Source organism: Dreissena polymorpha, chromosome 4, assembly GCF_020536995.1.
Source record: "Dreissena polymorpha isolate Duluth1 chromosome 4, UMN_Dpol_1.0, whole genome shotgun sequence".
Taxonomy (NCBI): Eukaryota; Metazoa; Mollusca; class Bivalvia; order Myida; family Dreissenidae; genus Dreissena; species Dreissena polymorpha.
In genome coordinates this window covers 115,846,543-115,918,631 of record NC_068358.1, presented here as the reverse complement: position 1 = coordinate 115,918,631, position 72,089 = coordinate 115,846,543, and the positions used below count along the sequence as shown (strand labels likewise).

General features: G+C 35.1%; 2 protein-coding genes and 1 pseudogene across 7 annotated transcripts; all 3 read left to right on the top strand.

Moving 5' to 3' along the window:
• The first annotated feature begins 27,870 nt into the window (after positions 1-27,870).
• Positions 27,871-37,924, top strand: LOC127877546 (uncharacterized). Of its 4 annotated transcripts, none has more exons than XM_052423507.1 (12): positions 27,871-28,538; positions 30,129-30,166; positions 30,404-30,593; positions 31,094-31,140; positions 32,522-32,647; positions 33,230-33,313; positions 33,453-33,533; positions 34,078-34,279; positions 34,446-34,532; positions 34,751-34,837; positions 35,292-35,373; positions 35,708-35,841. In XM_052423507.1, exons 1-11 carry the CDS (start codon positions 28,509-28,511, stop codon positions 35,352-35,354), a joined length of 1,035 nt encoding a protein of 344 aa, XP_052279467.1. In that variant the 5' UTR covers positions 27,871-28,508; the 3' UTR covers positions 35,355-35,373; positions 35,708-35,841. The 4 variants fall into 4 exon arrangements, 3 of the variants coding, with proteins under 3 accessions (XP_052279467.1, XP_052279466.1, XP_052279465.1); XR_008048480.1 differs by having other exon boundaries at positions 27,872-28,538; positions 35,285-35,373; XM_052423505.1 differs by lacking the exon at positions 35,292-35,373 and having other exon boundaries at positions 27,876-28,538; positions 35,708-37,924.
• On the top strand, positions 37,771-58,498 carry LOC127877545 (uncharacterized). 3 transcript variants are annotated; one of them, XM_052423504.1, is made up of 20 exons: positions 37,771-37,911; positions 43,967-44,032; positions 45,130-45,286; positions 45,504-45,540; positions 45,816-45,899; positions 47,714-47,744; positions 47,982-48,279; positions 49,062-49,092; positions 49,355-49,382; positions 49,968-50,130; positions 50,356-50,392; positions 50,613-50,643; positions 50,882-51,182; positions 51,475-51,505; positions 51,763-51,796; positions 52,125-52,232; positions 53,661-53,862; positions 54,060-54,152; positions 54,297-54,383; positions 54,847-58,498. In XM_052423504.1, the coding sequence occupies exons 3-20, from the start codon at positions 45,131-45,133 to the stop codon at positions 55,186-55,188; spliced, it is 2,094 nt and encodes a 697-aa protein (XP_052279464.1). In that variant the 5' UTR covers positions 37,771-37,911; positions 43,967-44,032; position 45,130; the 3' UTR covers positions 55,189-58,498. The 3 variants fall into 3 exon arrangements, with proteins under 3 accessions (XP_052279464.1, XP_052279462.1, XP_052279463.1); XM_052423502.1 differs by having other exon boundaries at positions 49,352-49,382; XM_052423503.1 differs by lacking the exon at positions 43,967-44,032 and having other exon boundaries at positions 37,776-37,911; positions 49,352-49,382.
• Positions 58,499-70,513: 12,015 nt separating this feature from the next.
• The window catches only part of LOC127878724 (uncharacterized), a 4,082-nt pseudogene continuing 2,506 nt past the window's right edge, over positions 70,514-72,089 (top strand).

The window sequence follows — 72,089 nt, the reverse complement described above, 5'->3', positions numbered from 1 at the left end:
GTCACGACATGGGCGATTGGAAAGGGCAACACTAGTATTGAAATTCTGTTGAAAATGAATGATGCTGATAACTGTTACTACATAAATACGTTGCTTTAGGTATACTATGTTAGTTATAAATTGGCAAAACACATTATTAAATGTTAACAATAACGTTTTGACCTCTCGGCCGATGTTTGGACAGAATGGCTTCCTCGTTCAAATGAGGTCATTCTCAGTTAAACATATTCTCTGTAAGTACAAAACGTTGCGTAAACGAGCTTAGTTTTCAACGTATGGATACTTAACCCATGTATGCTTAGTAGACTCTCCCATCCTTTTAAATTGGACCAATTTATTTCCAAAATTAGGGATGTCTAGTATTTAAATTTCTATATTAAGAATATTTCTTACAGAAATTCCTTTAAGCAAACAACGCAGACCATGATGAGACGCCGCATCATGCGGCGTCTCATCTGGGTCTACGTTGTTTGCAAAGGCCTTTTTTTCTAGACGCTAGGCAAACATGGGTTAAGTCAGAATTGTAGGCACTGGTGCTAAACATTGATGGAAACATCCCGCTGTGGCTTAATTAAATCGTCTTAGGTTGACGATAGAAAACAGCACTACCAGGATTAATGCTTGCCTACATCAAACACAATACTGACATATACCTTACAAATAATATATCAAGAAACTATTGTTTTAGGTTATCCATGATACATCGGGTATAATAATTTTATAACGTCAACCATTCCATTCGTATATCGAAGTGTCATTTAAAAAAACACAACATATTTTGGTCGTTAACGTTGATAATTATTGCCACATACAAATGGACGAAAGAGTCACCGCCATGCAATGCCATTAATCTGCCGCGGAAGATGCCATAGCAGACCCTTCATCCTCGCCAACAACGCGGAACGACGTGGCAGATATTAACGTGTGGAAATTCCAAGCGTTTGCATGTATATAGCAATGCCTACGATTCAGTTTTATTTTGTTTTTGAAGAATGTATAGAATGACATTATAATAACTGAAGCTTTTGATAAACCGTTCAGTATGTCGCAATTTCTAGAGAAATTTCGAAAGTAAGTACATTTTAATGGTTTATAGTCTGCATTAATACAGATCATTAATATCACATATGAGCTTTGATATGTATTCATATGCAAGCAATGTACATGTCGATAGTTTTCGTTTTTCCCTCAATGTTTGAATTTGTCGTTTCTTGAAAATAGTATATTGGTACGTAATTATGTTACGATGGTTTTATTAACAACAAGAACGTAACAGAATGTTGATGCGGGCGTACGCACCCACTTAAACTTTATCATTGATAATTGTGGACATTAAACATATTCATGGTTGTCGAATAAACTTCGCTACTTAGAGCATTATCAGCGACAATAATGTTAAATTTAACGATTCATGTGTGTAAGATTAACGTCAAGAAAAGAAATTTTTTTAAATATGTTATAACATTGAAAAAAAGATATATAATTAAAGTCACCTGACATTTGCATTGAGTTGTAAATATTCAGGGACAACACCCATCGAATGTAAAAAAACCCACATATTTTAATCATAGAAAATAATTAACGAGATAAATTATCATCATTTCATAGTGAGCCGGCCAAATAACGACTGATTTTATGTCCGATCTTAATGCTACATTTAATTAACATTGCCATGCACGTAAATGAATATTAAAAGTTAAATTTAATTACAAAAAATATATGAAAAATAATATGAACACATATTATCAGCAACAACGTATAAAACCAGTGACGACAAAAGTATAAAATCGTTTCAAACAGCATGGTATTCATTGGTAAATTCTAAGGACGTTCAATTAGTTATTTAGACGGTGCCTTATTTCATTTGAAAGGATTATATTTCATGTCGGCACACCGTTCGTCTTGTTTGTAAATGATTTACAAATTCTTATGCTCCGTCATTCGCCACACATGAAGACTGACTCCAGAAAACGAATCTGAATTAAAATTTGCGACATGCGGATCATAAAATTATATATAATTGGTCTGTCTGTAATTGAAATAATAAAATATAAATTACATTGATTCCAAAACATTTAAATTACCTACATGATATAGTGCAAATATTTACCCCCGCGTGGTGTTATTGATGGTTTGCTACTTAAAGGGATATTAATAAAATGTTCGGCAAATGGAAACATGGGTAGGAGGATGGGAGTTCATTTTACCTTTTATGACCAATAAACATCGACATAGGCGACCAAGATATAATAAATCCGAATGGAGCCAACGCTGAATGACAAACATAGGCTCTCAGTCTGTAACGGTGAACTGTTTATCAATTCCACTCTTATGCATATTTAAGTTTAGGATTATTAACTACGTTGCTACACAGGTCTTATGTTAAACAGGAGTGTTATTGTATGACAAAATTTTTGTTTTTGTAATCTTCAAAATGGACGACTATATTTACAAGCGCAATATTTAGTATTACAGGTTATTTATTTAGTTATGCGCGAGTATATCCCCTAAATGAATCATAACTATAAACTGGAAGACCTATTTTGAGTCCGTGAATGACACACACTGATAATGATATTCAATTTTTCGACATGTTAATAGGACAGGAATTGTTGCAAACAAACAAAACTATTCATTTTTCAAAAAGTAGACAATTGAAACGGGTTGAAGGAAACGGATTGAAAACACTCACTATGCGCTTATATACTTTTGTATAGTTTAAATACTTATAGCTTAGAGCACTATTTGAAAAAAGAAATGGTTATGGGTAAGGGGTGGGGTGGGGGTCCTTACGTAAAAATTGATGATTTATTTTGAGCTTAAATGTTTTACAAAAAAAACACACGAGGTTTTTGATAAGTAATTTCCGACCTGCATATTGTAACAGCTTAATAGATAATTGTATGAAGTTAAAAACCCGAAACAATCATAAGCCTCTATAAGGTCATATTTAATAAATCTACCAAATGAAATTGATAAAAATAAAACTCAATATAATTAACAAACATAGTTTTCGTGTAACAAATAATGTGTAATACTTTCACTAAAGTCCTCTTCACTCGTCAAGATATGTTTTATATAATGTCTCCTCAATCGATAATTATAGTTTATACTTTAATTCAACATGCGTATCCTTTATGTGCTAGCAATTTTACTACATTAAATCATACTATGGCTGTCCAAACACATATATATGTATATTGTTTCTCCCAAAACTAATTTTACGTTGTTCTTTAGTGTAATACACCGATGGATTTGAACGAATAAATCGAAGTTGATGAGTTTGAAATAAGATTCACTTCGACGACGAGCACGTCCACCAAATCAAAACAAACGTTTTCTTTCACAAATTGCATATTCTCATTTTATTTGTATTTGCGAAATGCTTTCTTTGTGGGGATTTATGCAGTATTCGATTAAACTTTTTTCAAACTTATCCGTTTAATGTTTTCAAACATGCAGATGTCCTTTATGAAAGCTATGTAAATGAAAACAACGTTTTTGTAGCCATCTAGTTTGATTGTCAGCTGATGACAGCTGATTGTATGACTTTTATGCTTAACTTTGTAAACTATATAACTTTTTTATTCATTTTCCGATAAAACGACAAGTTGAAATACTTCATTAAGAATCACTTAATGTACTAATCGTTGTTTAATATTAATCATTGAAATCTGACGTGTCTGGATGTTAGCATGTGTTAACCTGTGCATTTTCTACAATCGCAATCGCAACATTCGGTTGACGTTAAAATCGTAATACGCTGTGATTTAGACAGCATAGATGACTACAACAACATGTGTCTTTTACAAGGATTATTAATTGAGGAGAGCGTCCTCTGTTGATTTGGTATGGTTCTTTTAAAGGGGCCTTTTCACAGATTTTGGAATGTTTTGAAGTTTGTCATTAAATGCTTTATATTGATAAATGTAAACATTGGATACAAAAAGCTCCAGTACAAAAACAAGAATAAAATTAAAAAAAGAAATAACAAGGTAACCCTCAGCAGGGCTCGAACCACTGACCACTGGAGTCCTGGAGTAAAAAGTCTACCACTTAGACCACGCGGCCATTCTTCCGAATGCAATGCAAGACGTATTTTATACTTTATATAAGCAATACTCGTAGTTTCACAAAATATAACGACAACAACAGAACTCTCCAAATTATTGATTCGTTTCGCGTTGCAACGCGTTATAATTTTCGGGTTTTTTAATCGTCAAAAGATGCATATAATGGCTATTTTAGAGCATGGTATCAGTATCACAGTTTCCTCACAAATATTCAAATCTTAAACGAAAATTTGCGAATCTGAAACAACTTTTTTCAATTTTGTCAATTTACTCAAACGTGAAAAGGCCCCTTTAAGGGTTCTGGAAATATAATACTAAAATATGGTAACATGCAATTTAGCTCTACCCCGGCAAACTTTTATACCGTATATTATGACTATCAATTATATAAAAGTGGGCTATCGACAATATAGTGCATATGCAAAGTTTAGAGCAAAGAAGAACACGTACTTTGCAGGAAGTTGAGTACCCCTAATATAACCATTTATTGCAAAGATGCATTGTGCGCATCGACGCATTTTGATTGCTATCTGTTCTGCTATGGTAAACTTGGTTTAAGGGCGAAAACGCTATTAAGATTTTCCGTAATCAGGTAATGGGTTATGCTTCTTCATACGTTAGAAGTTTCTAAAGATCTATTCGGCAACAGTCAGACTAGTATGGTTAATGGAATACAATGAATAAATAACATAACATCAACAAAAAGTATACTTAAAACACAATTCATTTAACATAGACACGTTAATAAAGGGAGGTTTACAACTAATTATAGTTGAAAAAAGTCGACGACATGCTCCCTATAAGGAAGGATTGCATACTAAGAGCAGTCCCTTTATTTTACATTGGTTCTTGTGAGTTGGAGGCCAGAAATATGAGTTTTAATAAATATACAGACCTACTACTTTGCATACATAGAAATAATATAAAATAAATTAACATATACTATGTAGATAATTGAGAGAATCATACAAATTTCACACTTCCGATGGTTTACGGATGTACATATAAGAAACCTATTATAAACATATCATATTCGAATTAAAAAGCAGTTAAAAATGATTTTATTTCTTATCATAATGAAACACTCTGACCTGGAACATTGGATAAAAGGATGTATGTATTCAAATGAGAATATGGTTTTACGTGGCAGTTTTACAAGTTTATTAATGTCTGACAAAGTTGTTGGAGTTTTTTAAGCGTTTGACATATAAGAAGCTACATGTATACTCGTGCGCCTGTTTACCTGGGTGATATAAACATTCTTTTTCTGGCTTTTATATATGGGCTCTAAAGAACTTGAATGCACCGCGTCTTGAACGACAAAAATATAGTTCATATATCGTTGTGTTAAACTTTTGAAATATTTAGATGACATGATTTATTCAACTTCAATTTTAAATGGTAACCATGTTTGTAAATAACATAGACCATGACCAATATGGGCCTGGTAAGCAAATTTGAAAACAAATACTATCAACCTGTTCTGTGAAACCTGTGGTTAATATTTAATATATTTTGTGATATATCTTTATAACAAAGTGGCACTGTGCCAATCCCATAACTAATAAACATGTTATATGATGTGAGACACATTCTCTCTTTCGATATAGGAACTATAATTTTGAATTGGCCCTTTAAATAAATGATTCGACCAATGGACAAGCGTTGATCATTGGTAATCAAAAGATATTTGAATGCAGAAGTAGATGTACAATTAAAGATATGTCGAGACAAAACTGTGACCCAAGCTTATATAACAAAACACATATAAGATGGACCTAGTTTGAAACAAATGTTTCTCGAATTATTGTCAACGAAAAATGACTTAAGCAGAGCGAAGCATCATTCACAGCCTTTTTTACAGATATGCTTTTTTTCAAAAAACCAATATGGCTGAATCCCCTGCTTAAGGTAATTGTTCCCCACTACTGATATATCACTAACATATACTATCAATAGCAGAGCACTAAAATGGAGGAACACACAAGGACATGTTTTAGGTTGAGGAAATATTACTTGAAGTCAGGGGCGTTCCCGAGGCTATTTCAGCTATAGGCGCGATCGAGCAGCTAAGCTGCGAGGGGGGGGGGGGGGGAGGGGGGGTAGGTGCGGAAGGGGATCTCCCGCTCTTGCTGGAGGGGGGAGGGGGGAGGGGGGTGGGTTTTCCCCTAAAAAAATTCATTGCAGATGGTGCGTTTTCAATTGTATTTATCAATTTCTTTCTTGAAAAAGACCGATAAAAAGAAATATTTTATTAAACATTATCAACAGCAAATATACTTTCGACCATAATTCATTTGCTAAGTTTAAGTGTCTATGCTCAAAACTCAAGAACCCTTATTGCGAGGGAGAATGGTTCCCTAGTTGCATAGGTTTGCGAGGGTGTTCAACTTTATTGCTGGCGGGAGTATGGGGTCCTTCCCTAGAACATTTTGGAAAATTCTTTGCAATTGGTGTAATTTGGTGTTGCATTTCAGGCACATTTTGGCAATGTTTATCCTCGAATTTTAGCTTGAAAAAAATGAGAAAAATAAATATGTTCAATAAACATTGCCAACTGCAAATATACTTTTGACCATAATATATTAAGTTTGAGTGTCAAGGCTTAAATCAAGAAGCATATGACTGCGAAGGAATGCGTATGTAAATGTGAGGAATTGTTTTACTCTTGCATACTCCCCCAGAATATTTAGATTTCATTGCAGAAGGAGCGTTTTGTTGTTATCTCTCAGCGACATTTGGTAATTTATTCCTTAATTTCTTCCTCTATAAAAAGTAAAGAATTTAGTCTGTTTTCCATGGAAACCTTCCCCATGTCCATGTATCTGTTGCGACTCTGTAAAAATGTAGTGCCACGCCCACGGCGTGTGTATTTGTTTTGACGAGTCGTCAAACCTTGCCGCGACGTGGCGCCAAAAACTAAGCCCGTCATTATTTGCTGCTGAAACTGATTTTATTGGGGGCATTTGGTAAACAGACAATTAAATCCGTTTTTAATTAAACTGTATACGAAACACTATTTGAATAAAACAACAGCATGCTCGCTGAGTCCTTGAGCGAACATACTAAACTTTTATTTAACTCGTTCAATAAAACCAGTTTGGACTATGTGTAATTCATTCAAAAGAAATCATCCTCTAATTTCACATAAAACACAGGTCCACTTGTTTGTGCAATACTACACCCTGAAAAGTAATACTCATCTTCGATCTTTCCTTTGTTAAGAAATGTCGACCACATGCTCAGCGTTAATTTTCTATCCCCATATACATGAAGGAGTCCAAGTCCAGACAAGCGTTCCGTCCCCATTGTACTCCGCAAGTATGACTTGACCCTTCGCATTGTGGAAAACAATCTTTCTGCAGTTGCAGTGGAGATAAGCATAACGAGGAGCAGCATGAAGCATTTTCTGATGTTGGGTATAGCTGCTCAATCGCAAAAGCTATGCTCTCTTCAAGTGTTTCAGCGGGTCAGGGCGGTCAATGGCCAGTGCTAGCGGGGTCAGGGCGGTCAATGGCCAGTGTTTGAGCGGGGTCAGGGCGGTCAATGGCCAGTGCTAGCGGGGTCAGGGCGGTCAATGGCCAGTGCTAGCGGGTCAGGGCGGTCAATGGCCAGTGTTTGAGCGGGGTCAGGGCGGTCAATGGCCAGTGTTTGAGCGGGGTCAGGGCGGTCAATGGCCAGTGTTTGAGCGGGGTCAGGGCGGTCAATGGCCAGTGCTAGCGGGGTCAGAGCGGTCAATGGCCAGTGCTGCACTTGTCCACCAAGTGTGCCATTTCGCGCATTACCTCAGGAATTTAGCTTTATCCACTGTGAGACAGGACCTAAATCCTGCGTATATGGCCTTGCAGCTGTCTTCAGGAATATTCGACCGCTGTACCTGCAAATTGAAACCGAAACCTTTACACTAGATAAACACTTTTATCACATGTTTGACGTCGCGGGAGTAAAATATAGCCATTACATATTTTTTATATTAACTTTGACGCGCATTTTTATCAGTGTACAAACTTCGATTAAATTTAACGCGTTTATAGAGGGCATTAAAGACGAAGAATTGATTTTTTAGCAATAAAATATGACATGTTATTAAAAGAATATTACATTTGTGTCTTTTTCCGTTGAATTCATTAAAATCGTTGAATTAAAGATAAAATTCTCGACAGTGCCTATCATTTTATCTTACTAGTATTAAATGTTAAAGGTACGAATGTAATATAGCCCTCTATATGTGCATTTGTTGACATGTTGTATGTTTAAGATATGGACCTAGAGCTAGTATTTTAAACATGCTGAGTACATTTCCGCAATTTATTATATAGTATCTTAGATATTATTTATTAAATCACATAGCATCATCTGTAAAAAAAATAATTTAATGACTGAAATATTAAATTGACGCAATGAATATCACAAATGACGGGAAAAACTTGCTAAAATCTTTCAAGTAGTACCTTAAATATATCCAATTAATAACATTACGAGTTTATACCAAAATAATTATACTTTACCCTTGCTGGAATCAGGGATTCTGTCTTGTACCGGTTATTGCCCAGTAGTATCCTGTCCTTCAGCTCCGTCAGCAAATGGTCGACGAACGGCAGATACATGTTATTTTTTCAAAATTCGGACACATTATTAGCTGGGGCATTTGGCAGGTTTCTCTGGCGTCCGGCGTTCCTTGGCGTTGACGGTACCACGTCTACTGCAGATGCGATGTCAACCGCCTTCTCGTACAAGGCATCCCACACAGTGTCGTCTGCACGTCCATTCTAAAATAACGATTTGACAGCTGAATAGAGAGAGGGGTGCCAAATAATTAAGGCTGAAACAACGTGTTGATCATGTATATAACATGAAATACAATATCTTGTCCTCGTGTTTCACGACTTAATGTGCAATTAACTACATTGCCAAAATAGGATATTAACATTCACTTGAAATTTCTTTCAATTTAGCTTTAAAACACACTTTAAGTGTAAGGACAAATCAAATTCAAAATTATCTGTATCAAATCCCTTGACAAGTCTCGTTTCCGTGGCAGCCTTGAGGAGGTCACATGATTTCCCCTGCAGCATTTTTGACAGTGGGACGAGGGAGACCAACACATGTTCGATGGCAACCAGGGTTATAATGAAATCGAACTGAAACACAGACAGCAGGTAGCCTGATGCCTTCGCGTCGCTACCAGCCTAAAGTTGTTCCAAAGATGTAACTACTGTTTTGTTTAATAAAAATCGCAGAAAACTTCATTTATTAGAAAACATAAATGTAATATTGCTTAAGCATATTTTAATTGTTTTATCAGGTTCAACGTCGCATAAATACATGCTTATTTTATATGACGGATTTTTAGCACACCCCTGGTTACCTTTCTTACATTTTTTTTAACCCGAGCTGGTACCTTGATAGAACCAACGACATTCCATAAGTCAGCAGGATGGCTTCCTTACATGAAAGACTTCCACCCCTAGTGACAATCAAGCGAGCCTACATCAGTGAGGGCAATTGGTCTCAATCAGCAAAGTAACATAACGTTTAGAAGAAAGATGTTTTTCAGTGAAGTCTTAACCACATGTTATTCAGCTTTCAATTAGCTTTGAACCCGACCTCAGCGAAACTCAATATGACTGATTTATCTAAAAGGTTTTTCCAGTATCTGAAAGCTATTTTCTAGTTATAGCTGGACATAATCCCACACAACATAATCATGATATTCGTGTACATACATGTACGCACATAGAAATGTGTGAAATGCGTCAGCCCTCGCAGTCCATCTTGTCTCGCATAACGACTTCAATTTGGTTCTTTTCTCAATGTCCTCACGACTGACGGGGTCATTTTCCAAGTTTTCCTGGAAGTAAAGCAGTCGCTTTGCTGAATAATCAAATGCGAAAGCTATTACCTATACTGTACACATCATATTTTGTGCATGGTGCTCTCTGGATGCATGAACGATAGCCAAGATAAGACAATGGTCTATACAGTGGGTATCAATAGCTTTCGGAAACAGAGTCCTTAATGTACACCTCTGTGCTGCCCCGACATATTTCCAGCCCCGTCATAGCATTAACCGCGCATGTTATGTTCTCTACAATGACACCTAAATGAAACAAAAGTGCATATTAAAACACGCTTAAAGAAATCAACCTTCACGTATGTTTATAAAGCGTTATTTGAGCATCAGTTCAAAATTTTAATTTTTCATCGTTTTACCAGTCAACATTTTTTTCTTCTTATTTTTTGCAAAGCTGTTATGAACTATACATTATCAGCTCATGAATAGTTTCTTAATAAAGTTAATATGATTTTAAACTAGATTTTGATAATAAGAATACTAGTAGTATACCTATATTCCTAAGATTGTCTAGAAATGAGTTGGCATAAGACTCGCCAGTGGTACTCTCGCATTCCGCAAAACCAAGAAAATCTTCCTGCACTATATCAGATTCTGTATCAACAAAACGAACACACAGAGCCATAAGCTCCTTGGTTGCGCTGTCGGTTGCTTCATCAGCAATAAATCCAAACATTCCTGCATTTTTAAAGGCCTGGTCTATCTTGTCTGATACCAATTTCCCGCAGATGATTATTAATTCATTTTGAGTTTTTGGAGACGTATATTTTTCGCGGGTCGCCATTTTGTAGATGTTCGTTAAAGACAAGGCTATGTTTGGCCTGAAAGGCTAACAATACCTTAAAGTATCTGGACTCCTTCCCTTTGCCTCTTATAGCCAGGGTTTGCTGTCCACAGATGAAATTCTGTGCGTCAATGCTTTGCTGTGTGTGATACTAAGCATTGCCATGTTACTCGATCATCTTTTGAGCGTTGCTCCAGTCGGACACGGCATATTTGGTCAAAGAATAACATCTCGAATCTTTCTCCCCAAACAGAGAGCATGATACGCAATAGACTCTATCGGCGATCACAGAATACCAGAGCCACGTAGTGGACGTAAACCAAGCTGCTTGCGCCTTTCGCATTTTCACGCTGATAGATCTGAAATGACATAACATATTTATAAGCACTAACTATAATTTATGAAGATGTCAAATCTACTCATTGCAAACTTAAAATTTGTCGCAATAATGCGCCGCAATGCAGTATTAACTTAAAATAAACCTTAATTAAGAATTAAGTGTTTGAGCTCGTTTGGGTATAAAGATAAGACAATTATATTTTTCTATTGAGATTAAAAAGAAAACATAAACTAAGAAATGGTTGTATTAGAAGAAAAAAAAGTAAAGTGAAAGTTTCTAGTGAGGATCGAACTACTGCCCTTAAGTCAATAATGGGACAAAATGACGACGTGCTAACCGATTGCGCTACAGGGGAAAGCACTTCGTAAAGTCATTGATTTTTAATATAAATACTGAATAGTGGAGAACAATTTCGAATAAAAATACTTACAATGATTTGAACGTTCAGAAAATTGAAAATTCAAAGAAATGCTAGATTTCAGATACAAATTTTTCAAGTAAAATTCATTTTAATTACTAAATACTTACCTTTTATCTGAAAACTACTACATTCCAAGGTTGGTTATTTATCCGGAAATTTCTGGAGCCGCCACTTATGTCCGCGATTTAGACAAGGACGGAACAAAGTGTAGCTAGCTAAACCGGAAACGGTGTCACCATAATCATTCTTCTTTCAATATATACAGAAATATTAGTAGAAGAGCAGGGTGGGAGGTTGAACTCACCAATAGCAGGTAAGTATTTAGTAATTAAAATGAATTTTATTTAAAAAATGTTTAAATGCCATTTATACGTTACCTGCTATCTAATAGTTGAATTTGCAGCTGCGGCGGGATGGTTCGCGTATAGCTCCCCAATCCCCATCACAGCAGAAGCCATATCGGGTTATCAGCTTATGATAGCAGAGCCCATACCCGGGGTTATCAGCTAATCTTCGTTAGGAAGGTATTGCCTTTGACTTCTCGGATAAGAGTAAGAACATCTATGTCGTAAAAGACACTACCGTTTGTGAAACCCCAAGGGGGCCCAACAAGTACACGTTGTCTTGTCGGCACTCCAGAAAACGAAGATAAAAGGAGAAGAAGGTGGTTGGATTCCTCCAGAAACGTCCACGAAGCTGTCAGAGCTCGTAAATCATGCGGTCTGCTCTTAAAAGGGATGAATCCTTCGATGAGAGAAAAGAGTAAACTTTTCTTGGTCGAGGCTACCCAACGAGAAATATAAGCCGCAGATACATCGCCTCCCCTTTTTTTAAGGGAATGAAGAGTCTCTTGCGAGAACCTCCAATGGACTTAACTCTCCTGAGGTAGAACTTCAAACCCCTGCAGGTCGCCGTGGTGTAATGGATATGGTGTCCGCCTAGCGACCGGGAGATCACGGGTTCGATCCCCACCGTGGGAGCGTTCTTGAGAATTCTCCAAAAGACACAACGCACTGGTTCTATGCCCAGGAAACGGACTCGAAAGCGTTTATATAGGCCATAGGCTTTCAATGCAATCGAGCTAAAATAAATAGGTTTAAACTATAACCCTGACTGGGCAGATGAGTCTATCTTCATCTTCATGTCCACAAATCCTAGAAAGTCTTGGGACCTTGAAGGGTTTAGAAGCCATAGAGGGGAGTTTATATTTGGCAAGGAATCCTGGATGACACAACAAAGTGACGGAGCCATCGGATCAAAACGAAGATGGTCGTCTTCAATAGAAACAGCATGAATTTCACTTCTCCGTTTTGCTGAAGCAATAGTAAGAAAGAAAACGGTCTGCCAGGTTAGGAACAATCTGAACACTTCGGACAGTGGGCTACACCACACCGTCTCTCTGATGTACGTAGGCGGCCGTCATATTGGATTAGGAACTACTTTAGAAAACAAGATGGCGGCTCCCTCGTAAAGAGGAAAAATTTTAATGTGTGTTTTAGCTCGTCTTTTTCAAGATAACATTCTTTAAGTAATAATTTAATGTAGATCTGTGAATTCCCACAACGTACTTAAAAACTTATTAAAATTTAAAAATGCCATTACCGACATACTGATAGGAGTACTCATAGTATTGACATCGAGTAATTTTAAAAATTAAATCGACTGTTTTCGTTATATTTTGTGAGATACGAGGATTGCTAACCATAAACTTGATAAAATATGAAACACATCACTCATTGTATGAGCATGGATGGCCGAGTGGTCCAAACGGTAGACTTACTTCATGGGGTCAATGGTTCGAGCCCATTTGAGTGTTACTTTTATTTTTTTAATCAATGTTTTTTTATTGCAGCTTTTTAGATCCAATGTTTGATTTATCAATATAGCATAGAGTCTATAATGAAAAAAATAATTTGGGGAGTTCTTATGTTATAGTTAGATTTTGTGACATTACAAGGATTGCTTATATAAAGTATAAAATAAACCACTGACTATATGGGAGCACTGATGGCCCATTGGTTTAAGCTTTTACTCCAAGGGTCAGTGGATCGAGCCTAGTTAAGGAAGACTTCCTTTCTTTTTTTCTTTTTTTTTATTGAGGAATTTTTCTCAAATGTTTACTTATCAATTTAAGGAATTTAATAACAAACTTCAATACATGTCTAATCTGTAAAAAAACATCCCTTTGAAAAAATTGCTAGTTTTACTCTTACATGCCCCTTGTATTTTAAGATAGAATACTTTCCTCTCCAGAGGAAGAAGGTATGGGTTTGAATCCCATCAGGGGCTTCAGAGGATGATTCATTTTGTGACAAATGTTAATATTTGCTTGAGTGTATCCCAAAGTTAACCTAATATTAAATATATAACTGTGAAAGATAACTCAAAATAATGGTTGTTTCTACATGTATATACATTGTGATCCATGGACATGAACATTCAATTATGCAAGAAACATGTATGATTTGAGGGAAAAACACGACAGCAAACTTAGAATGGACATTCATTTTAGATTGTTAAGTAACTATAACTATAAATGTTGTAAAGCTTGTGTATGATGTCCTTGCTTCTGGACAGCAGAACAGTTTAAACATAAATGATTACTCTTTTTCTTTAGAATCAACATTGATGCATTATTACTTAAGCAAAGTTGAACTTTTTTTTAAACTCGATGAATTGGGAACTGAATTTTTCATGTTCGTTGCTTGCATTTTACCAGTACTGAACATAATGTTACTGGTGAACAAATGCCTTCTCTCTGCAGGGAGATGGTGTTTTTCATAAATATCCAGGTTAATTTGTGTAAATACCGAGTAAGACCTCGTATCATATTTATATACATGTAAGCTATACATTAATGATGATGACATTTTGTGTTTCGCGGTTAATTTACAGAGAAAATATACTACAGCCGCATGTCACCAGAGTTGTTAAAAGGGCATTTAGACAGTATTGTCCCTGACTTTTGCCCATTTTGACATATTCTTATAAACAAGAGGGCAACGATGGCCATGTATAGAACCACTGCTGAAAAAAGGCTGAAACAAATATTCTCGGCATGTGCAAATACTTAAATATAGGCCTTATTTAAGCACATGTACACTTTTGTGATCCCCTGGTCTGGGTCAAATTTAATCCCAGGGGCATAATTTGAGCAAACTTTGTAGAGGACTACTATACCTCACTACATACAAAATGTGGTAGCCCTAGGTCCTAGAGTTAAGGATAAGAATATGTTAACAGTTTTCACAAAATAAGCAAGATATAAGCGTATATAATGTTCAATTTTGTGACCCGCAGGTCAGGGTCAAATTTTTACCCAAAGACTGTAAGATGTTACTGCATACACAATTTGGTAGCCGTAGTCCGAATGGTTTTAGAAAAGAAGATTTTTAAAGATTTCACAAAATAGGCGCTTTATAAGCGTTTATTCAATTTTGTGACCCCCGGGGCAGGGTCAAAGTTGACCACAGAGGCATTATTTGAACAAATTTGGTTTTCACTAAATAGGCCTTATATAAGCATATGTTCAATGTTGTGACTCTTGGCGCAGGGTCAAACTTGTTTCAAGGGGCATAATTTGAACAAACTTAGTATAGGACTATAAGATGTCATTACATACCAAATTTGGTACCCCTAGGTCGAATGGCTATGGACAAGAATATATTTGAAGTTTTCACAAAATAAGCACTTTATAAGCATTCAATTTTGTGACCCCGGGGCAGTTTCAAATTTGACCACAGGGGCATTATTTGAACAAACTAAGAAGAGAACTATTACATGTCACTACATACCAAATTTGGTAGCCCTATGCCATACAGTTATGGACAAGAAGTATTTAAAGTTTTCACAAAATAGGCCTTATTTAAGCATATGTTCAATGTTGTGACCCTCGGCGCAGGGTTAAACTTGACTCAAGGGGCATTATTTGAACAAACTTGGTAGAGGACTATAAGATGCCACTACATACCAAATTTGGTAGCCCTAGGCCCAATGGTTATGGACGAGATTTGTAAAGTTTTCACAAAATAGACCCTATATACGCATATGTTCAATTTTGTGACCCCCGGGCAGTGTCAAATTTGACCCCAGGGGCATAATTTAAAAAATTTGGTAGAGGACTATTAGATGTCTCTACATACCAAATTTGATAGCCCTAGGCCCAATGGTTATCGACCAGGAGGTTTTGAAAGTTTTCACAAAATAGGCCTCAAATAAGCAATTTTCAATTTTGTGACCCCCGGGTATAGTGTTTGGTTCCAAAAGGGAATTATCTAAACTTCATAATTTTAATGTAAAATGTAATGATCACACTATTGTTTCTTAACATCTGTTGAACACCTTGGTTCAATATTTGACACTGATCTTTCTGCTACATCTATTGTTAATAATATTATTAAAAAGGTGAACTCAAGAATAAGATTCTTCGGGGGCGTAGCTAGCATTTTTTGAGCTGTAGGCCCAAATATGTTACATAAACACGGGTTTGTATGCGGGGGTCCTCCCCCGGAAATTGTTTAAATCCTATAACGCCTGTGGTAAGATTTTAAGCATATGTAGACAAATAATAAGGTAAGAAAATATCAGACTTTGGTCTGTATTTCTTTGATATTTTACTGTTTCATCTCAATGTCAGAGAACTAAATAACACTGTATTATCTTTATACCAGAGAACTTAATTTTAAAACAATATAGAACAGAGAAACATTTAAAATTGTAACACTCACTTATTCACAAGTCAAACCATGGGAATTCTTTCCAATAATACTGTCTGCATGTCTATATAGAAAAAAGTAGAGTTGATAATTGGAAGATATGTACCTTTGAACAAGACCAGAATTCATTGCCTGAGGATCATGTCAATATGTAATGCAGATTTCTTACACCTCACCACCTTCAGGGTTAACATTTTAATGCGTTTTTCGAAGTTGAAGCAATTTTAATTTTTTCATGTTTCAAAAAAAAATGTATGCCTGGGCCTGCTGTGCCTAATAGCAGCTAAACCCCTGTTCTTGTATAGACAAAACGACTGTTCAAATATGGAATTAAGAAAATTGTTATGAAACTCATTGGTTCAATGCCATTTTGACTATGCTAGCTCTTCATAGTACAATGGTATTAGTAAACAGTTAAAAAATAGATTACAAGTTGTAAAGAATAAAGTTAATAAATTTATCCATGGATATGACTCTAGAACATCTTTGAAAGTTAAAGATTTTAGTAGTATTGGTTGGTTAAATGTTCAAAACAGAGTTAAGCAAATAACACTCAACCATGTTTATAAAATTGTTAACAAGAAATGACCTTCTAGCATGACCTTTTTTGTATAATAATTTTAGTTTAGTGTCTGATATACATAGTGATAACAGTAGACATAGTAAAGATAACTTTTATTTACCTCAATGTCCTCAAGTGAATGGTTTTACCAGCACTACTTTTAATTATAAACGATCAAACTGTTTACCTGCTGATGTAAAAATCGTTATAAAAGAATATATGTGAATTTGAAAACAAAATGAAAACTTCTCTCACAGACAATATGATTGAAATTGAAAGAAGATGCTGATTTTATTTGTTACTAGTAGTCTTATTGTTTAAATTAATGTTATGTGATTGGTTTATATATATATATATATATATATATATATATATATATATATATATATATATATATATATATATATATATATATATATATATATTACTGTTGTTCAAATAAGTCATCAATAAAGTATTTGTACGTACATTTAAATGTGATGACAAGATGGTAGTATACATTGTGTAACTAATGCTCTCTAATAATATATGCTAATTACTATTTGATCTCAAGACTATAGTCTCAAGTTTAAATTAATGATATTTTTATGCGTATTAATGCCACCATTTTTGTACATTTTCCACCCATCTATAGGGCCCCATTGGAAATAAGTTGCAATGCTTTCATGGGACATCCTGTGGTATATATATCATGTCTTGATTTCAACATCTTGTAACTACTTGTTATTTCAGATCTCTGCCAAATACACTGACTATTTACTTGTAACTGAATTTAAATGATTAACTTTGACTGTGATATTCAAAATGTGATATATCAATGCATTGTGATCCAAAACCTGTGATAATTGTTTTCCAATTGTTAAATGTTGTAAATTGACTGTATTGTATGATCTGTACTTGGATGACATATATATACATATGCATGAATAAATCAATATTTAGAAAAGTGTGACTGACACTGTTTCCAGACATATTACAGTTAAATTACTTCATGTCAGTAATGGCAGTCAGGGATGGAAAATATCTTTTCACAATTGTTGCCTGCACTGTGGACAATATTTAGTGTTTTTGTTTCCCATCTAAGGAGTACCCACCCAAAACCATAGGCATGCCTGTGATATGTATCTTAAAGTTTCTTAAAAGATAAATAATATAAATTTTAATGGCACTTGTTGTTTAAGGCTTTAAAAAGCTAGTTGCCTGACCGGGATAACAACATCTGGAATTAAAATGCCTAGGATAAAATATAAACAATATCTGCCAGAAGTACTGTATGGTTGCCATCATCTAATGTACAGAAATACTCGTTTTTCAAATTCAATCAAGCCCCACTCATTCCATTCTATGAAACCTTTCATGTGTCTCAATACTGAGTGCCGTATGGCTATGGTCCATATACAGTTTGTGACTGCCTGGCTAGTAACTATAATGCCATTGGGATCAACGTGGAGTTTACTATTTCTTATATTACACCGAAGAGTTTTCTCTGTACCACTGTACAGTGTTGTACGATTATTTATGGTATAGAACATAAACATATTGATTAAATCTCAAAGTTTGTCGCCTGCAGCCGAACATCAGCAATGTTGCAATGAATATAATTTAAGAAATACTGATTCTTTTAAGTTTGAATAATGTTGTTGTTTTCACTCCAATAAACAACTAATTGGCTTTCTTAACATTTTATTAAATTTTGAATATTTTGCATGCAATAATATCTCATTTTAAACTATAACATAAATAAATATTCTATTATATTACTCCTTAAAGATATTGGTCCTTATATATCTATATTATCGGTTGATTTAGTGCAAATTTATTGGTGTGTAACCCGAACTATATTTTCGGTGTAATATCTTCCGCCTAGAGGCGTTAGACATATCCTTCCACCAAATACACCCGAGAGACGATCGCCGATATGGCGGAATTGTCCGAGGTGTCCCGATTGAGGTTAGGAACTGTAAAGAAGCCTGATGAAGGGTTTCATAGGGCGTTGAAGTTCCATGGCTCGGAACAGTTCCGTAATGGCTGGGTCAGCACAGACTTGTGATGACTTACGAAAAGCCAAGGTATGCGAATGCATAGATCTGTATCCTTTGATGGAGCTAAGAGAAAGGTTCTTATAATCAAAGAGATAGATGAGAAAATCCGCTATGTGTCTAGCAGAGGGATTGAGGGGATCTATTGCCATCGAATACACCAGTCAGATAAGAACTTCCAGAGAGCATCGTAGACTGTTCTGATGGACGTTCTCCTTGCAGAGGCAACGAGAGTTGAGGCCGTAACAGAAAAACGTTTATTCTGTAGGATTGCCGGATAACGACCAGACGTGTAGTGGAACATGTACGGATTCGCATCAAGTCTGCCTCTCTGAGATAGGAGATCTGACCTGTGAGGAAGTTTCCTGGGACAGTCGCACAGGAGACTGAGAATGTCGTTGAACCAGAATCTCGTGGGCCACCAAGGGGCGACCAGGAGGATCTGACAAGAGCTCACCCTGATTTCTCCAAGATTGGGGAATTAGAATGGGTGAGGGATAGGCGTAAGCGTCCAGTTGTTCCCAAGCGAACGAAAGAGCGTCTACCGTCCACGCTGCTGGATCGTTAACTGGACTCACGTAAAGAGGAAGTCTGTGGTTGTCTCTGGTCGTAAACAGGTCGACCAGTGGATAACCGAACGTGAGACAAATCTGGTTGGCAACTTCCTGAGGAAGTGTCCAAACCGACGGAAGGAACTGATGTTTGCGAGACAAACCGTCCACCAGGGCGTTGAGACGACCTGGTATGTGTTTTTACGAGAGAGAGAGAGAGAGAGATGTTGAGGCTCTTGCAAAGAACGAGTAAGTTCCTGGTTCCAGATACAGGGAGTGAGAGTGTGTTCACCCCTGTGCCTGGATGTAAGCATCGACTGATGTGTTTTCTGTTGACACCATCACACAGGAGGAGTCCCGAAGATGTGCTTGGAAATGATATACAGCTAGAAAAACTGCTCGCATTTCGAGATTGTTGATGTACAGGTGGGACTCCTGAGGAGACCACATTCCTGAGATTATCAGGCTGAGTGGTTCCAGGTGAGCGCCCCAACCTTCCTTGCTCGCAACCGTATGAGATGTAAGGAAGGTTGCGGTGGAAGACGTGGTACTCCTGCCAAGAGTCTCCTAGTCTTGCCACCACTGAAGGTGGGGACTAAGAACGGAAGGATGGGAATCTGTGTAAGCAGATTGTCGGGATATAATTTCCAACAAGCTGTGCGATAGTGCTGAAGAGGACGAAGGAAGCGACGTCCCAGCAGAATGACCGGTGACCGGACCGGTCAAAGACCGACCGGTGGCGGGAGGCACGTGGTCATGGACGGGTGGGGAAAGTCGCGGCAAGCCGAACTTTCCCCACTCCGACCAGAGTTAGAAGTCAGTTGACTAGAAAAGTGTTGAACGCTTTTTAGTCTATGACCGGCCTCCAGTAGCCGCTTTTCTTGAACCAGGAAAAGGAGACTGTAAAATCCTGGAGAATAAGTGTCTTGAACCATTTCTACCGCCTGTTATTCCATGAGTTCGAGAATGGAATATGGAATTTGTGGATGCGGAGATACCAGATCTATTGGAACGCGGGGGAATAAATTCCTTTTGTTTTTAAATTGAAAAGTGAGGCCTTTTATTAACAAGGGAATGAACCCACGCGTCCGAAGTAATTTTGAGCCATCGATTTGCGAAGTGCAGAAGTATTGCCGCGACTGGTACCTCCGGGATCGGATGTGGTGGCAGTAGAAAGGGGGGCTTCATAGGGCTGACCTTGGGGAGGTCCGCTCTTGCCTGTCAAAGGCTTGAAAGTCTTCTTATCCGGCTTAGGGTTTGCCTTTTTTCCAAGAATCCTTATCAGACGACTTCTGATAGGAAGACGGCCTGTTATAGGAAAACGGCCTGTTAGGGGCCGGATGAGAAATAGAAGAAGGCCTTTTAGAGAAAAAGTTGTTCTTCTTATCATTCTTGGCTGTCGGGGCTGCAGAGTTGTTTCTCGCTAAAGAAGCAAAGATCTTGTACCCGAGCAGCCGTGATTGCCGCCAGTATCCTGCCTCCAATAATGGAATCTGCTGTGAAAGGAGCAATTCTGTGCGAGGTCCCTACAGATCCTTAGCATCTCGGACATTGAAGACGCAGCATTATGTGATAAAAACTGCGTCGTCCGCGAAATATAAAGAAATAAGGCACGGAGTTCCTCCGGAACTGAGTCTGATAGCTCCCAAGCCGTTTCCAAGGCTGTCGCCGCCATGAGGTCTAGCTGGTTAGCCAGACATATGGATCGGCGCTCTCTCCGTTCCCAATTCTCCAACATGGAGGCAGGAACTGAGATAGGGGTAGAAGCAACTGGCACAGTAAGCTATAGCTATATACGAGAGAGAGAGGGGAGAGATGTTGAGGCTCTTGCAAAGAACGAGTAAGTTCCTGGTTTTCAGATACAGGGAGTGAGAGTGTGTTCACCCCTGTGCCTGGATGTAAGCATCGACTGATGTTTTGTCTATTGATACCATCACACAGGAGGAGTCCCGAAGATGTGCTTGGAAATGATATACAGCTAGAATAACTGCTGGCATTTCGAGATTGTTGATGTACAGGTGGAACTCCTGAGGAGACCACATTCCTGAGATTATCATGCTAAGTGGTTCCAGGTGAGCGCCCCAACCTTCCTTGCTCGCAACCGTATGAGATCTAAGGAAGGTTGCGGTGGAAGACGTGGTACTCCTGCCAAGAGAGTCTCCTAGTCTTGCCACCACTGAAGGTGGGGACTAAGGACTGAAGGATGGGAATCTGTGTAAGCAGATTGTCGGGATATAATTTCCAACAAGCTGTGCGATAGTGCTGAAGAGGACGTAGGAAGCGACGTCCCAGCAGAATGACCGGTTACCGGACCGGTCAAAGACCGACCGGTGGCGGGAGGCACGTGGTCATGGACGGGTGGGGAAAGTCGCGGCAAGCCGAACTTTCCCCACTCCGACCAGAGTTAGAAGTCGGTTGACTAGAAAAGTGTTGAACACTTTTAAGTCTATGACCGGCCTCCAATAGCCGCTTTTCTTGAACCACGAAAAGGAGACTGTAAAATCCTGGAGAATAAGTGTCTTGAACAATTTCTACCGCCTGTTATTCTATGAGTTCGAGAATGGAATATGGAATTTGTGGATGCGGAGATACCAGATCTATTGGGACGCGGGGGAATGAATTCCTTTTGTTTTTAAATTGAAAAGTGAGGCCTTTTATTAACAAGGGAATGAACCCACGCGTCCGAAGTAATTTTGAGCCATCGATTTGCGAAGTGCAGAAGTATTGCCGCGACTGGTACCTCCGGGATCGGATGTGGTGGCAGTAGAAAGGGGGGCTTCATAGGGCTGACCTTGGGGAGGTCCGCTCTTGCCGGTCGAAGGCTTGAAAGTCTTCTTATCCGGCTTGGGTTTGCCTTTTTTCCAAGAATCCTTATCAGACGACTTCTGATAGGAAGACGGCCTGTTATAGGAAAACGGCCTGTTAGGGGCCGGATGAGAAATAGAAGAAGGCCTTTTAGAGAAAAAGTTGTTCTTCTTATCATTCTTGGCTGTCGGGGCTGCAGAGTTGTTTCTCGCTAAAGAAGCAAAGATCTTGTACCCGAGCAGCCGAAATTGCCGCCAGTATCCTGCCCCCAATAAGGGAATCTGCTGTGAAAGGAGCAATTCTGTGCGAGGTCCCTCCAGATCCTTAGCATCTCGGACATTGAAGACGCAGCATTATGTGATAAAAACTGCGTCGTCCGCGAAAGATAAAGTAATAAGGCACGGAGTTTCTCCGGAACTGAGTCTGATAGCTCCCAAGCCATTTCCAAGGCTGTCGCCGCCATGAGGTCTAGCTGGTTAGCCAGACATATGGATCGGCGCTCTCTCCGTTCCCAATTCTCCAACATGGAGTCAGGAACTGAGATAGGGGTAGAAGCAACTGGCACAGTAAGCTATAGCTTGCTTATGTCAGGATCAAGACCCGGCAGTTTGGAAAGGTCCGAAACTGTAGTCGGGTTTTGCAGCTGGTTCGGCTGAAGCAGGCTCGGAGTCTAACTTTGAGGCCAACCCTTACTATTGCCTCTATTAATCATGTCTATGAACTTATGTTCGATACCCAAGGTGATGACTTTTCCCCCCCGCCCTTCCCTGGCGGCTACAGGCTCTACGGTCATCGTCACGGAACAGTTAACCCGCAAACTTGAGCCCGGCAGGATAAGCAAGGCGACGTCTCGCGTCGACCTCGTTTTCAATTGGCTCGACTACAATGTCTGTTTTCCACTCACTGGAACCCACAAATAAACCTCCATTGCCATAGAAAGCCCCTAAGAACCTGACTGAGCCTAAACCGCTTGATGGCGGTAAAAGCTACAAGTCCCCGGTACCCGACCCGATTCCTACTTCTGACTGCATGTAGCCGGCTGAGACAGACGTAGGAATACCAGATAGAGGTATTTCATAAGCCTCTCGCACCAGTGGTTCATTTCCCGGCACCAGAATGGAAATAGCTGGGGAGTAAGGCCGACCAGAGACCAAGTCAGCGGAAAGCATCGGTAGAGCATCCGTATTGAAACGCACAAAATGTCCTTGAGACTGATGAATCCTGTATTTATTTGGATTCGATCTAGTAGCAGCCGGGTGTAAACGACTAGGCAACGTAGAATATACACATGGGGCTGAAACGGTGGCCGTAGTGGCGAGGTGAATCCCTCACTCTGGAGCCTGAGAGTAAATTAGGCGCAGTGGCTGTAGAAGTGGCTGAAACGTGTGTGGAGACCAATTTGGGGACCGATACACGTGGAAAGGAGTGCCTGAGATTCCGTCAAGGAATAAGAGGGGGACCGCCAAAAGGGGGCCGGGGGATCCGAGAGCGCCTACGTGAGGAGCGTTGATGTCCCTTATCCCTGCGATGCCGAGACACTGTTCGGCGACGCTAGGAAAGAGGTCTCCTGGAGTAGCGTCTCCTCGAGCGTTGGAGTGATCGCTTTCGAGTTGCTCGACGCCGAGAAATACTCGGATAAGGAGAGCGTGTCCGAGGTCCATTCCGATAGTAATGAGGGCACGTTGATGCAGACGATGAGTCCTGCGACGACGAGTCAGAGGAGGAGGAATGGCCGGAGGCAACTGACGATAAACGTCTACGTCTGTGGCTAGGGGTAGGAACGCGACTGCGCCTACGGTTGTGAAGAGCAGACAACGTCATGTGAACGTCTAGCCCGATGTTGTAATACGGTGAAACAGAGCGTGAAACCCGTGCAGCGCCTCAATCCCTCAAGGAAGGGGTTGCATGACCAGTGATATGGCAAGGGAATTGTTACCGGTCCGTTCACCGGGCACCGGTCTTTGACCGGTCCGGATTCCGGTCATTCTTTGACCGGTCCGGGCACATGGCACCGGTCAACGGGCATCTGTCACCAGTCAGCGGGCAACGTTCATCGGAAACCGGTCATTGACCAGTCCGGATAGCTCTCATTTTATGACCGGGCCGGGCACCGGTCACCGGGGAAAGCCGACGTATGGCCATAGCCACGTGGTCGACGTCAGACCGACGTATGAACGGAGCCACATGGTCGACGTCACTGGGCAAAGACCGACGTATATCCGGAGCCATATGGTCGACGTCTGACCGACGTATGGCCAGAGCCACGTGGTCAACGTCGCCGGGAAAAGTCCGACGTATGGCTGCAGCCACGTGGTCGAGCCCGGTTCCCGGTGACAGTAGATCAAACCGTTCATAAAATGGCCGGAGCCAAGTGGTCGAGGACGGGTGGGGAAAAGTTGCGGCAAGCCGAACTTCCCCCCACTCCGACCAGACGCAATGGAGCCGCAGGAACAGGATCATCTCCACGCTTGCGGCTTTGGAACGTCCTACGGTTCGTAGCCTTACGCCAGGTCCCATCTGACCATTCTTCTTGCAGAATGGGCATCTGCGATCCTGTGTGCAGCTGGTACATGAAAGACAAGAGTAATATATTTATAAAAACAATTAACTAGCCATCTACCAGATTTGTCATACGGAACATTAAATTCATTATTTGCACATAATGCAAATGATTAACATTCTCTAAGTTTATTATTCTAAAAGAGAACGTAATGTGCACGCTTTTAATCACTCTCTGCCCTCACATGACCACAAGAACCGGCATAAATTAAACAAAAGTTTAATAAAATACAAAGTTGTTAGACAAATAATAGAACTTCTCTTAACAAAACCCAGCGTAAAAACAGTGAACACACGATTTTTCAGAGAAAGACAAAATTGTTCAAAACGTCGGTGTTAATATTTACGCATCCGGAAAGAAGAATGTTATGGTGACACCGTTTCCGGTTTAGCTAGGCTACGTTACACTATGTTCCGTTCTAACCTAAGTCGCGGACATAAGGTGGCTGCTCCAGACATTCCCGGATAAATAACCCACCTTGGAAGGTAGTGGCTATTAGAAAGCATGTAACGTATTTATGACATTAAAATACATTTCAAATTCTAGAACGGGTAGATCTATAAATCGACTTACCTTTAAGGAAATGTAAAGCCGTGAACAGTTTCCACTTATTTGTCAAAAGAGCTAGCTTCTGAGTATCATCTTATGAAAATGTTTCGCTGACGATATCTCTAAAACATGGAAAACACAACATTTTGAAAATTTGTGCCATGTTAACATAATATGGTACCCGTTTCCGAATATTGGTTCCCAAACAAATTAAAGGGCGACACCACAGCCGTTTAACTAGTGAAGTCTACACACAATGATTACCACCCCTCATCAGTGAAAAAAGACTTTATTTCGTATGTTTGGAGTTAAGACTGTGTTGTGTTTTGTAACACTGTTATTTTCTAAAAGTGAACGTCTTGTTTACTTGTTTTCATAATTATACCCTAACCCCCCTTAGCCCTCACTGTTTATTGTATTTTTTTCAAATTTTATGAGTTTTCTTTTTTTTTTTAAAGTTTGAAACTAAGTTATACGCACGGGCGTTCTGCCGTATGCCTAGGTACGCCCCTGGAAGCATCAATTAAAAGTTGTCGTTAAGGTTCATGTAGAGGCTTCATTTTGAAAAATGTGGGACCCCTAGCATTGAACTCAAATTTGATTAAAGGAAGAGTGCCACATTGAAAATGTATACAAATATGCTTGAAAGGATGTTTTTTTCCTTTAAACTGCTACCAATTTTGTACATCAACGTATCATAACATCCACAAAATCAATCAAAATACAAAGCGATTTTAACAATAAAATAAACGTTATTTTCAAAAATCTGAATCATGTTTATTCCACGTATTTCGGCGGAAAATTATATAACTAGTGATTAATATCGACATTGACGAGGGCAAATTACGCTTAAATAGTAAAAAAAGTTTACATATCTAGAAATATCAAAACTCGAACACATGTCATTTCATCACCATGGGGGCAGCCATTTTTAAATTAATAAAATAGAAAGAAACATGCTAAAAACTTACTTTTTAAATTAATAAAATAGAAAGAAACATGCTAAAAACTTACTCATCGCCTAATTGACATTCCAAACGGTTGACGATGACAAATGCATTGGATTGTAATCTTTCCGATGATGTTTGCAAACTGCACGATCAGACCTCATAAACACTCAAAAGAATAACTATGTAAGAAGCATTTCACCAATGTTTACAATCGTTGTCGAATCACTGTACTTATATTATTGCGCATAAAATAGTACGCTTACAGACTGACAGAAAGATCGATACGTAACTCCGTTCAATTCATCACGGTATACTATTCTATTGATAATATATAATAATACATCGCTTTAACAATCTAAAAGTAGAAATAATTCTTTTAAACGGAGTTTTTAATAACGAAAGTGTAAACAACGGAAGTTGGATGGATATTCTGTGAGATGCACTTCGGCTCCAGAAAAACAATACAAATAAACTAAAAAAGACGTGTGGGGACAATTTTCAGCTGGAATATATTTGAAATAGGGTAAGTGATGATATCTCTACGTGGTCTATTCTGTTATTTAGTGCGATCTCTTGCTGATTAATGTTAATAGTTGTTTTACTAGTTGCCACCCAACTGTCAAAATAAGTATGTGTTTTCTCAGGTATGTGTTTACACATACCCGGTTTTCTCACCACTGCACGTGGTTTCGACCGATTTGTTTTGCACGTTTTTCTACGGAGCACAGCGATGGCCACGCTTTCAAAATGGGTAGAAGGAATCGAAGTATAAAATCAATCGGTTTGCCAATTTCTTTATATTCCTTTACAATTTTATATGGCGTCTATTTCAATTTGAGATGGTTTGAAATTTGCAATGTGGTTGAGAGGTAAATAACAAAATTGTTAAGCCTTTGAAATAGAATTGTGACTCTTATTATCCACCATACCTGGATTTTTAAAAAGTAGTTACGTTTTAGTTATTTTTAGAACTTTGTTAAGGAAATTTATCCAAAAAAGGCAGTTGAATAAAAACTCATTTGTTGTTTTATGACAATAATTTTCTGTGAAATATTGCTAACTTAACCTTGTATATGTATATAGCTTTGTATTTATTCAACTTAAGGTAGTGCATATCCTTCCTAACTTTAGATTGAGATTTCGTAAATAAGTGTAAAAATGTATTGGTTTTAAACCAAAATATGTATAAAGCACACAAATATTGAATGTCAAAAATGTGTTTATGTTATTCTATCCGTCTTAAGCTTTAAAATGATATATAGTTTGACCATATTGTACCACATTGAATAAAGATAAACCAAAGCGAAGTTTTAATAAATGTTATCCCCCCCCATGAACCTTAAGATATATATGAGCTGAATGATGGAATAAAGATATGTGAATTATAAACTGTATCAAAAGTCCAACAGTCACATACCTACACAATTTCTTGCATCATTTAAGCCTTACATAAAATATCTCATACATTTCTATGTAAACCCAATTTAATACGCTAAACTAGAACTCAAACATTTGGTCATGAACAACCCCTTTAACTGAATATTTGAAACCATATTTAATATATAAACATGTTTCTATTTGTCAAAAGATAATTTATCTTGTTTTCTTAAAAATAGGGACTACTTAAGCACACTGAAGATAAGCAGGCAAAACAGATGTGTAAGAGTGAAGTTTATGATATCAATAATTACACAAGCACTATAACATGTGACCCATTTTCAACACATCTACTTCGTACAGTAATGGAGTAGATACGCTCACGTTTTGAAATACGCGTTATAAGTTTACATGTTAAACCAAGTTTATAGAAATTGATCAGCGTACGTTCAATCGATCGGAAATCTTTGGAATACAGTCTCGATATACTTTATTTAAGGTGTGTGTTGACACCGGACTCACATTGGATACTATATTGATTATGCAATATGAATTATATTGATCATTAGCGCTTTGCCAATACATGTAAATAGAACATTGTTTATTGATATCCGTCCGATGTAAATCCAATTTGCATTCAACTTATCAATAACAAATAAAAAATAATCTTGACCGTTGTGAAGAACTCGCGTTGTTTAATAAAAAATGGAAAGAAACATACAACTTCGTGTTTAATTATCGGATGCGAATTCAAGTGACAAACAGAGTAATCGATCTTGAGGACATTGTTATCGGTTGATTTTTTTTAAATTTTATCACACGCTTGTGTAGCGAGTGAGCCTGAACGATTGTGAGTAATTATAAATAATCGACTTAAGATTAATAAGTTTCTTCTGTCTACAATCAAATCAAAGGATAATCGACGAAAATGGGTAATTCTTGTAAGAAAAGTAGAGAGGTCAGTATGTTATTTATATTCATTTTTTAGCACAAATGCTTTATTGATTTCGTTGATTGCTACGTAGTGCATATTAATTGAATGGTTCTTAAACAAATGGTTGATCAATCGTATATGATGACATACTCGGTTAAATATTCAAAACCATTAGTCACCCTCATAATAATTTTTGTCACACATTGTCACGCTTGCCGATTTAAGCTTAGAATCACCATAGTAACCTTATGGCAATTTTGTCATAATTAACTGCACACAGAAAATGCCTTAATACATTTAAAAGTAATACTATTTTTTGCGAATAACTTTTTATTCACCCGGGAACTAAATCCTTTTTTTAAGATATGTATACTCTTATCCGAAAATGTAAGCCATGATGACACGGCAGCAGTGCTTATGAAGTAAAATGAGGTTAATGCCACTGAGTTCTATTTCTCGTGCAATAAAATGAATTCTATAAGTTTTATGTTCGAAAGCTCTAGGCGCGAATATATGATATACTTCTCTTAAGTAGCCTTTTCACGTTTTGATAAATTGACAAAATTAAGAAAGGTTGTTGCAGATTCGCAAATTTTCGTTTTAGTTATGATATTTAGTTATGATATTTGTGTGGAAATAGTAATACTGAACATTAACCATGCTCTTAATATCCATTAAATGCATCTGTTTACGATTTGAAAACTTGAACATTATAAAGCGTTGCAACGCGAAATGATTGAATAATTTGGGATGTTCTGTTGTCGTTATATTTTGGGAAAAAACGAGGATTGCTTATATAAATAAAAAAATACATCAGCTAGTAGCATGAGTACGGATGGTCGAGTGGTCTAAGCGGGTTCAAGCCCAGTTGCAGGTTACTTTTCCTTTCCTTTTTTAATCGTATTCTTGTTTTTTTTTACTGGAGATTTTTAGGTCCAATGTTTAAATTTATCAGTTAATGACAAACTTCAATTAATGCCAAAAACTGTGAGAAGGCTCCTTTATGCTCCATAGTCCGTACGAACTAAGTGTACTTTATTGATTTAGTTTAGATGAATCACACGCTATCGAGTGAATAAACATGATGACAACCGACAAACGTTTGTTAGAGGGTTTATATCTTGTTTTTGTTCGTTTTGGATCGGCTAAATGCCCATTTGAAACTATTTCTGAAAAAGTTGATATTGCATTAATGTAAGTGCAATGGGGCGTCAATACTTTTAATGTACGACGCTAACAAGTTATGTACAAGCGAAAGTACTCATAAGGCGTTATAAGCTCGAGTATAGAAGCAATTCGATTAAACGTTTCCAATTTGTTATTTGTGTACTGATCTAATTGTTTTTTTTTTATTATTTTGGTGGGTAAGATTACACTGAGACGAATTCTGCAAAGTTTCATTTTTGTGAAAATGTGACATCGTATTTTGTTTTGTTCCGATGATGATTTTCACCAGCAAAATTTTAATTAAAATAACTGAATGATTATAATCGTACGTATACACTTCTGAAATCCGATATAATAACATGCTGAATAATTAAGAGATGTTTTGGATATAAATGAATCATTTGTGTACGTTTAAGGTAGGGGCATTGAACTCAATTTTTTTTTCAGGTGACATCGGAAAGTAACCAAAAGGGAAAGAAGAAAGGGTTTGCTTTAAATAATGTTGCATAATCGTTTATCATTAAATTATGTTAAATCATCCATATTAATAAATAAAATCGTATATTAGGTACACATAATTATTATTTTCTTAATTAGTCACTGCTTATTAGCCAGATCGCAAAACTAGTTGTTTCCTAATGCATCATAGACAACAAACCAAACATAGAGCCGCAGTGATTTTTATTTAAGGATAGCTTTTATGTTCCTTTCTAACAATTCAGGGCAGTGCATACAGTAACAACGATAGGGAAAGAAAATACCCCTCATGGAACTGAAAATGAATGGTCTGTTGTCGGTTCTATAAACCGTGATCAAATATCTGCCTCACGTAATGCTGGAAAGCCTCCACAGCGAGTCAAGGGAACTACCGGATTCTCGACTCAGGGCAGTATTCCAGGATCAATTCCAGCAGTAAATATTACATCAGCTTATGATCTTCTTCTAGTGACACGTTTTATCGGCAATACAGATACCAGAATTAAGCTAAACGACTATTCTAAAAGAGTGCATTAAAATGAAGGTTTAGCCAACTTTAATCTTATTGATATTAGAACAATACATATTACAGATTATTTAAAATCTTTTACTCAAATGATACCTTTATATTTTTTGTATTAAATCTGTAAAGAGACAAGCAATGTTTGAAGGAGAAACTCGCCCGAATAAACACGTGAAATACAATTTAATAGCGTTATTATATATGTTGAACTATTCATTTCACTGCCCACCTATCAACATAGTTGCAAGTAAACTGCAAAAAGAGAGCCTACAGTTAGTTAGTTTAGTGAACAATATTAATAACGATTTTGTTCGTCAGCAATTTTCATCTCATATAAATGAGAATTATCTCTCTATGCTTTTCAAATTTGTTATCATGATCCATAAATATAACACATATTGGTGCATTTCAGGCAGTTTCGGACAAAGCGACACTGGGTGAAGCATCAGAAGAGCAAAGGTAAAAACTCTTTAACCTCTTGTAAATACAATTATTTGTAATATATGATGTTAAACATAGGAAAACTAAATGGAATAAAGTATGTATGTTCTTGTTTAGTAGCACGTTTAAAAAACGGTCCATTCGACACGCATTGGCTAAATTTGATTTTTATAGGCGCGACGGTTTGCCTAGTCCCTCCTAAAGCGATAACACATTAACAGATATTGACCGAACTCAAGGGGTGAACGTACACATTGCATATGTAGATTTTAAGCTAGATTTCGATGTGTTTTTTTTGTAAAAATTGCGAGTTTTGGTTTATTTTTTTATAAGCAGTATATTTTCATTTGTGTGACTGTATAATTAATAGTATATGGACTTTAACCATTTATATTATATTTCCATGTTGTCCTGTTTCATGGACTGTTGACAGTAAAACGCACTGATAAACGCATTATGGAATTGAAAAATTATCGGCTTGCGGTTGATATTAGCTATTATACAGAGAAAACATTTTATCTTCTGTGTAAATAAATACATGCAATATCTTCAAAGGGTCCGAATAATGTGCAACTATTTAAAGATGAGTCGTTGTTGTTACATTACTTTAGTATAGGTGGTAAATCTAATCGATAGTAGTTTACACGGTAGATCAAATTCAGACACGATGGGAGTTTTGTACGAACCGTCGGCGGTTTGATTCACTCGTATGCTATTAAAGTGATATACTTCAAGAAATGTATATTTTTATATCATTCTTATAAATGTCGTGTTCAATTGTTTTTACCAATATCTACCCATAATATGACCTTACATCATCATACTTATTTTAAAAGTGTAAATGCTTGTTTCCGTGTTTTTTTTGCTCCTTAATTGGGCTGCATTGTGATTTGTTCCTGTTTATTTTATTTTCATTTATATTTTGTTTGTTTTATATTTTGACAAAAAGAAAGAGTACCCTTCAAGCGATGTAACAAAATTCCAGAAACTTCTTGACTTTATTCTACAAGTTCACTGATCGTATCGTGTATGTTCACCCCATTGCTATTTGACCGCCTCCTTCAAAAGTCCAAAAGCTAAGGTTGTAATTAATTTGTCTATTGAAAACAGGAACGGAACCACCATACTATGTTACTATTCCAATCTGTGATTGTTTATGGAAAGGCTGTCGTCCGCTTTAGTCACGATGCTTTGTGTATGGGTTTTAATTTTCTGAATAGAAAACGTGTTGTGAAATGGCGCTATTGTGGTTGACCGCTTTTTCTGCCAGAACTTATCAGCACTCCAATATTGCACTTCTAAAAATACATCCTTTCGAACAATCGATATTATTCGAATTTGAAGATGTGGTTCGAGCAATGTAATGCAATTTTTATGTTGCGTTGGTTACTTCATAAAGCTACGAGCAGCCTGACGCACACAAGGATCTCTTATGTGCCGCAACTAAACAAGACGAGAATCTGGGCATGGAGTTCCGTCACAAGAAAATTGTTGAACAACTCCAAAAAGAGTTGAAAGACTTAAGGTAATATTTATAGTATTGTTGCAACAGTGTTAATTATGAGACGATGACATTTGTTTGTTTGCTTTTATGCTGTGTTTGAGTAAACTTTTCATAATATATTAACGGAACTTAATCATTCCGTGATACATGTCGATAAAAAAACTTACTTCGTTGTATGCTTCCCGCATATTTTTTTCCGTTCCATTATCGCTCTACTATCTGGCCAACAGTTGTCGGTATTTAATTTCAATCTAATATATCAAACAGAAAATATGAACCGCTTGTTTTATTAATAGCTTTTTTAAGCAACAAATGTACACACTTTTAGAAAATAAACGTGTGTGAGTGTCTATTATTAATAAATTACGCGTGTCGCTTATTCCGCGACTAAGTATCAGTCTCATGGTTTGCGCTTGTTTGCATCACAATAAACCTAACTCATTCATCTCTTGAAACAATCGATTAGCGCAATAAAATGTATTTATTCTTCTACAATAAGTTATTGCGGTCGTTGCGAACTTATTAGTAATTTCATTAAATGATGGATCTCCCTGAAAATAATTTAAAAGAATTAACACCGCGCACAAATGTCTTTTTTTTCAGAAATCAGGAAGATGCTTTTAGATATCAAATCGAAGAATATAGAAAAGAAATAAATCGTCTTAATTCTGAACAGAATCAAAAAAGGTAAAACATATTCCTCTGAACTGTAAATGTATTGTTTAATATAAGACAATAAAAATGTTGTGTGTTTTAACTTTTCTAATTCAGTATAATATTTTGTCTTTAAAGCGCTAAAATATGTTATATCTACATATGTTTGTAGAAATGGTCAAACGCAGAAACTTGAACAAAATCAAGATGAAATTGTTCGCCTGCGAAAGGAAAATGAAACTCTCCAGCTACGGTATGTTTTGGAATTAATTTGTGTGCGATAGAGGATGTTTTCAAAATTATAATTGATCTTTGAAAATAGAAATTGATTTAATTGTTTGAATTTTGCTTTATAATTGAAATGGCGCGATATTCATTTTAAAATGAAGTATGCAGTAGCATTAAATAGCATCGAATAATACATTTTGTCACAAGCTCAAAGCCCAACTTGTGTTGATCGACGAAATACTTATCTTATAAATCATCTAACACATTCACTTAATTGATCACATACTTGTCTTTTCTCTATTGTGATGAAACGATTGATTATATTTGTTTCTCATGGTATTTTTTCCTGAAATAAAGCGTCATCAGCATTAAATGACCCCTTATAAGTTTTAAGACACCTATTAAGGATTTATATAATAATTGGTAGAATGTGAAGCTTTATGTCGCTAAACAGATTGTGATAAAAAAGGACCTTGCAGTCGTCGACAGTTCGTACCTTATTAGTTTTCAAATTATAAACTGTCCATTCTTGTCAGATTCTATTAAATTATGTTATTTTAAATGTGCAGATTAAGTCGGATAGCAGCTGATCATCTCATGGATAACAATCCAGACATAGCGGACCTCAGTGATCAAAACAGGGCTACCAATCTTGACGAACAGTTTGGAGAAATATACTGCAACGAGTGGACAGTTGCTTTTGACAGCCTTACAGAACGGTTCAAGAAAACTGACCGTGAATCGATAGCTTTACTTTTGAAAATACTCAAGGTATGCTAACAATTAGTTTTATTTGCACGGTTCGTCTAGTCAATTCGCATGATTTTAAAATCGTTTTTTATCGTTTGATTTTGTTTGGATAATACGAGTAACTTTAACAAGTTAACAGGTCTCTTATTCTAAAATGATCTATACTCGTTTACATAATTTTGCTTAGACCATCAACCATATTTGCAAGTCACGCGCAAGAGATCAGTTACGGACTCTTCAGACGAAAGTAGCAAAATTCATTGGCACCGATGCGGTTTGTATTAGGTTACGTAAATAAATTATTGCTAAAAAATTACCGTTTGGCAAAATATAATCATATGTTTGAACATTGTAACCCTGAAAGCACTACATTATTCATGTACACAGTATTAAAGAATTTGTTTTTTTTTAATTTTGCATTTTTAAACTGTCACTAATGCGGCTTATGAATGCAGTACATTTGTCATACTAATAATAACCTTTTCTTTAAAGCTTCCTCACAACGTAGCAGTAACCCTAAAGGCACTTAAAGACACAAAGAAGAAATGTTACACATTCACACTTACAGCAATACAGGAAGTAAGACATTTATTATTTTTATTTTTTACTTTGAATATTTATTTTTTTATTGTTTGCGATGTTGCTTATATAAATCATCAATTCTAAATAAATGAAATAATAAAGCGTGTGTTACCCTTTCCAGCGATGGTTTAGAAAAGGCCTTCACATTGAGTCAGAATGACCTACTTATGCATTCTATTAATGTCCTTAATGACCTAAATATTACTCATAAAAATCCTTCAATCTGTTTAGGAGTTGTTGGACTTTTAGGGACTGATTCCTACCTGCTACATATCGTCTCAATGACTTCAACATTTAGCAAATAACAATCCTTCCAGAGTGTATGAGATATGAAGTGAACACAATAAAACACTCAAACTTAGACAGTGCGACCTAGACATTTAGTCTGCATGACTGAATCCTTGCTTCTGCACACTTTCACGATTACTTATACATTTTGCCAAGTTTCCAGGAAATCATTCATTGGATATATGAGCTATTGGCCGGATACGATGATAGAGGCTCGAACTTTTGACCTTCAAGAATGCAATTAGGTATAGATGATATTGAACATAATATATTGTTGAGGCGTAAACATTAGACCTCGACGTACGACTTTGACCTTGGCTTAAGCATGCCTTGTGTATGAAAATAAATTGAGATCAAGCGGACATACCAGCATTATGGCAACACTGACACATAGGCAGACTGACGGACAAAGGGTATCGTTATAACTCTACATCCGCTTAACGGTTTTTGGATAAAAATCACATACATGCGTTTTACAAAATCTGCTCATTCTGAAAATATGAATGACCACGTGATAGCGCTAAAAAACGTTTGTCACCATTGATACACAGTTTTTAAAATAGTTTTTATCTATTTAAGGAAATCAACTCAAATCTCAATAACGAGATAGGACTGGCAGTATTAGAGGACCACAGCGTAATGAAATATGTGCTTTCCGTCACTAAAGTGTGTTGGCTGATGAACATATCTGATCCCCCGTTGGTGATATACGCAAAGTGCAAACCTGGTGCACTTTTGGACAGAAACTTCTTTAAGGAATACTTGTCCGCAGGTGACGTTGTTGACTTTTTGGTCTGGCCAGCATTGCGCGTGTGCAAAGACGGCTCTATTGTTCGAAAGGGTATTGCTGAACCAAAGGACACAAACCAAGACGGCCAATGACACTTATTCCAAACTTAAATTTGCAACTAAAGCAGGAGCTCATGTAACGGACACACGTTTCCTTCTGAAATCACGTTGTATTACAGTTACATTAAGCAACAAAATATACTATTTTATAGTGCGAACAAATGACCTGCATCAAACATTTATTTTATTTAATAGACAGCACGACTTTTTATCGACTAAGTTACCGCTGTATTTAAATCCAAAGCCCGCCATAAAAGTCAATGCATTATGATTTTTTAGGTAAATTTCGTTTATTTAATGGTGATTTCAAGATTTTCAAGGACACACATACTATTGAATAATTCCATAAAGTGTCGATTTTAGATTGTTTTTATGCTACGGTAGGGTGGCATATAGCAGTTGAACTGTCCGTCAGTCAGTATGTCAGTATGTCAATATGTGTGTATGTGTGTATGTCAGTATGTCAGTATGTGTGTATGTCAGTCTGTCCGTCCGTCCGAAAAAAACTTTAACATTTGCCATAACTTGTTCACTATTGAAGACAGCAACTTGATATTTGGCATGCATGTGTATCTCATGGAGCTGAACATTTTGAGTGGTGAAAGGTGAAGGTCAAGGTCATCCTCCAAGGTCAAATGTCAAATATGTGGCGCCTGTCCGTCCGAAAACTTTAACATTGGCCATAACTTTTTAAATATTGAACTAAGCAACTTGATATTTGGCATGCATGTGTTTCTCATGAAGCTGCACATCTTGAGTGGTGAAAGTTCAAGGTAAAGGTCATCCTTCAAGGTCAAAGGTCAAATTGAAAAAATCAAAGCGGCGTTCTCATTACGCTGCACATTTTGAGTGGTGGAAGTTCAAGGTCAATGTCATCCTTCAAGGTCAAGGTCATCCTTCAAGGTCAAAGGTAAAAAAAATAAAATTCAAAGCGGCGTTCTCATGAAGCTGCACATATTGAGTGGTTGAAGTTCAAGGTCAAGGTCATCCTTCAAGGTCAAGGTCATCCTTCAAGGTCAAAGGTAAAAACAAATTCAAATCGGCGTTATCATGAAGCTGCAAATTTTGAGTGGTGGAAGTTCAAGGTCAAGGTCATCCTTCAAGGTCAAGGTCATCCTTCAAGGTCAAAGGTCATTTTTTTTCAAAGCGGCGTTCTCATGAAGCTGCACATTTTGAATGGTGGAAGTTCAAGGTCAAGGTCATCCTTCAAGGTCAAAGGTAAAAAAAAATAAAATCAAAGCGGCGCAATAGGGGGCATTGTGTTTCTGACGAACACATCTCTTGTTGGAATAGCAATACGAACATAAAACACTTAAATGAAACCAACTCACCATGTCTGTGTAATGAGATGTTTAAATCTATGTCTATGACGTTTAAACTATTAAGTTTAGTTTAGATAAACAAAATAGCGTTTTGTTGAGAGATTTATTGTTTTTCCATTAGGATATGCTAAACTGTTCGTATATTTTACTTTACATAACTTGACTTCACAATTATATTTACATATAAATCATTTTTTATATAAATCGTTTTATTGAGGAAAACATGAGATGCCGATTTCCACGTCTTCAATTTGGTGTGACATTTAAGATATGAACTTAAAGTTTGAATTGTTTAAATAATCCATAAGTCGAAGGTAGTTGTATATTATCGGAAGACGAAACAAAAAGAATCGGGTGTAATATATCGATTAAAGATCACTGCCTGTAGCTTATATACAGTTATTGAATACCTTCGTTTTGAACTGATCGCCTGACTTTAGTGGGAAGATTTAACTTCCTTGTCGACAAAGTGAGCAAATAAACATAACGCTAGGTTTAATAAATATCAGTTCCACACAAAAGTGTTTTACTAGAGATTTAACATACGTTATTGATCTGTTGGACGGTATATACGTTAATGTAAACTTAAACGACTTAAGTTGGAAAATAAAGGTAAGATAATATAAAGTTTCTGTCTGTCTTTGTTTCATATTCAAATCACTCATTTCTATTTCACAATTCATGTCGTTCAGTCTTCTTATAATGTTGTTCATTCCTATATTTAAAAAAAAATAAGTTCAAGGTCAATGTATGCATCTCCATGTTAATACGTCATATATTTGTCATGGTTTCAAATATTCTAAAATTTGGTGTATCAAAATGATGCGACGAGAAATAACTTGTATTGATATTTTTTTCTAAACAGCAAATAAATTAGAACTTCAACATGCTTATTTTGTTGTAAAATTGTCTCTTATTGAAGATTTAAAATGCAAATTTGTTGTATTCCTACTGTGAATCGAAAATCAAAACTGAATGGAAAACATGCTGAGAAAGAAGTTTTTAATACATATTCTGGGAGTGTAGTAACATACATGTATTTCTTGTGGAAGGTGCTATGCATTTAGTGGGGTGTAAAATAACCCTATTATGTAAAAGTCACAATATTGTCAAGTAATCATTTCAGATGCATTGAACACAAATATTTTTCTTTATACGAAATGACTTTGGAATGGAAATATATGCACGCGGATAAGTATATAACAATATCAATAGCATCAATAATTAAGCCAAATATATGTTTAAAGCTGATACGTCACAGATGGTTGTTTGAATAAAAAAGGAGGCAAAATATTGTTTTCAATTTCGAGAATACGATGCTCGTCAAATAATAAAAAAATGCATCGCTCAAAAGTAGTATAATTATTCAACTAATATCGGACTAAAGTAAGTTTTGGGGAAAGACCTTCTATAAATAGACGAGAGCTTTTCGATTTGCAATTGTATAAATTGTTTCATTCTTTAGGAATTTGCTTTTTCACTGATATTGATATTATATTAAGTATTTGTTTTTTTCATTTTTATGTATGTTGCTTAATCTTCTGAAAATAATAGTTTACTGGCTGACACATTGACATTGACACTCCATCCTTATCATAAACAAACAAATATAACTACTTCTCCGACTTAAAGTTGTCTTTAAATATGCGATAACACTCAGGCATAGGAAGCCTGCTAGTATCAATGACCCAATTTTGAAAACTTTCATATTTTATTCGTTGACGAATCCTGTCAAAATCAGAAATATTTAAACAAACTCTGTTGGACATACATGTATATACTTTGAAATCCTAATACATTACTTATTGTCTTAAATATGTGTACAAAGTTAGTCAACTGTTACTCAGAGTCATCCTATTGAAAAAGTACGTTATTAAGAATCGATTCTGGTTTATGTTTAAATTTACCAAGTATTTAATGGTATATATAAATTTTTAAATTTTATGTAGAAAATAGACCCAATGCGTCAAATACTGCCGCTGTTGTGATTTGTTACCGGACTGATAATACTTGTTTTACAAATGAAAGATGACATGATTACCGTCTCTTTCTTACGGTTTAACTTGCCGTTATGTATCGCACGTATGTGCATGTACAATGCCAAAGACCGGTCTTTTAATTAATCAAATCTCACCTTGGTCTGAAATACCGACATAATCAACACCTGTCAATCGCACACAACTAAAAATGTACAATTTTTTTTTATCCCCCAAAACAGAAAAGTTTATTATTCCGTTGGACTCCATTTTAACATCATATATGGAATTTACTGTAAATGTCTTCTAAACATAAAGATTTCCTTTTACTTATGATAAGGAATAAATCACAAGCTAACTCTTAATTGCTGTGCTACATTTGCGGAGTATAATTAGGTCAGGATTTCGTGTTCTATCTTCTTCGAGCTTATACACAGCTATGAATTTTCAAATAATGCAAATAAAATGTGCACCACACAATGGACCAAAATGTAATATTTGTAAAAAAAATCAACATTTAGAGTGTAGAGCTTGTAGTGACAGAATATTTTGAGAAACGCTGTGACATACGTTCCTAGGATATTAGAAAATTATTTAAAAGGCATGACATTTTCTTCATAATTGACATAACAAATAAGCAATGTGTTCATTACAATGCACATTAAATGTGAAATATGGATGGAAAGACATCATTAACATTTTGAAACATGCCACAATTATAGAGTTAGAGCTAGTTTCGGCGCCTTTAAGATTATCAAGACTCTCATCATTATTAAGGAATAATGACTGCATCAAGCAATGGTTCTTTTGTTTCTTTAACAATGTGAATGAATTTTTCTCTCACTTTTTTATATTCAACGTTGTTCTTGAACCCATTTTTACATTAACGTCTGCAAACACAATTATAAACTGTTTCAGATTTTCAACAATTACACAGTCTTTGTCATCAGAGTACAAGTTATTATAAATATCCATGGAAAACATAAATGGCAATTAAGTCATTGACTTTTATCAAAGTATAACTATAAAATATGGAACGCCAAAACTGCCTTTTGTTGTTAAGTTGACATTATGTTGGGATAAGTTCGCATTATATTGTGTTTAAGTAGTGACATTATGTTGCGTTAAGTTAGCATTATGTTGGGTTAAAGTGACATTATGTTGGGTTACGTTGGCATTATGTTGGGTTAAGGTGACATTATGTTCGTTTATGTTGGCATTATGTTGGGTTGAGTTGGCATTATGTTTGGTTAAGTTGACATTATGTTGGGTTAAGTTCGCATTATGTTCGGTTAAGTTGGCATTATGTCGTGTTAAGTTAGCATTATGTTGGGTTAACGTGACTATGTTGGGTTAAGTTGGTATTATGTTTGGTTAAGGTTACATTATGTACGGTTATGTTGGCATTATGTTGGGTTGAATTTTCATTATGTTCGGTTAATATGACATTATGTTGGGTTAAGTTCGCATTATGTTCGGTTAAGTTGGCATTATGTTGGGTTCAGTTGACATTATGTTAGGTTTAGTTTACATTATATTGGGTTAAGTTTACATTATGTTGGGTTAAGTTGACATCATGTTAGGTTGTCATAACGTTATGTCCGGTTCATTCGGATTTTTTCACGAAATATGTGCCTATCTCCAATCGTATTCAACCCGAGAAGGTTTAGTTCGGTGTCGCTTAAGCCCAAGTCTCACTATAGCCGGTAGAGCCCCGGTCCATTCCGGTTTGCTAACGCCGGTCGACCGGCGAGAACCGGATGATTCGTATAAATTTTTAAAAGCGGTAACACTATTTCCCGGTGCCGCCCTTGTTGAAGCCGGTCAACAACCCGGCAGAGTCCCGGTCAACCCCGGACTAGCTACGGCTTTAACCCGGTGAAGCCCCGCAGAGGCCCGGTTGTCGCCGGTAATGCCCAACTGGAGCCGCGGTGAAAGCCGGCAGCGTCCCGGCAGAGCCCCGGTATACCGTAACTCCACCGACACTCACCGGTGCTATACCGGTATCAGATCCGGCAGAGCTACGGCAACGCCCCGGTATAACCCCGGTCGTCGCCGGTAATGTCCAGGCGGAGCCCCGGTGAATGCCTTTGGCGTCCCGGCAGAGCGCCGGTTTACCGATGTACCGTATCTATACTGGGACTCTGCCGGCATTCACCGGGGCTACACCGGGGCAACACCGGCGACAACCGGGGCGTTGCCGAAGCTCTGTCGGGGTCTGTATGGGCCCCGGTGGAGCTACTGTGCCGTCCCGGTTGTTCCCGGTGCCGTCCCAGTTGTTGTCTGTGCCGCGCCGGTTGTTGCCGGTCCTTCCCGGTGACTCCGGGTTTATCCCGGAGGTATTAAACATTTTAATACTTTCCCGGTGAGCCCCGGTTGTTCCCGGTCGTCCCCGGTTCATCCCGGTCGTCCCCGGCGGAGCCCCGGTTCATCCCGGTAGATCCCAGATCACGCATTGGGACTCCACCGGCATCATAGTATGACTGGGCCTTTAGTTTTGATACCGTTTCGTCGTCAATTTTTTCATTGCAGAAATTTGCAATTAGATCAGAAAGCCCTATCTCTATTAGCGCACGTGTGAGTCGATCCGCCATTTTAAGACTACTGTACCGAGGAGATCCGAATGAACCGAACATATCGTAATGACGACTGAACATGATGGCAACTTAACCAAACATGATGTAAACTTAACCCAACATAATGTAAACTGAACCTTACATGATATCAACTGAACCCAACATAATGTCAACTTAACAGAACATAATGCAAACTTAATCGAATATAATGCCAACTTAACCCAACATAATGTCAACTTAACCGAACATAATGCCAACTTAACCCAACATAATGGCAACTTAACCGAACATAATACCAACTTAACCCAACATAATGTCACCGAAACCCAACATAATGCCAACTTAACCCAAGATCATGTCAACTTAACCAAACATAATGCGAACTTAACCAAGCATAATGTCAACTTAACCCAACATTATGTCAACTTAACACAACATAATGCCACCTTAACCCAACATAATGTAAAATTAACCAAACACAATGTTACCTTTACCTAACATAATCTCAAATGATCCCAACATAATGCCAACTTAACCCAACATAATGTCGCCTTAACCCAGCATTATGTCAAACGAATCCAACATAATGTCAACTTAACTCAACAGAATGTCAACTTAACCCAACATATCAGACTTGTTCAACAAGATAAAGTTTTGGCGTTCCATTATAAAACCCCAAAGAAAATTTACCTTAATGTGTAATGATATTGTAAGTGTTTGGCTTTGAGTAGTATCCGCATTATTCTGGGTTTTATTACTTCTCTTCAATATACCGTTCATCATTATGCATAATTAAAGTATGTATAGACTGTATCATTATAGTTGTTCGCTTTCGAAGGTTTATACTACGTTCTCAAAATCGGTAAGTACTTAAGTAATGATCACCGAACACAATTGTTGAGCCATTAATGCCAGAGGTTTCTGTTCTTCAAATATATTCATTCACAAATTGACACATGCGGTGCATATCGTGTTAAATGGAATGATTTTGAACGAATCGTATATAGAAAAAGTCAATAAATAATATTGTAATTATACGTGTCGCGGAAGAGAATGTTAATGAATGATCAAAATAGTCCACTAAGTGCTGCGTTTAGTCACGTGGTATTTTTGCGCAGCATAGGTGATTCAAAATCTGAGGCTAATAATAGAACAGAGAAAATTAAACAACAGCTGATAAACAAGTATAGTGGGATGTCGAGAGTCCAATACATCATCACGCGTCTGTTGCGTATCCTCGTTGATAGTGCTTGCTACTACATCGGACTCTGATACGTCTGGGAAACGTTCTTGGGATCGTAACACGTAGCGTCACTTTCTTATGTATTCTCAATAGCACGGATAATAACAACACAATAGTGTATTGTAAAGTTCGTTCTAATTAACAGTTCCCAATTAATAAAACTTTGACCCTGAGTTGAACATTTACGACCGGTATACAAGTAAAGACAGCGACATAGAATGCTTTATAATCGCTAAAACAGAATAAAACAAAATCAAAATATAACAAGAAATACATTTTAAAAAGATATTCGACGTTAAAGCTGACTTTGAAATAAAGTTAGCTTAAGTACGTTTCTAAATAATTTAATTGAAAACAAGGGGTTTATTAAAACAAACTCACTTGTTATTCGCATATCCTCAGCATGAAATGTGTTTTATTAAGGTCACCTATAGTCAAACAACACAATTGTGTTCGTAGATAATAAATCATAATATGGGGGATCACATCATATGTGTCCTCACATGGCTTATTATGCACTTATATCTTCACTATCGAAATATATGGTATGTTAATATTTGATTAACACGACAAATTAATGCGAAAATGGCTCTAATGGCGTTTCCTCCAGCGTAGCTCAAACCCATCCTGCGCAATTGCGCAGCCTAGTTTTAGGCGACGCCGTCCTCTATAAACTCACCCAAGGTTTCATTGTCTCATTGTGTATCTCCTGACCAAACTGTGAGATGCGCAGGCTGGGTTATAGCTATGCTGGACAAATTTGGCATAATACATTTTTCTAATGACGCGAGTCTCGATACGTATTATAAATTACACATTTTAGCACACTGCTTTTCGATATAAAATTGAATTAAAACTGCGTTTTGTTATAGCAAACTGGCAAATTAGGGTTCAGGAACGGTTGCCAACGGGCTGACCGAGAACGGCAAACATCTGTGGTAAGATAATTAAAAAAATCCTCTTATCGTGACACTATACTATTTAGGTAGCGTTTTTTTTTTCTAACATTGAACCCCAAACTGTGTTATCACGACAGTCCATCGTGTCTTCCCCTGACGATTGAGTGACCGAGTACAGTCCATGAAATAATGCGAGACGGATTTTAACGCGTTATTGTAACTGGGCCACACTCTGTGTTTATGTCTCGTTTGAACATGCAGAGAGCAGTCAGAAATTTCTTACACTGAATACACTGAACTGTGTTACTTACTTTACGCTTTGCTACGCCGAAAAAGGGCATTAGTGTTCTATATAGATGTTAAGGTCACATAATGCATCAACAACCAAGTATGGGTAAACAGCGCTGTCTTTATGAATACCTACTTCGTGAGAAGTTTTTTTTTATTTCTCGCTGATTTAGTTATATTTATTTTCATCAATTACATTATTGTATATTCTGAAATTTTATATGGCGTCACAAAACAAAAGATTGTAAACGGAATTTCCATCACGAAAATATATTCTTAGTGTGATAGGTATTCAATATTCCAACGATATTCATTTATTATGATCTTTATTTTATTTTATCGAAACTGGTTCTCATTATTAAATTTTCATCATATTTTCTTTGCTTTCAGAACTTTATTTTGTCAAAGTTACCTCTATAAAATCAATAGGAAAATAAGCATTTCACACATCTCCACCTGTTCGTTAAGACACACTCTTTATACATTTTTTTTTCAAACTCACGATTTAAAAAGCGATTATTTTATTTTGAAAAATGAATAGCGTATAACGTTATGAAAAAAAACTTAAATGCTTTCAGCGTTTTGATAACAATTCGGATGAGACATTGTATTGCAAAATTTTGTAAGAGTAGCATTCAAATTAATATGATCGAACATATTTAAAAATCTACACAGGCGCACTAAAAGTGTAAATGAGCATGTTTTTATGCTGACTACATTTACGTAGCTCATTAAAGTTTGCCAAAACTTGGCAAATTAAGTATCACATGCAACTTCTGAAAGTGCTTGAACTACTACTTTCGATGCTTAAGAAACTTTATAAAATAGCACGTGCCTTTATATTCTAGGATGGGTGCGAAAAAAACAAAACTTGGTCCAGTAAAGGAACAAGAAACAGATTTAAACAAAGGTGTAATAGAGACTAAACATTTTGACCAAATGGAAGAAGTTCATAGCGATGCAAATAACTCTTCAAAAGTCACTCCATTGGGGAAAGATTTTATGGTAAATCTGTAGCAGTTTACTGTTTAACAATGTTCATCTTATTGATTTACTAGTGCAGTTTATTCGGATCAATGTTAATATTTCAGCGGATCACACTTAAGCATGATAAGATATTTAATTAAAATAGTTTTTACTATATAGGGATAACATGAAGTATATTTACATGTCATTTATGTATGGACATTATTCATTGTGTGAATGTTCTTGTCTTTTTAAGGATGCCAGAGGAAAAATGTTTCCATCCCCCGTGCAAGGTTGTAACATATTTGTATTGATAAAATTGACTGGAAAGTAAATCGGTTTTATATTCTTACTTCTAACACAAGAAAGATTTAATAATACAAATATTATATGTGTATGAACAAAGCAGATTGCTAAAACTCCAAATGTTTTGTCTATTACATTAAATATTTAGTATTTAAACATGGATGGACGGCAAAATGTCATCCTCATCCACATGCTTGAAACAGCAGAAAAGTGATGTTTTTACAACTTTTCGTTAAGTTTAAAGTTTATAATTTGTAACTAGGGGAAGTGGGCATCGACCGCATGGAAGAAAATGGAAGAGGAAAAGATACCCAGAGTACGCGAACAACAAACGTTTCCCTTTTCGGTATACCGTACCTCGCACTTTTTTATCATCATATTTGCAATGTTGTACTCGTATTGTATCAAACAAAACAAAAACTGGATATCAGACACATTATCCACAATAATATAACAATATTTTAAAGGACACACTCGCGTAAGAATATTAAGCACAGTAGTCATACAACTCGCACATTCGTGAAAGATAAGTTAGCTTTGACATCGAAACTATCAAAATGTGCATATCGAGCCGGTGCGAAATTCTAGTTAGCATTGAGATCGAACTTCAAACGTAAATCTCAAATATCGAGGTAGGTTGCATTCCGAGCAAGCACTTGCATCGACATTCAACGGCGAAATTACAATACCGAGCTTGTGCAAATATCGTGAAAGCTATAAGATCGAAATTCAAACATTTACCGGAAAATACCAAGCTAGGTTTTGTGGTCGAAGCGCACATATCATGCTGATGCTAATATCATGCCAGCTATGAGGTCGACATTTCAAAACGAACCGGGATTTAGGTTACAAATTGAGTAAACACTGACATATACATACACTGACCAAATACAAATATTCAGCTGTTGCGAATATCTTGCTAACTTTGCTATCGGATCTCAATCACGAAATGCGAATACCGAATCATGTTGAATTTCGAGCCGGTAGTGACAACTACATTCTCAGGTTGGCCGCCAATAATGCTAGTGCTGATATATAAATTCAAAAAATAAAGCGCTATACTTTAGCTAGGTTGAATTTAAAAACAGAACTGATATCGACATTAACTGGCCAACAGCGACTATTACAACCACATTAAATATCACAAACTTATTTATATATGATCAATAAAAGTTCATTGGCCTTAAGGTATCAATCCAAATTTCAACTTATGTTACATTCAATAAAGTTGACCAAAGCGTTTTAGGCTGCTAACGTCCTTCCTTCCTTTTTACACATATTAATCCAGCAAAAGAACTTTTTATTCATATTTTATTCAGAAAACTTTCTGCCTAAACGTTTTCATTTCATGCTAACCCGTGCTAACCAGAAACATGATTCTTTTTAATCGCCACGACTAGTCTGCATTTTTATTTAAACTTCTGCTATGTTTTTAAACCTGAAAGCCTAAATGATTATAAATATAACATTCGTGAACAAAGTTTGAAACCGTGTCTTAAAGTGGGTTAATATGTTCTTATCAACAAACGTGCACGACCCAACAGAATATGAATCCTTTGTAACGATGCATATCCATTGCAAATGTGTCCTCTTTGCTTTGTTTGTATTCAAACTTCCGTTGAATCAACACTATCTTGATCAAGTATATGGTACACACGCTGTTTTATGTTATGAATCATTGTTTAATTTTTAGTTTAACTAACGATGTGTAGAACGTTTTACCAATCACACGCAATAGTGTTAACGTCGATGTAAATGCTGGCTCAAAATTCATCCTAGGTAGATATTCGATGCTTATTATTTGAATAACGATCTCAATGCTAGCACGATTTTCGCACCAGCTCGATCGTTTGCCTTCGAATGTCACGATCTGTGTTCGCTCGAAATTTAACTTTGCTTGACACTTGCTGTTCATGTTTAATTTTGGTGAGCTAGCACGATATTTACTCAAGCTCAATATTCGAATTTCAATTTCATTGCCAACTTTACAAATAGTCTTCATGCATACGCGAAAATGCAATTATGTGGACAATGGGTTGTGTTTCATGTTAAATTATTAAACATTAAACTCTTTCAACAGCACGGTAGCAATTAGCAATTAAAATTATTGTTTACTCAATACGTTTACACCCTATTAAGCAACGCATTTATGATTAACAGCTCACGATGTTCCAAGCGAGACAATGAACAGGTAAGAAACAATAGTGCTTTTACATTTTTAATGAAGTCATGGATGCGTTAACAAATCGAACTTTAAAGTGCCATTTAATAAAAGTAGCAATTGATTCGATTGGTATGAGCGGGTATATTCAGTAGCTCGATTATGTTTCAATTAAGCGAAACAGCTACAGCTATTATGCACATAATACATTCACCTCAAGTATCACTAATTCTTACACGGAAATAAACAATACATTTTTTTAAATAGTGGCAATCAGATTTCTTCAGTGGAAACGATTACAAATGGGAACGGCCATGAAGATGCAATAAAAGCTTTTAAAGAAAACAAATGTTCGGACAGTGCACAACACTCCCCTATCCAAAGAACAGCGCGTACAGACGCATTCATGCAGACATCAGAAAAAACCAACCTAGGAAACAAACAAAAGTGTAACGTTCAAACAGAGCCAACCACGAACAAAATAACACGTATCCTGATCGGATCGAACAGAGACATTGTTGATGAAGATAAGAAATCAGAAGACAAACACACCGAACATAAACCAGTAAGATATTTTCTTAAAGCGGGTATATACGATTTTGTCAAATATTTATGAATTTATATAAACCGTGTAAAAAACTTATTATATATATATTTCAATATAAATTAAAATAAAAGTTAAGAAGAACATGTGTCGAAAAATTCGAAATAAGCCAGATATTTAATTCTGAAATTGAAAACGGCTGTACAGCCGAATTCGCCAGCATGTATACCATACATGTACGATGTGCATCTAAACTTAGTTTAACGGTTTATTTGAATTCCTGCAACGATATCTATTCATACGACACACGAACACTATCTCCGATCCTAATACAAAGACGAATGCTTCGGTTATTGTAGGAAAATATATACGTCACTGTCGGCTCGATGCGCTAATTTGTCTTTGCTGCATTTTATGAAATTCGGCTTTAATGTATCATTGTTCTTGCCTATTTTGTGTTATTGTAACATATTTTATCAATATATTACAATTAAACACATATAAAAAAATCGTATATACCCGCTTTAAGCAGTGTTTAAAGATTGTTTGCTCGAATGTAAGTATCTACATCGGAGTCTAGATTACAATATATAAATGTATGTTGATTACTTATAGTTGTCACCATATATTTTATGCATTCCAGTTCGAATGTAGGTATAACTAGCAATCAAAACATTTTTAGTATGTTAATAACACTTTAATCATTACCTCATTATTAATTATTAGACTATCTGGTGGATCAGAACCCTATAATTGTATTCGCCTTAAAGCCATAATTGTTTCAAATATTTGTTTACATTTAGGTCGCCGAACACGAAACACCCAAAATAAAAGGTAATTCAACTCAAACAATAATATTATTAAGGTTTATAGAATAAGGTATAATGCCTTTTTGTGTAATGTTTAATCAAAGAATGTTTTATAATACAATAATGTAGATATTGATATTCCGAAATGCCGATCGTGATTTCGATAATGATATTGTGATGGTGGTGGTGCTGCTTCTGATCCATTCGATTATAATGATAATGATGAAGAATTTTAATGATAATGATTATTATATATTTTTTTAAACCACAAACAATATTTTCAGAAGCAGCGGCAACACGAAAAAAGAAGAAAACGTGAGTATATTTAATTGTATATATTGTCAGCGGAAAAAAGCAAAATCAAACAAAGAAGAACAGGATGTATCCGAATATAACAACATTTAGGACTTTCTCGACGCGTTCACAGTTTTTAATACAAGCAATGTCATTATTATACAAAGTTTAATAAGTGCACGTGCTTATAGCCCGAAAAAGAGTAAAAGTATCATTTAAGAAGTGCATTTACATTAACGTATTGACCTTATACAATAAAACATGGGACGTCAACGGATGCCAGAATCTGTATCCGGATGAAATCCGGATACAATTCGGATAACCGTATAAATCGGCAAAATCGACGGAAGTATACAGTCGTATTCGTATACTCTTTTTATCAATAGTCATTAATAAATGTTGCTTATAATGAAATATTTTTTAATCTTGTTATTATTGTACGCTAGTGTAAAATATCATGTTTTTATGCAGACTACAGATACGTAGTAAATTAGAGTTTATTAAAACTTGGCAAATTAAGTATCACATGAATTTGCTCAAGTACTTCAACTACTTCTTCCGATGCTTATGAAACTTTACAGAATAGCTAATGCCTTTGTATTCTAGGATAGATGCGAAAAAAACAAAACTTGGTCCAGATAAGGAACAAGAAACACATTCGAACATAGGTGTAATAAAGACTACACATTTTGACAAAAAAGAAGAAGTTCCTAGAATTGGCGATGCACATAACTCTTCAAAAGTCACTCTATTTGGGAGAGATTTTACGGTAAATCTTTACCAGTTTATTGTTTTAATAATGTTCATTTTATTAATTTACTAGTGTATTTTATAAGGACCAATGTTTATATTTCAGCGGATCGCAATTTATCATGATAACATATTAAATTAAAAGTGTTTTTTTATATATCGGGGTAACTTTAAGTACATGTATAATTATTTGTCATTTATGTATGGACAATATTCACTTTGTAATTTTTCCTGTCTTTTTAAGGATGCCAAATCAAGAAAATTTCTATCTCCCGTGCCAGGTGGTAACATATTCTTATTGATTAAATTGAATGGACAGTAAATCAGTTTGATATTCTTCATGCATACGCGAAAATGCAATTATGTGAAAAATGGATTGTGTTTCATGTTAAAGTATTAAACATTAAACTCTTGAAACAGCACGGTGGCCAATAGCAATCAAAATTATTGTTTACTTCAATACGTTTACACCCTATTAAGCAACGCATTTATGATTAACAGCTCACGATGTTCCAAGCGAGACAGTAAACAGGTAAGAAACAATAGTGCTTTTACATTTTTTAATGAAGCCATGAATGCGTTAACAAATCGAACTTTAAAGAGTCATTTAATAAAAGTAGCAATTGATTCGATTGGTATGAACGGGTATATTCAGTAGTTCGATTATGTTTCAATTAAGCGAAACAGCTACAGCTATTATGCACAGAATACATTCACCTCAAGTATCACTAATTCTTACTCGGAAATAAACAATACATTTTTTTAAATAGTGGAAATCAGATTTCTTCAGTGGAAACGGTTACAAATGGGAACGACCATGAAGATGCAATAAAAGCTTTTAAAGAAAACAAATGTTCGGACAGTGCACAATACTCCCCTATCCAAAGAACAGCGCGTACAGACGCATTCATGCAGACATCAGAAAAAAACAACCTAGGATGCGATAACAAACAAAATTGTAACGTTCAAACAGAGCCAAGCACGAACAAAATAACACGTATCCTGATTGGATCGAACGGAGACATTGATGAAGATAAGAAATCAGAAGACAAACACATCGAACATAAACCAGTAAGATATTTTTTAAGCATTGTTTCAAGACTGTTTACGCGAGTGTAAGTATCTACATCGGAGTCTAGATTACAATATATAGATGTATGTTGATTACTTTTAGTTGTCACCATATTTTTTATGCAATCAAGTTCGAATGAAGGTATTGCATGCAATCATAACATTTTTAGTATGTAAATAACGCTTTTATCATTACCTCATTATTAATTTTTAGACTATCTGATGGATCAGAATCTTATAATGGTAATCGCCCTAAAAGCCATAACTGTTTCAAATATGTGTTTACATTTAGGTCAACGAACAGGAAACACCCCCAAAACAAGGTAATTGTAAGTCAAACAATACTATTATTGATGTTTAAAGTAAAGGTATACTGTCTTTTTTGTCTAATGTTTAATTAAAGCATGTTTTTAATACAATAATATAGATATTGCTATTCCGAAATGCTGATAATGATTTTGATAATAATTTTGGTGGTGGTGTTGTTGCTTCTGATCCAATTGATTGTAATGAGAATGATGAATAATTTTAATGATAATGATTATTATATTGTTTCAAAACCACAAACTTTTTTTTTCAGAAAAAGCAGAGGAAAGACGAAAAAAGAAGAAAAAGTGAGTACATTTAATTGTTTATTTTCAGCGGAAAAAAGCAAAATCAAACGAAGAAGAACATGTCAGTAATTTCTTTGTAGCATGTTTTAATTAAGAAAACAAATAATGTTTATGATGTTAAAACTTTGACATAATCCAACATCACTTGAACTCTTGTTGTATTTTACTGAGTTATTCGTTTAAAACACTTCAACCTAGGTTTACAAGTTAACTTCGAGATAGGGACTCATGTTTGCAATTACTTCTATTAGGCATCCTAGATTGAATACATTGTATAAATCGCTCTATCATACTAGATTGACAAAAATAACATTTGTATTGCACACAGGAACCCTTTAAAACGAGAATCTGAAAAGAGAAAACTTAAAGTCAAAGTAAGCGAGCTGCAACAAAAATTGATAACTCATGAAAAAGAAATAGAAGACTTAAAAACAAGGTTAGTATTTATTGTCTCTGTTTAATACATTTTAAAGACAAATGGACGCACTATCTTCATTATAACTGTATCAAGAAAAAAATTGTATTACCTAAAAGCTGCGATTTCTCTGCACAACTGTCTGTTTCAAATCTCATTTGCTGTTTATGTAAATTACAACTTCCATTATTTTGTGTGTGTGCATTATCAATAATTAATGCATTACTACTTATTTTTAAGATGAACTTGCCTTTTGACATGTGCAAACATGAACCGTTAATTATGATCCTTACAGAACGTTGAATTCGTAAAGCAGGTTTCATCTGATTTTCAATTTGATCTCCGAGTTATTTCATTTTAGCAAATAGACATACGGACGGAACGGTAAATAGAAGAATGGATTGACAGATAGACTAAAGCTGACGTATATTAACATGTGTGTAATGTGTCATGTACCCTATATGTGTACCACGCGTCAGAATTATATGTTACTTAGTTTTTGTGTAATCAAAATATTATGTTATGTTCTAGTTTTAGTAACAGTGATCCGACCTTCATTAAAATTAGTGGTCTGATTTGCGACCTCCGGTGAAAATAAAAAGTGTTTTGCACAATCTTTATGTGGTCGTTTATAAATATACATAAATTCGTTCAAGGGTATTCACTTCTTTCTATAAAATGCAGGGTCTTGGCTTTTTAAAAACTCTTTTACTTATTTCAAGTTTTGCGGATGGACATATAGACGGAAAGACAGAAAGACATTGACAAAGAGACTCACTGGTAATACAAATCAGAATGTGTATACACAGTTTAAATAGTGTATGTACTTATTACACAAGTGGTGTCATGTTATAATACCAACGACCTGACCAGTGACATCTGGTTGAACTGGGACACGTATACACCTCTCATTGCACTCTATAAGTATAACAAGTGTTATCCAAGTATCCTCAAAACATTTTGAAAAGTCAAAACAAAACCATTTTTTTCCGGATTTACTTGAAGGTAGACGGACGTGTGTACAGGTGCACGGAGAGAAATACATGACGGACGAACGGTTAACCAATATGGCCTATATGAAATGTATTCTTAATTGCATAACCAAAAGCAATGGACGTTCATGTTTACATACCTTCAAACATTCTTAATTCAAAGAAACACACATAGACATGCCTTAAGTTCTCTTTAGTTTGATTTTAAGGAACTGTTTTCTATATGAATATATAAAATAAAGGTGTTCAAACAACTATCTAACCATACCACAAAAAAACATACATTCAAATAAAGTAAGTTTTTCAATATCACACAAGGTATCATATTTTGTATGTTTGGTGTTTTTACAATGTGATTTTGGTTGATTTGTAAAAAAAAAATGATTGCACTGTTATACAATATTCAGACTAATTATTTTGATTACACATATTAAGCGAAACATATATTCATGCACAGATTGAGCAGAGTTCTGGGAGATCGACTCACCGACAATAACCACAACATTGCTGACCTCAGTGATATGAACAGACCTACAAAGATCGCAGAAAGATTTTCGGAGCTTTATGATAACCAGTGGACTAACGTATTTGAAACACTCACAGCTGGTAACAAAATGGGAGAGAAAGAAGCTATAAGATTTTTGCTTGAAACAATCAAGGTATTGTTTAATTCATATATGTGTCGTATATATTTGGATAACTGTTTTGCCTGAGTATTGTGCCGTGTTTACATTATCTTATTTGTATTTGCGATATTAATATCAATGAAAGACGCAAACGGAGTTGTTTTTTAATATACTTATATGCGTCCCGGATACATGAATTATTTGCCCGATAAAATATACGTGTATTGCAGACGATTTATAACACTTGTCGAAAGAAGTCTATTGATGGTTACGATCGTTTGCAATCTGCTGCATCTGAATTTGCAGGAGTTGATTTAGAAGAGGTAATTTTCACTTTCAAACATTGATGGAATATTCTGAAATCTACCTTTAAATAATCAATATAATTACAATGTATACTAGCTTGAAATGATTGACCCACAGTTAAATATATAATCATGCGATGTAATATCATGCCTTGTTTGCAGTTATCACGTGGTTATGCACATTGGCTGAAATTATTCAAGGATAGCAGAAAACATAATTATTTGAAGTTTCTATATCTACTGGAAGTGGTATGCTCGATCTACACTTACAACTTTTTTTTTCGTATTTACTTCGCAGCTTACGACTTCAGTAATAACTTATTTACCTTTTATATTCGAAACATGAAGAACCTTCATCAAAAATACATATTATTATAATATTTTAATCTATGTTGGAAATAGTTGTAGACCAACTAACTAAAATGCACGAGTTGATAACACTATACGAATATCATCTTGGCATTTGCTGATTGATCATATGTTTTCTTTCCATATTATAAGTTTATGGTTAAAGTGTTTGAGTCATCATTCATTCATCTCAAATTTACTATGATACGATTCAATCAATTTCTAATAAGCTAATCCTTTCTTTTTTGGACTTATCGTAATCAGAAGAGCAGTTTTTAATTACATTTGGTATATATTGATTTAGATTTCATTGAGAATACATATTAAAAATACATGATGAAGATGATCGCGATTTTATTTTCAGACCATACAAACAGAATTTGAAGGCTCCGTACATACTTCTATTATTAATTCTAAAGATTTCAAGGAATATTCGACTCTTGCCACAGAGCTTTGTTGGTTGATGTGCATTCAAGATCCACCCGTCGTCATGGTTACCGATTGTCACCATGGTGAACTGTTTGACAAAAACCTGTTTCGCATGTACAAGAGGAACGGCGTTAGTTATTCTTATCTGGTTTGGCCGGCATTACTTCTGCACACAGGCGGAGGTATTTTAATGAAAGGAGTTGCACAGCCTAAAAAAGGAATGAATGCTTTATTTAACTTAACAAAACACGATACAAAAGTGCAGCCAGCAAAGTAGCAATAAGTACTGCAAGATAAACCTGTTATGACATCTTCATAACGTCAGCGTTTAGGTTTATTAACGTATGCTACATGGACAAACCTTATTTCACGGGTTGTGTTAATAATTTTCTCATTTAATCCCATAATGTGTATGGTCTGGTATCACTTCATGTTTTCAATTGGAATGCTAGGCATATTAATACAAACTATGGCAGCGTTCCGCGGACATAAACACGTTAGCGCTTTTTTGCATCCGATTGACCATTATTAAGAATTGGTTGAAATCAATCCAGTTAAAATGCCTTTCATATTACCTATCATCTCACCACTTACCAATGGCTTGCCTATGTAAATGAAACGCTTGTAGTTTATAATATGACAACGTGAATGGACGCAGTAAACTTGCGTACTAATTAAATTTGAATATAAAATTTTACGAAAAATAATCAATGATTGCTGTGTGCTTTCTGTAAGCACGCTATACAGTTCCAAGAATGTTTTCATTCATTTATGTACTAAGTTTGCATTTTCATCGCATGTGATTTAACTTTATTCTGCCATGAACATGCCTTAAATATTAAACACAATTTAAGCGAAGAGCAGTGTCCGTAAACACTCAATCATGGACCCTTGGTTGCTGATCGAAGAGAGCCGTGTTCTGCATCTTCAGTTCAATTCCACAGTTTAAATTTAAATGAATTTTGTGTTCCAATAAAATTATAATTGTGTAATAATTTCAAATAATTTCACAATTTCTATATATGTATTTTAAAATGTTTCAATTTATGTTCTTAATACATATAAAATCGTGCATCTAAAATAACAGTGGTTGCATAACAGTAAATAAACTAACTCAAGTTCGTTTGTGATCAAATAGTGTCTTCCTTTCCAATAGCATTTTAAGTATGTTCAGTGAAATAAACAAAATATTATGTTAATTTTGATTAAATAATTCGTCTTGCATACTATTAATAAATACGGCTAAGACTTTATTATAAAATGGTGCAGTATTGTTTCGAGTAGGTCATGCAAGTTTTCAAATATCTCACTTATTATTGTGCAGCGAGGGGCCTGCAAGAAATGCTCGTTTCAATCGGTGATTTATATATTACTCATTTGTCAAAATAGTTGTTCAAGACTATAGAAAAGGCTCAGTAGCCAATACACTTAAATCTTTCCATTAAGGAAAATAATGCAGAAATAAAAGATTAAGCAACAAAATATAACATAAAGTTCGTAACATTAAATGCAACTGGACAACTACAACTTATTCATAAACATGACTAATCTCCACTGACAGATATGTCAGCTATTTTCGAGGGCAAATTGTTTGAAAACGTATAGATTACTGAGCAAGAAAAACATTGTGTACCTCTGTTCAATAAAACGCTTATACATATTTGAGGTTTACAGGATCGCTACAGAAATGTGGAAGTAGTTCGTTCCACAAAGTATAGCCTTAAGGACAAACCGACGGGCCGCAAACTGGACATAGTCTGATGTCTGAGTGACTCCAATATATCTAAGCGAATTTTCTTGTGTAAGGGGGTATAAAGAATCTCAAACAATTGTTGTTGTATGGTTGGATCTTATAATATTAATAAAAACTTTTAAATGGAGTTATAATCTTAAATCTTAAGGTTTAATTATATTTCGCTTTGTTACGTACAGTCACATACAACCACGTCGCAAATATAACGAGCTTCTTCGGGGTAACCCTTATACATGTACATCTAGGATTTCAACAAAAGTAGGGTGGAGCAGTAAAGTTTGATTTGTTTTGTTTTAAAAATTAATAGCTCATGTTTTTATATTTTAATTACATGTTCTTTAAATAGACGAGGTATTAAGGCGTTATCGTGCAGTTAAAACTTGATTTCTCTCTCGTGCAAATTTCTATGGAAAGAAGTTCGGCTTTGTATTCGAAGGGACCGCCATATCATGCGTTGTCGAATGTCTGAGTACAATTATTTGCACAACACACGTTTCTTTAACAAACTAAAACGCCCTTTAGTTATGGCATGATGCATACTTTAGTTTTAAATTATTTCTGTTACCATTTCAATCACTATTTCGATCGTATGACAAACACACACTGAAATAACGTGAGAATTAAACATATGGCACTATATCCACAAACCAAGTTATATCATCCAACTTTAACAACCTTTTGTTTTATATGCTTGATCAAAATTTTCACTTTTCAATTATTTAATTTGTTTAATCTTATTTTTTGGTTGCACCAGAAGATGACTAGTTATACACACTTTTTATAAATAATTTACAAAATTGAATTTACCGTCTGTATAATTGAATTGTGTTTTGCTAAAATTACCTATATTCATTTTGATAACTGGTTCATAGATATACTAGATGTTTGGATTTTAACACACGTAAAATGTTATCATCCATCTGCACTTTTACATTGTCACTTCGATTATTCTTGTTCATCCTAGTACAAAGGTCTGAATAAAGGTCTAAAATATAAACTCCAAATTGTCCAGAACAAGATAATCAGATTTATAAACGGTTACTCTCCAAGACATTCTATTATTTGGCAGGACTTTGTTCATCTGAATATGTTAAATGTTAGCTATAGAGTGAATCAGCTAAGGCTAAATCACAGGCATAAAGTATATTATAAGACATGTCCTTCATATCTTATGGAAAACTTTGTTAATAGCTCTAGAGCAACCAAGCAATTTAATTTTATTTTACTTAGTGTCCACAATACTTCTTGTAAACAAATCTTATATACTGGACCAAGAGACTGGAACTCTCTCCCCGACAATATTAAAAGTGTAAAAAATATTACTAGGTTCTATCAATTAGTAAAAAAGCACTTTCTTGAACAACAAGTATCTGAAAGTAAATGTGACTGTTTATTTAACTAAGACTATGTTGCAACAATCATCTGTGATAACCTTGTTAAATTGTGATATTGTGCATTTTCAGATGAACGCATAATCTTAATAATCCCGTTGTGTACCAAAATCTTATTTGTTATTTGTTAATGCTTGTTTGTTCATATGATTATGTATCTTTGAATCACTTTGCTTTTTCAGTGTGTGTTTTATGGACCCCATTGAAACCAAGCTTTCAGCTTAATAGGTTATCCATAGGTCCTCAGCATTCATGCTCATATGAACCTCGTGCAGTTAAAAATCTTCCGTATTGTTAAAAAGTATGCTTACAGTAATGTTCAGCGTTTTATTTTATGCTCTTAAATTGTGATTTTTAAATTAGCCTAGTCTTAATTCCTTGAAATCTGTCATATACTCTATGTCTTATGTGTTATATATGTGTATGTGCTATTGACCTTATATGTAAATAAATAGTGGGTTCGCTGAATTTAATCACAACCCTCCATTTTTTTGTTCAATTTGTGTTGTATCATTGTTCATTCAGTTATTGACAGATTGTCAAAAAGTAATACTTAGAGACTGTTCTAATATAGACACATTTTCAATATATACATATGCCTACATTTCTCTTATGTATAAATCGTTCTTCAGACTATTGTGGGTTGTGGTAAAGAAAAAGTTATATTATTACCCAAATAGCATTCAAAACATATTATTCAAAAGATATTTGATACCACAAACAAAAAAATAAAAAAACTGTATTTTTGATAATAGTTTACTGTATCAATTGTAAATATGAACGTTTTTGGGGGTAGTCGCTTCCTCATACGTGTCTTGGTTTAGTATATTATGTTAACATTGATTTCGAAGTGCTGTTTGAAAGAGAGGTATGAACGTATTGCTAGTATATCATGTGAACATTGATTTTGAAAGCGATGTATGAACGTAATGCTGAAAGAAAAAACATTCAATAGAGTGAGCGATATCATAATTTGTATGTGAGACTATTATCATTATATAGTTTATAAAATGTGTGATATAAAACAATATTGCCTAACACATTTTCATTGACAAAATCTATGAAACAGTTAGATATTACTATTCCTAGATTACATTGTAAATGGAAACACATTCAAACTTAACACGTTTATATTCTTATTGAAGATAATTTATTCAAAAGATCAATTTAGAAACTGTATATTCTTACTAATAAATGTGAAAATAGATAACATGGAAATACTAAGTAACAGTGTAATTCATGTCTGAAATTTAAATCAATATTTAATACATCCGGCATATAACTAGATGCAACGGTGCCAAATAAATGCTTAATTTAAAGCGACCATTGAAACTTAAATAAATCATACTATTTCTCTCTTTTACATATGTTAAAGTTTGTAACACAAAAAGAGCATATTCACTTTACATGCGAATAATTTCATAACGCTAATAAATTTGTAAATTGGTTAATTATAATGTACGAAAAAGCTTCTAATCTAGACAGGGCAAAAAACATGATGAAGACATTCATGTAAATTACATGACGCGTGTTTGACAATAACAATCCAAAATAAATACTAGAAATGGCGCGGCAGATGCCGACGCGTATCCCCACGCTGCATGTTTTACCCAGGGGGCGCCCCAGGGTTGGTAAATCGGTGTAGAAATTAAGAAGTATTAGTAAAAGGAAATTTTGGGTGGGCGTGGTCTATGTGGGCGGGGGCGCCCCAGGGTTGGTAATGGGGCCATGCATAGTTGAGATTGACCATATTGTCGTAAGAGATTTTCAGTATCAATTTGAAGTAAACCGGCGTAGAAATGAAGAAGTTATAGTAAAGTCAATTTTGGGTGGCCGTGGTCTATGTCGGCGAGGGCGCCCCAGGGTTGGTAATGGGGCCATGCATAGTTTAGATTGACCACATTGTAATAAGAGATGTTCAGTATCAATTTGAAGTAAATCGGTGTATAAATGAAGAAGTTAATGTTAAATAAATGAGTGAAAATCTCTGACCCGGCCCCACCCCAATCCCCATAACTTTTGACCCAGGGGGCAGATCGAAATTCCAAATAGTGCAGGGTCGCAAATATGCTCATACCTACCATGTGTAAGTTTCAAAGTTCTAGTGCGTATAGTGTAGGAGGAGATAGTGGCCAGGACGGACGGACGGACAGACGGACAGACGGCGGAGATAACCACAATTTGAAAAGCGTGGGGATAATAAAGAGCGATTCGGGCGGAGAATATGGCTGCCCCACCTTCTAATTCAGTTTTGAATGTTTTAAACAGTTCGATAAATTTTCTCAATGGGATGTAATATTAAGGGCATATATTTAAGTTCGGGTAATTGTCATTATTAAATGGCTGATATTGTATTAAAATCATGAGATCGGTGCACTAGGCGTTGCCTTTATTCGTATGTATGTGTATGGTGTATTGCAGGATTTTACTTAGTATATCTTAGCTTATTTCTCATAAAAGACAATCAACATGTGTGGCAAGTGTTAATTTGTAGTTGACTAATTATACTAGAGTTGAAGATAGATACACTCCCGCTGAACTACGTTACAATGAGAGGTGCTTCTGCACGACAACGCGATACGGCGTCATAACTACAACGGTTACGGCGTCTTTCCACAGTTTGTTGACGATACGGGACATTGTTAAAACAAATGATATAAACGGTAATTTTGAATAGTATTTGGATGTGTAAGCCAATGTTTATTTTTACACCGCACACCTTGAAATGAAATACATGTTAATCAATATATATAGATGCAATTTGAAAGTGTGTGAAAATGTCATTAAATCTATAGCCTAGTTAGCAAGTAATTTATTATTTTTTAAATTTTAAAACCGAAAGTAGGATTCAAAACCGAAAGTAGTTGATTTCGAAAAACGCGATTATTTTTAAGTTTTAAAGCGCAAAAAAAGTCGGATTACTACCTTGAAACCACCAGATATAGTCTAATTGGCATAGATAAAATTAAATTTATAGCCTACTTTGCAAGGTAATGTATTATTTTTAAAATTACGCTTTTAAAACCGAAAGTATGATTTCTAGACGTATACGTCCATTTCGACAAACGCGATTATTTTTAAGTTTTAAAGCGCAAAAGAAGACTTATTTCTACATTGTAACCACCAGATATATTCTAATTGACATAGATGAAATATGTTTATTATTTTTTATTAAATTTACTATGTCATGTTTTTCATTTCAAGGTGTGTAGCTTTAAATACGGATATTGTGTTCCTCTTTCACAGCTTGCCATGTAATTTATTCCTATGTGATCGATAAAATGGAAGTTTTACAGACCTGTATAGACAACTCATTAAATCATTGGATTATAATTCAAAGTCTGACATTAAACAGATGAAAATGCAAACAGACGTAAGCAAGAACGAATATTGAATCATTCTTATCAAGATCTGTCTCAAAATTAACTGCATGTAAGTGTAACTAGATCAATTTTGATGAATTAAAATGTTACGGCGTCTTACAGAGAGTGTTACAGTGCATTTACTACAACATGTTTAAGGTTACGGTATAGTATCGACGTTTACTAGAGGTTTCGGTATAACAAGTTCGGTAAATTGTATTTATATAGTAAATGTTGTGGAGGGTTCGGTAAAATGGATCTTAAGAGCGGTATACCTACAATAAGGTGTTAATGCCACCCATTATTGTCTTACATTAGGGGCATATATTTGCAGACTGGCGATTAATTTTAATTGATTAATTAATGCAATGCCTACAGTAAATAATTTAAGGGGCATGAATGAGCTACCACTGAACTTTTTAAAAAGAATAGTTTTAGGTACCAAACCAAAAAATGTAGATTGAATTTAAAATGTAACTTTATTGAAAGTAAATTTACGATTTAAATAAATCAGTACTTATTTTTTTAACGATTTGTTCATTTATTAAAAAAAATAGTAATAATAAATGTTGATTTAAAGACTGAATTAATAGAAGATCTTCAATTTAGATCAATGCCTTAAACAAATGTTCAAAGTCTTGTAAAATAGTGTAGTACTGGTTTATTAAAAAAAAAACCATAAAAAAATGAATTTGCGATTCTAAGATTAATTCAGTCTTTGATTGTATATTTTTACTATTATTTTATCTAAAAATAAATGTACCAAATCTTAAAAAATTGTATTACTGATTAATTTAAAAAGCGCCATAAAGAAATACAAATAAATATTACCCAAATGAAGTCTTGCTTTTAAATGATCCTTAATTTGTTATTGAATTCCCCACTTTTGATGTGTGAAATATTTTCTACATTCCTGTTAAATTCTTTACAGTAATTGAGGTAATTAGTAACCGTTGTTGTTGCAATCAACGACGACCTCTATACTCACGTCCAAAATGGTACTATCGTGGAACGAAATCACCATGGTTTTAAATTTGACTTCCTGCAGGCGCTGTAACGCTGTAATGAAGACACCGTAACATGTCTTAGTCGTAAGAGAAGATACAGTAACATGGACACGTAGTTGACATGCTACAACTTTTTTGCATAATCGGATAGAAATCACCAATAATAGTATACACATGGGCATCACATGCTTGTAAAAGAGTGAACTTGAAACAGATCATAAAAAATAATCATCGTGACAGAAACTGCCAGCCAGAAACAACGAATTTATTAGAATTGCTATGTTTTGAGCTTGAACTTCTTTCTTTTATCATGATTTCACGCTAGAAAATGTCTCGATAGCTTAGGTAGCGAGTAAAGAAACATTAATTAATGAAAATAAATGCCATATCCCGTTTTAAGAGTAAGTTTAAACCTGTTAAATTACCTGTCTTAACGCGTGTGTATGTCTATAACTGTCAAGACGCTGTAACCGTTGTAGTTACGACGCCGTATCGCGTTGTCGTACAGACGCACCTCTCATTGTAACGTAGTTCAGCGGGAGTGGATATATTTTACGTCTGTTGTACGAGTAGGTGATTTGTTGCGCAACTTATTTATGTGCGATACTTTCTTCAGTTTTCTTACTGGAATACAAACACTCACACAAGGAACACGTTTACACGTACGCACACGAAGAGAAACATAAACGCGTTCAAAAATAAAATATGCACATACCTACACCCGCACTTGTATACATTTAATACAGTATATACACTATCTTAAGTAGTCACACATACATATTTTAAACATTAAAAGCACTTATTCAACGGGGTGTTTTATAGAAGAATTTACAAAACGTATACGATATAGTTTTAACAAATTAACAAACTCTGTAATTGACTGGAATAGCACTGGGCAAGTAAATGTAGGTATGGATAAAAAGAAAAACAACAAGAAAAATAACTCAATATAAAATGTGTCTTGCTTAGTGTATGTGTACAAATTAAATATAATATATGTTATTTTATGTTGTCGTCATTATTTATCCGAGTTAAATTATATTATTAAACAAGAATACAAAATCGTGTATGTTTATTGTTGCTTTTTTCTAGTTTTAGTATAACGATTCACTGCTTAGAAAATAATCACACGGAGCGTATAATGTGTGCATTTTTCAAATTAGTTTTGATTAAACTACTTTTATTGCAACCTATAGTTGATTTTATCTCTAACGTTCTTTTTTGATGTAAACAATGTGTTTAAAGCCCATCACAAACTTCTGAATGTCGTGACATTCCAAGAATACGTAAATATTCGTTTCTTAATGCATATATAAAAATCACATGACATTAAAGGAACTGTATTGCATTCATGGTCGTAGGTATGGTTTGGTAAAATGTTGATGAGGTTTTTATTTTGGAAACTTTTAAGTTTATTGTGAATTGTTTATTTGACTAGTAAGATGAAGATGGGTCTTTGCTCAAAGGGACCTTTGCACAGATTTTGGCATGTTTTGAAGTTTGTCTTTACATGCTTAAAATTGATGCATGTAAACATCGGAACTTAAGAGTTCCAGTTTAAAAAAAAGTTAAAGACAGATTTTTTAAGCCAAATCTGGGCTCGAACCACTGACCCGTGGAGTAAAAGTCTACCGCTTAAACCACTCGGCCATCCATGCTGTCATACGGAGCATGTATTGTTGACTTTACAAAAGCAATCATCGTAATGTCACAAAATATAACTATATCAACATAACTTTCGAAATTATATAATTGTTTTACGTTTGTAGCGCTTTACCATTTTCAGGTTTATAATTCGTCAAAAGATGACTAAAATGGATATTTAAGAGCATTGTAAATGTTCAGTAATATTGTGCCGATCATTGCTTTCTCTTTCTCTTTTTCGATTCTAAAATTGTTTTATTAGTCTCATTTGTATGTGATCGATCTTCAATTTAGCTACTATTTTGTAAATAATAAATAACAAATCATTTCAATGATTAGTTAATTATTATACATATGTATTTCTTGAAAGAAGTACCAGTGCCCAGAGAGTATCAGCTAGATAACAAAACATGTGTTCTTACCATTGTTAACCCCCCATTTCAAGGTATCTAAATATACGTTATTCTAAAAGAAAGCATGTTTAAGCTGTTGCAGCGAAAAGCGCAGTATTCAAATAGCTTACCATAAACACAATGTGGTATTATGATCTAACGAGAGCGCCGATGGCGTTGAAAGCCTATTTGCAAGTTACAGCAACGTTGCTGCTGAAGTAAATATTAAGGGATCGGACAGTTGACTGAATGAACGAGAGCACCGATGGAGTTTAAAGTCTGAGGCTGATATGGGTTGTTTTATTTCAAAAGTATGCATTTTATTTATTATAAGACATAAGTTTATAAAACCTATATTTTTCTTATTTGTCATTGATTTTAAATTATGATGGTAGTTTAAAAATTTTGATTTTGTGCTGGTTTTTTTTCTGAAAATGTGTATTAAGTAATAAAGCTTGTAAGAGAACAAGTAATGTTCAGTAACCGTTAGTTTCAGTACATTTTAAAGCAATTTAATATTGAATCAATTTATATTTTGTTACCATTTTTAGTTACAAAGGAAAATAATCATTTAAAATATAACTATTAGCAGAGATTAAACAATCTGACCTGTATAACAGACCTATATGTATATTGACATTGTCAGCATTTCAATTTCCAGCAAACGTTATCTCTTCCCATTTTCTCATTCTTCAGTGTTGTTTTAATGGGCCATTTAACTTTGCAGAAGTATAGTTAAATAGCACAAGGTAATTAATCAAAGCATCATCAATTACCAATTTTAAGAAGTTTAATGGCTCCTGCCTCTCCATTTCAACGTTCAACTTTGTACGACCTGTTAATGGGGGACTCCTATGTTCACCCACTCTCTACATCAAATTGATTTAAACGGTCAATTCTGGCTCAAAGTAAATCATTTTAATTTCGATTAACACATCTCTATTATTTTCAAACTCTACTACATCAAATCCATAGAAAGGCTTGTCAGAAGCCATGTCAGAATAATCAGAAAACATTAATCGTACTCCGCAATTTTTCTTACACATTTTTAAAGAGAAAGTGCTTTTTCCCCGACTTCCTGTTGAGCACATGTAAATTTCTATTATTAATTAACCAATGAAAGTTTACATATCCATAAACCAGGGCCGAATGAATTCAGTTATGTAAAGATTTGACCTCTTCCAGAAGTAAACAAAGAAAATTGAAAGTAGTTGTGAGGTCACTATCAACAAGAACACAATTGTTTTACGAACACAATTTGTTTTAAGATTCTAAGAACGTTTTTTCACGAAAAAATCACTAAAAAGATGTAAGCAATATTATTGGAAGAACATGTTAGAAAATAGTTTCTAAATGAAACATTGTTAGAATTACCAAATACTATATTACATGTTTATTTCGTCTGGTCAAAATCTGGTAAGGCATCAAAACGGTCAACCAATCTTCCCTAGTGATTTCGAAATGTGGTATTACAAAAGCCTATTTGCGTTGCAAATAGGCTAAAAACTGACAGAATAACATGAATATGATAAAGATTAAGTGCTGAACAATCTCTTCATATAATTGGTCAATTAAAAGAGAATTCTCAGATTTCTTAAGTATAATCCATTACATTTTTTTCAAAGTCGTTACCTTTCAGGTAAGTTGGCTCCGTTACTTGTATGTTCCTTTTCACAAGTAAATTTTAGGTAAAAACAAGCTTCGTAGGTGTACGTGTTATTTATATAAGAATACTATTATCACACATGAAGATCTAAAAAGGTTAAACAGTTTAATAGTATAACTTTTTTGTTTTTTGTAATTTTGTATACGAGTGTTGATCGGATATTGTATTGCATTCGGAAAGAGTTCAAAGGGAAGTAATTTTGTTTTTGACTGGTTACCTTCTGGTCAATATATCCAACCCATAAACTTATACTATATGCATAATACAGGCATTCCTCCAACAGTACGTTTGTAAATGCGCCTGTTCATCCATGAATGTGGATCAAGATTACAATTATCATAAGAGTAATATTCATGTATGACCTTAATGAACGCACTTTTATTGGATTTGATTGGCGATTCCAATTTTCATATTATTCACTTCAATTATTAACTTCAACATGCAATAAATAAGGAAGTTATATCCTGCAAGGTAGATTATTGTAATATAGCTTAACTAATATAATTGTATGCAATCTTTCACAACCCAATATCTGTTAAAATGTGATGACTTATTTCCGCCAAATATTTCTGGTGTGTTGGCGGGTTTAAAGAATGTAGCCCGCACGAATGACAATTAGGAAGCCAATACGACAATGAATACTTGTGTCGCACCCTTATCGTTCTGGATTAAGATAATTATGTTATGCGTAATGATTTTCTTCGCTTTGACGGATATTTTCGTCGTTCAGGTATGATGGCAACCTTCAAAATCTTTAACACGTCTACACGAAAGAACGACAAATACTTCCGTCAGAACGACAAAAAAGGCAACGATATGACAGTTTTTACCGGTGTTTTATTTGGCGGTTGGCGTGCTTTAGTGTTGGCGAGCTTCAATACCGCCAACACGCCAAGACGTTATTGCAGAAAGTGGCCCTCATATGTATTCAAAACACACTATTTAAATTGCCTATGAAAAATCAATATAAATTGTATAACTTCAGGTAAAACGATCGTTTCAAATGGCTCCAATCGGGTGTGATATAAAGCAAAATATAAGTTTTGTTTTATGCGATTTATTTTTAGCTATTTACTTAACCTAGGACAATTGGAGGAAACAGGCAGTTATTATTGTTTATAAACATTACGTATAGCATGCTTATGTTTTAAAAGTCTCATAGCGATTATAAAATTGGTATCAATGCATATTAACATGCCATATTGCTACAAATCTGTCAGTTAATTTTATACTTAAAATAGTATTACAATAAAGCGTTGGTGCATACTATTTTAATAGAATTACATTGTTGTTTTTTTCAGATAATGTTATGCACTACACATTTGAATAATAAGTTAAGAATTTAAAGTGTACAAATGATATATTGAGCATTCATTTGTACAGCTTCCTAACATGTTTAATAAATCTTACCTATCATCTGGTAATTGTATAGATTTGTATTGTTAACGACCATTACAGACATCGGATGAAACTTTATTAATGAACACGATTGATTTTAATGAATGGTCAGGTGTGTTTTTTTAATTGAAATTGAGGTGCATGTTTTTTTATTAAATGATTGTCCACTACATTGAATACTCAAAATGTGTATATTTGAACAAATACATGTTATATCTATTTTTATAAGCGGAATATTATACAATCATTATTTACAGACATTCTTTAAATATTAATCATAAACTAACGATGTCTTTCAATGAAAAGTTTTGAGTAATTGTGTGATCTGTCAAGATGGTACTTTTCATAAGTTGCGTGCTTTTCAGGCAAAAGTTTACTTCTGACCGTAATATGTTGGACGGGTCATTTTCGGGACCTTCTATTAGCAATTATGTAATAATTAGGAATTATGAAATAAATGAGGTCCGACATTCCATCAAATTGTTTTAGACGAAACTCTTAGCGCAATCATTTATGCAAAAACACACGCCACACGAGATAAAACGTAAAACGTATTTTTAAGTCCAAACCTATATCTTATCAAAGCGCTGAAAGCACTGAAGATGTTCGCTATTGCATAATTTAACACGCAATTCATTTTTCAAAATCAATCGCAAGTTTGAAATGAACACACGCCATTCAACTTTATAAAGTGTGTGTCATAGCGCACGGGTCGAGTTTTGTGTGCACTTTTTATCATCCTTATTATTCTATAGAAATAACTAAGACAAAATAAAAACAGCATGCTTTTTGGAAGTTCTGAAAGCATAGAAAGTATGATGAAAATGGTAATGAGAACTTAATATAAAGAAAATTTGCAGTCACCATCATATTCAAGGAATATTTTTTCTAATATCAAATGACTATCTCACCAAGAATATAAATTCATAATGAAAGTTCCGTGTACAAAACTTTTGATTTTTGACACCATATACAAATTCAAAATATACAATAATCTTCGTATCTTGTATATGGAGGAATAAAAGTATATAAACATTGCTGTTTATGCTTTACTTGTTACCCGAGCAGTTCACACGGTGTCAACAACGCTAACATAAACATAGGTATAGAGCACTAAGAAAGATACTCATAACAAGGCATATGAGGACACATATGAAGTGCTCTCCCGTAGCATATTTTTTATTTACTCACACTAATGTGTGGTTTGACAATGCTAACACACATTTCATGCGGTTAATATGCAGCTTACAAGTGAAAAACACAACACAATAGTTTAACTTTTGTTTAATTGTATTCAATTATTTAGAAAAGTAAATTGCTAACTTTATTTCAAAGTCAGCGTATACGCCGACTACATTTTTAAAAGACATTTGTTGTTATAAATATATTTAATATAATATATTTAGTTGTTTTCGGTTTTAGCGATTATAAAGCATTTTCGAGGTTGCCTATAGTATGCCTGTAGTAATTGATGAACTAATATCCAACTGTGTATGTATTGAGAACTGTGAATATAAACAAGCTAAACCTTCTTCTAACCTTCTACTATTGCGTTGCTAGCACCCGTAAATACAAAAGATCGCCGCTATCTGTTGAGAACCAAAGAACGTTTTCCAGAAATACCCGCGGTAGTAGCATGAACGAGGTTATGAAACAGGTCATTCGTATTATTATTACAAATTGTTTGTTATATTCCGGTTTAGCGATTACGAAACTTTTTTTGTCTATCGTATCGCTGAAGTTATTGTTGAACTTATGTTCAACGTTTTATAAATTGAGAATATAAATAAGCGTCAACTTTTTCCCGAATCTCTCAATTTACAACCTGTACTTCATCATTGAGTTGTACGTGAGAGCGTAACCTATTGCGTTGTTATCGCCCGTAAACTTTCCTTTGTTTATCGACAGGCGCATCTATTAATAGCCTCATATCATGAATGTCAAAACACCCGCGGAAAAGAACCACGTGACCAAATAGGACGCTAAACGCAAAAACCATGCGACTACGACTTTTATTATGTAAGAACGCTCCGCAATTCCTTTGAAGCCGGGGCCTTGTGATTGCTATTACGTAAAGAATTGACCTCTAACTGAAGTTAGCAAAGGAAACGCAGCACCTAATTGACCCATTCGTTCTATGTGCGAAGGCAGATTGAATTTTACTAATGTATGGTTTGCCTATTATAACACACATTATAATGCGGTAAATATGCGACTAAAAAGTAAAAAAACACTATAATTTAACTTTTGTTTCGAACTATGTTATTTAGAAACCAAAATTCCAAACCTTATTTAAAACAGCAAGACTTCATTTTTTTAGAGAATATTCTTGTCATATTTAAATGTTTTTTAATAGTTTCAGCGATAATAAAAAAAATTTATGTTGTCTATCGTATCCCTGTAATAATTGTTGAACTCGTGGTCAACGTATTATTAATTGAGACCTGTGAATATAAACAAGCGTAACCTTATACTAGTTCGTTATACTCATCCGGACTCCCCTTTGTTTATCGCCAGCCTCAGATTTATGAATGAGATGAGCGAAAATACTACGTCACGCAGACGCAGCAGAAAGTTGACTATTTTAATCATTCATAAACAATCTCCTCCGCGACATGTACAATACGATCATAGTTTTTTATTCTTTTCTATAAAACACCATTCGAAACTATTGCATTTAACACGATATTAATATAATGTTTCCATTTGTGAATAAACATAATTGGAGAACTCAAACCTCTTGCATAAATAATACAACTCTTTCTTCGCGCGTAGTAAGCGGGAATTGGGCTAATCATACCTAGGCCGTACCGACCTGAATTTTACACTAAGCACTTTAGACGGTCGCTAAAGCGACCATCTAAAAATGGAATAAAACATTGTATCAAATGCCTCGTATAATAAAGGGACAATCCGTTCAACAAACCCATCTTTGTCATATTTGATAGATTCTTGGTTTAAAGCTTCTAGGAGCTTTTTTCAAGGAGTCATGTTTGGATTCCTACCGATGGCTATCCAGGACGTAAGGCGATGTAATAAGAAGTCCATTACAGGTTTAAATCTTTAAGATTTGTTGTCCTGAGTTCAAATAAAGGAACATCTCAAACATGAAATATAAATCAGCCGGAAGCACTGTCATGTATGGCGTGTCAAACGTTGCAAAATCCTATGTTTCCATATTTATGTGGTATATTTGAATATATATGTTCTATATTTCCATTTGTGTGTGGTATAATTGCATATATATGTTGTATAAATTGATATATATATGGTAAAATCCATATTTATGTGGTATATTTAAATATATATGTTCTATATTTCCATTTGTGTGTGGTATACTTGCATGTATATGTTGTATAAATTGACATATATATGATAAAATCCGATATATGTATTGCATAACAAATATATGTTGTATAATTTCATATTTATGTTCGATATTTTCATATATATGTTTTAAAAGTTCATATATGTATGCAATATTTTGATAAATACGTGGTATAATTCTGATATTTGTGTTTTATAATTTTCAAAATATGTTTGTGGTATAAATTCTTTATATTTGTTGTAAATTTTTCATATATATGTCCTATGATTTGAATCACGGGAAATATTATGAACAGGCGTGGCTGAAAAGCGGAGATGGCTAAATTCCGCTTAAAGTGGAAGGAAAAGGCCTCATCAACATTAAAGCTGAAATTTCAATAATGATGTATGAGTTCTTTATCTAGATTATTAGTACATTTCTTTTGTATCTATTGGAAAATATTTAAAATAAAACATATGAGACCCTTCCCGTTTATAGAAAACCCTGTCCTTGGAGAGGAACACTTCTCGCTATTCAATCATACCGATTTTACGGAATCACAATTAATACAACTATTATGATAAATGACTTGCATTTTTAAAGAAAATGAAATGGACTTGCTCGTTGATAAGGCTAGTGGAACAATGCCACGATTCGCCGCTGTATGCGCAGCAATGTACGCATTGTGAAATATCTATTCTACCATTATTAACGAACTCACTTGTTATCTTCAATGTTATTTCGGATAAATTAAATTTCGGACAATATACAGAACATTTATTTCGGCCATTGGACGTTAATAGTTTAAATGTAAACACCGAGTATTAACTATTGACAATTATCAATTAAAGTATATCTTTTATTTTGGATTAATAGTCGGAATTCATTAATCATAAATACGATAAAGATGCTAAATAATTTGTATCTCCCAAAGGGGTGTACCCATACTCCCTAACATCTAAGGACCCTGTTTCAGCCCTGTGATGTTAACATAGCCATGAAAACAATTATCTGAACTCAAATTTGAGTTTTATTTGAATAATTATTACAATTTTAATGGCACAGGGTTGTATTAGGGTCCTGGGTTGAAAATGCTCTGAACCAAGTAGAAAAAAGATTTCTAAGCACAAAAGTCATATTGAGTTTAAAAGTGTTTGTTAAAATCATTAATGGGATTTATTTTGAAATCTTAAATTGATTATTTATTTATTGACAGTATTAATAAGCTTGACGTAATCAAAGCAATATAACAGGCTTT

What these genes read in the sequence shown, in the direction of transcription:
- LOC127877546 (XM_052423505.1), top strand. Translation starts at nt 28,509, where the DNA reads ATGGGTAATTCTTGTAAGAAAAGTAGAGAG. An exon ending in GAAGCATCAGAAGAGCAAAG is followed by an intron (nt 31,141 to 32,521) that starts GTAAAAACTCTT and finishes TACTTCATAAAG; the next exon opens with CTACGAGCAGCCTGACGCAC. An exon ending in TCTGAACAGAATCAAAAAAG is followed by an intron (nt 33,314 to 33,452) that starts GTAAAACATATT and finishes ATATGTTTGTAG; the next exon opens with AAATGGTCAAACGCAGAAAC.
- LOC127877545 (XM_052423502.1), top strand. Translation starts at nt 45,131, where the DNA reads ATGGGTGCGAAAAAAACAAAACTTGGTCCAGTAAAGGAACAAGAAACA. An exon ending in GGAAACACCCCCAAAACAAG is followed by an intron (nt 51,506 to 51,762) that starts GTAATTGTAAGT and finishes TTTTTTTTTCAG; the next exon opens with AAAAAGCAGAGGAAAGACGA. An exon ending in ATAGAAGACTTAAAAACAAG is followed by an intron (nt 52,233 to 53,660) that starts GTTAGTATTTAT and finishes ATTCATGCACAG; the next exon opens with ATTGAGCAGAGTTCTGGGAG.